The sequence below is a fragment of the Chiloscyllium plagiosum genome, unplaced genomic scaffold, assembly GCF_037043375.1.
Source record: "Chiloscyllium plagiosum isolate Xiang-an unplaced genomic scaffold, Cpla_swu_hap1 HiC_scaffold_17, whole genome shotgun sequence".
NCBI classification, from domain to species: domain Eukaryota; kingdom Metazoa; phylum Chordata; class Chondrichthyes; order Orectolobiformes; family Hemiscylliidae; genus Chiloscyllium; species Chiloscyllium plagiosum.
The window spans coordinates 17,109,066-17,170,013 of record NW_028270155.1 but is presented as its reverse complement, the minus strand read 5'-3'; the positions used below and the strand labels follow the sequence as shown (position 1 = coordinate 17,170,013).

Here is a 60,948-nt window from a genome sequence, read left to right as displayed (position 1 = left end):
GTAAAGCGATTGGTGAACTAGGGGTGTGGTTTCTAAAGCTCAAACTTTTAAAACGTGTATTGGCTGTAACGCGATTACATCGCCAACACTTCAAGTGCTGGTTTTAAAGTGAGTTTGTACAAGAACACAACCATCGCTTTATAGAAGAACTGACTGTATACTTTAGAAGTACTAGTTGATCTGTAAAGCTGACTGGAACGTGCTGATGCTGCGAAAGGTGCTGCATGAGTGCAACTTGTCATCTTCCTTGCCAGTAGGTATCTTTCTGTTTCTCTGCAATTTTTTAAACTGGATTTTAGAACTGCTGGTTTGACGCACTCAGGTGGAGGCATGCTGTGCTGATGTTCTCTCTGATTTAATAGAATAAAGCCTTATCATGATTTGAGAGAGTAAACTGAGTTATTTATGAAGTTATTTATGAATGAGAGTAGGGACCTTTTCCTTTCAAAGTGAATGCCTCTAACTTAGCATACAAAATTCAGAAACAAAGTATGGTTGAAAAAAATCAATAAATTAATAAAATATCCTTTATGGCACTTTTGGATCAAGAAACAATGCTGTGAGACAAAATCTCTCTCTATTAATATCAAACAATACAGATATTTTGTACAGAAAGAGGCCATTTAGGTAACATGCCAGCCCTAACTTCCCTAGTGGAACCACTTTTGCTCCATGCTCTTCAATGTATTTCCTCTTCAAATGAGTATTCCTTAGAAATCATAGTTGTTAATCAGCATGTGTTGTATGAAGAAAGAAAGAAGTTAAAATGCTGGGAATTTCCTTGAAAAAGGTCCCATTTCAGCTGTCACAACATGTCTAAGCTCTCTGACCAAATTTGACGGGTAGCAGCTAGACTTGACTGACCAGACCTCTGACCACTGTCTTTGCAGCTCTCTGAATGATGATATGCAATTCCCCTGAATGCTGCTGCTGGCCTTAAATGATGGACAGTGAACACTCCCTGGACTGGGACTAGCCTGCACTCACTTTTTGACAGGGCCATTTGGTTGAATAAATGTGCAGTTTGTTTGCCGTGCAGGCAGCTGGCACATACGGTAGGTACTGGGGTCTCAGTGTGTGCTGCACATAAGATGTGTCCATGACCCCCTGGACCCAGTCCCTACTGACAATAGTGACAAGCAATCAGTCTGTGTGCCCATGTGAAAGACCACATCAGTACTGATAACCTTTGGCTCTGGCTGAAGTAAGGTACTGATGGTGCAATTGTGCAGGTAGGCGCTGAGTAAGTGAGCACTAAAAGAGCGAGCGAGTGGTTTTGAGATATAGTCTGGTCCAGTCCGTTAACTGGGTACATGTGTCTGGTGCACATAGTGTCTCTGCTGCAGTAGCAGGTAGCTGCCAGTGTGTCCTGCAATGTGGATATTTTGTGAATGACCTGCCAGTGGATTGGAAAGTTGCCTTGAGGATCATGATGAGTTGGCAAAATGTAAGATGCCCATGTCTATTATCAAGGGGTGCATACGTCTAGCGCCCATGGATCATGCCTGAGATCCTGTTTTGTGCCAAACAACAAGGGGGCACTTTGCAACAGCAGTGAGCTGAAGCTGCTTGTTGAAATTCCTTGACATCCAGTTTGTTTGGCGAGTATGGTAAGATACAAAGCTGAATACTGAGACATTTAAAAAGCAATAATCCCCTTTAATTCGCAAAGTGCTTCTGCCTAGCAAGACAGTCACCTCACCATTCGGTAACAGCGTTAAAAGAGAGTGAGAAGTTACCAATTTCTTGTCCAATCACGCAGACTTGTGTAATACTCCAATCCAAACAGGCAGCAGTTAATGCTCAGAGACCTGGTGCAGATGTGATGGACTGAATGGTTTTCTTATGCACCATAACAATTCTGTAATTCTAACTGGAGATCTGCATAAACTCCCCCTCCCAGACAGACACATGCTTGGGGGTTTCCATTGATCATCTGTTGACAGTACAGTGGTTGTTTTTGAGAATCACCAAGGAAATTTCAAGCTTAAGATTTTGAAGGAGCTAAAGTAGGCCAGTTCGCTGCAGGGGATTCCCAATTTATGAACATCTGACTTATGAAAGCTTGTAGATACAAATGCGGTCCCATGCATGCTTTTAAAATTTAAAGACCTGATTTACGAACATGTCCTGAGCATTGTGCTCAGACCTGTGTAGAAATCAACTTGTGAACAGACTCCAAAACAGAACCTATTCTCAAACTGTGGACAGCCTGTAGTTTACGGAATGACCAAGACATGTTTATATATGGTATAATTTGATAAAAACAGAAACAAATACAATTTACTTAAAGATAAAGGTCAGAGATTCACACTAAGACAAAGTATTATAATCAAAGGCTTTACATTTGCATGGCAAATGTCAAAGTAATATTGGAAGAATTCCTTCACTCAAGGTGTTGAAATAGTGGAGTCGAAAACATTTGGGAGTTTCAAATTGCAGTTGAACGCTATAATGGGAAATTTAACATTTTAAAATGATAGGCTTCAATGGACCACATGGCCTTTACTCACCCTTGCCTTTACTAATACTATTATGACTTCATTTTAAACAAGTTAATGACTGTTTAAAATTCTATATAATGGAATTTTACCTGAATGCATTAACCACTGTGTCATCAAAGACAATTATGCCCTTGGAAATAATTATTTTTTATATCCATAAATTCCCTTTAAGATTACAGATTAAATCTCTTTCTCACGGCTTTCCTAATGCAGACTTCTTACATCAACATTCTGATTTGATATGAATTTCAAACAATATTTCATTGTGTTTGTTCAATATTGGTAGGTATTTAACAAAAACAAACCTGTCTCCTGAAAGCAATAAACAGCCTGATGTTTTAAAAAAATTGTACTTCAATCTGTTGTGATTTGGCAAATTGAGTCCTAGAATTTGTACACAGTTCTTGGTTGAAAACAGTTATGCGAGTAAGTTGTTAATACTCCCACATCACATTCTTGTTCAATCTTAAATCAATAAGGTTAATACCCAGGACTGACTTATAAAATGTCATTGACAAAACAAGGGGGCCTCACCAAAAATGGGAGAGAGACTTATACCAAAACTAACATTGTTCTTCACAAAAAAAAAACAAGAGATAGATTATCTGCAGGGATTTATTGAAGATAAGGAGATTAACCCAAGCAAAAAAGGGTTTCTATATTCACATAAGAAAATATGTTGTTAGACTTGAATAGGTTCAGAAAAGATTTACAAGGATGTTGCTGGACTGGGAGGGTTTGAGCTGCAGATATTGACCAAATAGGCTGGGGCTGTTTTCCCGGGATCATTGGAGGCTGAGGGGGTGACTTTATAGAAGTTTACAAAATCATGAGGAGCCTGGATAGGATGAATAGCCAAATTAGGGGAGTCTAAAATTAAAGGGTATGGGTTTAATGTGAAAGAGGACCTGAGGGGGATCTTTTTCACGGAGAGGGTGGTGCATGTATGGAATGAGCTGCCAGAGGAAGTGGTGGAGGCTGGTACAATTACAACATTTAAAAGACATCTGGATGGATATATGAATAGAAAGGGTTGAGAGGGATATGGACCAAATGCTCGCAAATAGGACGAGGTCAGTTTAGGATATCTGGTCGGTATGGATGAGTTTGACTGAAGGGCCTGTGCTGTATAACTATAAAAACCGAAAGAACTGTGCATGGTGTAAATCAAAAACAAAAACAGAAGTTTCTGGAAAAGCTCAGGTCTGGAGCATCTGTGAAGAGAAACCAGAGTTAGTGCTTCAGGTCTGGTGACCCTTCCACTGGACTGTGTTCCAAGTTCTGAGGAACGGTCACCGGCCCCGAAACATTAACTCTGATTTCTTTTCACAGATGCTGCCCCACCTGTTAACTTTTCCAGCAACTTTTGTTTTTTGTTTCTGTATAATTCTGTGACTCTTTGACTCAATAAGTAGGATAACTACTGAGATTTAAGGGTGGCACAGTGGTTAGCACTGCTTGCCTCACAGCGCCAGGGACCTGGGTTCAATTCCCACGTCAGGCAACTGTCTGTTTGGAGCTGGTACATTCTCCCTGTGTCTGCATGGTTTTCCTCCGGGTGCTCTGGTTTCTTCCCACAGTCCAAAGATGTGCAGGTTAGATGAATTGGCCATGCTAAATTGCCTGTAGTGTTAGGTGGATTAGTTACTGGAATGGGTCTGGGTGGGTTGCTCCTCAGAGGGTCGGTATGGACTTGTGGGGCCGAAGAACCTGTTTCCCCACTGTAGGGAATCTAATCAAAATCTACTACATTCCTGAGTAGTTCATTACATTTTGCATGACTTTTGTCTACATTTCTTGCTTTTATTAGAACACATCCACTTTATTCAAAGGTTTTGTATAGCACCAGCCGTCACGTATATTCTTCTTTCACTAGTATGGTACATCACATTGTGGAACTCAAAGCTGCTAACGGATGTGATACTCTCCAGTTCTTCCAAGACTTTGCTATGACATTTTTTTTGTGATTTTTGAGAAGATTTGTAGCTCAGGTTGAGGTTCAGGTTGTAAGTTTGCTCACTGAGCTGGAAGGTTTGTTTTCAGATGTTTTGTACCATACTGCGTAACATCATCATTGAGCCTCCGGTGAAGCGCTAGTGTTATGTCCTGCTTCCTATTTATGTGCCTTGGGTTTTTTTTAAGGTGGGTGATATCATTTCTGGTTAGCAAGTTTTGAGAAGATTTGTGGCTCAGGTTGAGGTTCTGAATGTAAGTTTGCTCACTGAGCTGGAAGGTTCATTTTCAGACATTTCATCACCCTACTCGATAACATCTTGAGTGAGCCTCCGGATGAAGCACTGGTGGCATGGCCCCCTTTGTGTGTTTAGGTTTTCTTGGGTTGGTGTTGTCATTTCATGTGGTGACATCATTTCCTATGGTGATGTCATGTCCTGCTATTTTTCTCAGGGGGTGGTAAATGGGATCCAAATCAATGTGTTTGTTGATAGAGTTCTGGTTGGAATGTCATGCTTCTAGGAATTCTCGTGTGTGTCTCTTTTTGGCTTGTCCTAGGATGGATGTGTTGCCCCAGTCATCTGTATGTTAAGGCTACTAGTGAGACTGGGTCATGTCTTTTTGTGGCTAGTTGATATTTCTGTATCCTGGTGGCTAGTTTTCTGCCTGTTTGTGCAATGTAGTGTTTGTTACAGTTCTTGCAAGGTATTTTGTAAATGGCCTCCTCTATATTGGGGAGACAGGCCGCCTACTTGCGGAGCGATTCAGAGAGCACCTCTGGGCCACCGGACGAACCAACCCAACCACCCTATAGCACAGCATTTCAACTCCCCCTCCCACTCCACCGAGGATATGCAGGTCATTGGACTCATCCACCGCCAAACCACAACAACGCGACGGTCGGAGGAGGAGCGTCTTATCTTCCGACTGGGAACCCTCCAACCACAGGGGATGAACTTGGACTTCACCAGTTTCTTCATCCCCCCTCCCCCCACCTTGTCTCAGCCGAATCCCTCCAGCCCGGCACCGCCTTCCTGACCTGCAGTCTTCTTCTTGACCTCTCCGCCTCCATCCTACTCCGACCTATCACCCTCACCTTGACCTCTTTCCACCTATCACATTTCCAACGCCCCTCCTCCAAGTCCCTCCTCCCTACCTTTTATCTTCTCCTGCTGAACACTCTCTGCTCATTCCTGAAGAAGGGCCTGTGCCCGAAACGTCGAATCTCCTGTTCCCTGGATGCTGCCTGACCTGCTGTGCTGTTCCAGCAATAAAGTTTCAATTTTGTAAATGACAACAAACTGATATCCGAGATGTCGCAGTAGAGCGAACAGCCAATGGGAAACTTCAAACCAGCGTCTACAGGAAAACATCACATCCTGACCAAATACTGAGCTACAGAAGCAATCATCCCAATACCCACAAATGAAGCTGCATTTGTGGGCGGCACGGTGGCACAGTGGTTAGCACTGCTGCCTCACAGCGCCAGAGACCCGGGTTCAATTCCCGACTCAGGCGACTGACTGTGTGGAGTTTGCACGTTCTCCCCGTGTCTGCGTTGGTTTCCTCTGGGTGCTCCAGTTTCCTCCCACAGTCCAAAAATGTGCAGGTCAGGTGAATTGGCCATGCTAAATTGCCCGTAGTGTTAGGTAAAGGGGTAAATGTAGGGGAATGGGTGGGTTGCTCCTCGGCGGGTCGGTGTGGACTTGTTGGGCCGAAGGGCCTGTTTCCACACTGCAAGTAATCTAATCTAGAACATTGTTTCAATGGCCACCACACACTGCAGCACAGAGGAACTGCGCTGGGTAGAGGAAAATCACCTATACAGAGTGTTCAAAAAGAACAGGTTCACAATGAACGCAGTCCACTGATTTCTTAGCAACAAACCCCAACAAGCAGACAAAACATGTCCAGAAACCCTAGCCACTCTCCCCTACATCAAAGACATCTCGGAAATGACTGCCAGACTACGCAGACCTCGTGGTATCATGGCAGCCCACAAACCCACTAAAACAGCAGCTAATGAACTTACAGATAACAAGCAAAACTAATGTCATTTACAAAATACCATGCAAGAACTATAACAAACACTACATTGCACAAACAGGCAGAAAACTAGCCACCAGGATTCATGCACATCAATTAGCCACAAAAGGACATGACGGAAGTGGGTAGTGCAGATGCTGGACATTAGAGTCAAGATTAGAGTGGTGCTCAAAAAGCACAGCAGGTCAGTTAGCATCCGAGGAGCAGGAAAATCGACATTTCAGGCAAAAGCCCTTCATCAGGAATGAGGGCTTTTTCCTGAAATGTTGGCTTTCCTGCTCCTCGGATGCTGCCTGAACTGCTGTGCTTTTCCAGCATCACTCTAATCTTGACAAAAAGACATGACCCACTCTCACTAGTATACCTACATATAGATGAGGAAGTACACCATTTCAACTCGGAAAACACATCCATCCTTGGACAAGCCAAACAGAGACACGCACAAGAATTCCTAGAAGCATGGCATTCCAACCGGAACTCTATCAACAAACACATTAACTTGGATGCCATTTACCACCCCCAGAGAAAATTAAGAGGAAATGACATCACCACAGGAAATGACGTAACCACAGGAAATAATGTCACCACATGAAATGACATCACCAACCCAAGGAAACCTAAACGCATAAATAGAAAGTGGGCCATGCCACCAGTGCATCATTCAGAGGTGCACTGATGATGTTACCTAGTATGGTGATGAAATGTCTGAAAATGAACCTTCCAGCTCATCGAGGACACCTACATCCAGAATCATTAATGGTTCTTTTTTTCAGAGATTGGAAGATGGGTTCCAAATTGTTGTATTGTTGAATGACTTCCGGTTAGAATGCCAGGCCTCTAGGAATCCTCGTGCTTCTCTGTTTAACTTGTCCTGGATGGATATGTTGTTTCTGTCACAGTGGTGTCCTTCTTCATCTGTATTTAAGAATACTAGTGATAGTAGGTCATGTCTTTTGGTGGTAAGTTGGTTTTCATGTTTCCTGGTGGCAAGTTTTCACAAAACGGAACAAATTAAAGAAAACCTACAAAATCATTAACAGTATCCTTACTGGCATAAAATTCACAAAAGAGGAGGAGAGTGACAACAGACTCCCATTCCTAGATGTCACAGTAGAACGAACAGTTAATGGAGAACTTCAAACCAGCGTCTACAGGAAAACAACACACAGACTAAATGCTTAGCTACAGAAGCAATCATCCAACACCCACAAACGAAGCTGCATCAGGATATTATTTCAATGAGCCACAACACACTGCAGCATTCAGGAGCTATGAACAGCAGAAAGAAAATACCTATACAGCATATTCAAGGAGAACAGGTACCCAATAAACACAGTCTGACGATTTCTCAACAACAAGCCCAAACAAGCAGACACCAAGGTCCCAGAAACTCTCGCCACATTACCTTATATCAAAGACATCTCTGAAATGAGTTCCAGTCTATTCAGACTCCTGGACATCATGGTAGCCATAAACCTATCAACACATTTAAACAGCAACTAATGAACCTAAAGGATCCAATACAAACAACCAGTAAAACAAATATCATTTACAAAATACCTTGCAAGGACTGTAACAAACACTACATTGGACAAACAGGCAGAAAACTAGCCACAAGGATACATGAACATCAACTAGCCACAAAAGGACGTGACCATCTCTCACTAGTATCCGTACATACAGACAAAGAAGGACACCACTTTGGCTGGGACAACACATCCATCCTAGATTGGGCAAAACAAAGATACGCACGAGATTTCCTAGAGGCCTGGCATTCTAGCTGGAACTCCAGCAATAAACACATCAATTTGGACCCCATCTACCATCCTCTGAGAAAAAGAAGCAGACTTGATATTACTCACCTTAAGAAACCTAAGACACATAAATAGAAAGTGGGACAGAACCAGCACTTCACCGGAGGCTCACTGATGACGTTCCTAGTATGGTGACGAAACATCTGAAAACAATCCTTCCAGCTCAGCGAGCAAACTTACAAGCATGACATATTTGTTTTAACTCTGCGACTGCTGAATTATTCTAATACTAGTTACAACTTCTAACCATTTTGCAAGCTTTACAATTATTCACACATGCCAACTGTCCCATGATGTTCTTTCCCTACGTCAAATTGCTGGTTTATTATACTTAACATTCCCTTATAATGAACATGGATCAATTCCACATTTTGAAGCATTGTTGGATCTATTTTAGCGTACAGGTCAATGAGAGTTTCAGTAGTGATCTTTCTGAGCTGTCCTACTCCCTTTAGCTAAGTCCAAATAGGTAAGGGTTTTGCTCCTGTGTTTGAGGCTGTTGGATTGCATCAGTACAGCAAGTACAGGTAAATCAAGTAGAAGGAGCAGCAATGCTGACAAAATCCTCTTGACTGTATTTATTTCCCATGCTCCATTCCCTGAAAATGTCAATGATGGCCTTCATCTCAGACGGCTGATATCAAGTGATGATGGTACTCCACCAATGACATTGTGCAGGCGAAAGACAGCTGTAATGAAGGATTAACAATTAGTGAACAGGCTAGGATAGTGCATGACTTAAAAGAAAACTTGTAGGTGATCTCACGAGCAGGGGGATTGAGTTTAAGAACTGTGAGGTTATGCAGTAGCTCTATAGAGCCCTGGTTAGACCACACTTGGAATATTGTGTTCAGTTCTGGTCACCCTATTATAGGAAGGAAGCTTTAGAAGGGTGCAGAGGAGATTTACCAGGGTGCTGCCTGGATTGGAGGGTATGTCTCATGAAGTAAAGTTGAGGGAGCTGGGCTTCTCTCATTGGAGCGAAAAAAGATGAAAGGTGACTTGATAGAGGTGTAGAAGATGATGAGAGGCAATAGATAGAGTGGATAGCCAAAGACTTTTTCCCATGGTGGAATTGTCTATCATGAGGGGGCATAATTTTAAGGTGATTGGAGGAAGGTTTAGGGGAGATGTCAGAGGTAGGTTCTTTACTCAGAAAGTGGTGGGTGCGTGAAATACACCGCCCATGGTGGTAGTAGAGTCTGATACTTTAGAGACATTTAAGCGACTCTTGGAGAGGCACGTGGAAGATAGTACAATGAAGGATAAGTTGGTTAGTTTGACCTTAGAGTAGGATAAAAGGTTGGCATAACATTGAGGACCAAAGGGCCTGTACTGTGCTGTACTGTTCTATGTTCTATGTTCTAATGTTGCACAACACTATGACTTACTGGGAGAGGTCATAGGGAAGGGTTGTTGATGTAGAAATAATAATGGGTGGCAGGTTGCTCCTTTGTTTTGTTTCCATTATCAGCTATAAAAGAAGATCTTCAGTACTTGGCTGAATTGGTCAGTGATGACAGTACTTTAGTCATGGACACTGAAGACTCTCCCCTTCTTAATACTTGCTTCCCAATGGGCTTCCTCCATGTCATATTCAACCTGGAGAGTATGTGAAGATTCATCAGTGAAAAATAGTGTTGAGCTGAAACTCTCTTACCCTTTTATTAAACCTGAAGCCAGAAGATTTTATGGAGTTGTTGTTATCATAGAAAAAAAATGAATTTAATTATTGGAGATTTTCATGGACTAAACATCTTTTAAAAAAGGACACTACTGACTTAAGCTGGCTGTGGTGATTACCTGACTAGCTCAGGCAATCTACATTAAACGTACAAACTTGATCAGTAATTACTTACAATTACTATTTTAATCAACAGGCACCAAAACTCAGTGGGCTGTCAAGAAATTTGCATCAAGTGTTTTGCTTACAATTGCATGATAACTACACATAATAAAGACAAAGAGTTGCCTATAAATATCCAGAAAAAGTGACATGGAGGGCAGAATTCTATATGAACAGCAACCGTTGGACAACAAAGGAGATTGGAAGAAACATGGACTAATGACTGCAAGGATACTGAAAAATGTACTCTCTCTCTGAATATCAAAAACTAAGGATAGTGAAAAAAAACAATTTGGAAATAGCATTGTTTATTGAAATATCAAGATTATCTGCAAAATTCATCACTCCTGTAGAAACAGGGCATCAACTCGACAGATGGCTCCAATATTCTACTTTCACAACTTAAGAACTCCAAATTCTTTGAACTGCAATGGTTTTTATCTTCAAGACTGTATGAATGGCCTCTCTTTGGGAAATGCATGTACAGATGAACCTCGATTATCCGAATGACACAGGTGGGGACTAGTTTGTTTAGATAATCAAATGTCTGAGTAATTGAATGTTCGGATAACACAGTTTACCCATGCATCGGGACCCTGAGATCTTGTTTGGATAATCCGAAATTTGGATAATCAATGTTCGGATAACTGAGGTTGTTCTGCATTTGTTGTCATTACATTACATTACATTACAGTGTGGAAACAGGCCCTTCGGCCCAACAAGTCCACACCGACCCGCCGAAGCGCAACCCACCCATACCCCTACATTTACCCCTTACCTAACACTACGGGCAATTTAGCATGGCCAATTCACCTAACCTGCACATCTTTGGACTGTGGGAGGAAAAATAAGAAAACCCGGAGTTTTCTTATTTTTCTTGGTTGTAATAGGCAATGAAACTCTTGAATGAAAAATTTCATTCAAAAAAACTTTGGAATTGACTCACCTTCACCTTTTGACCTGGTAAATTCAGTTTAATTGAAGTTGTTGTGATTATGATGAGGTGAACAGCCAGATGGACTTCATAGAAATGAGTTCCCTAATTGGGGCTATTTATCTGGTCTAATCAGTGATTCCTGGCTGACAGATATAAACAGGACATAGGGCCGACTGCCTGCCCCTCTTCCGCGGTTACGTTAGAGCCCGGGTGTCCTTGGAGAAGGAGCATACGGTGTCCACCAACACCCTGGAGTTGTTCAGGGAGAGGTGGGCGCCGCAGGGAGTGGAGTGCATCATTTCTCCCTCCAACTCTATTTTGATTTAGTCCCTGCCCTCCCCTTCACTGGTTTGATCACACAGCACTGCCCTTTGATGTGAAGGGCAGCATTTGTCACTGGCCACCCGGGTATTTTCCTATCTTCCTGGTGGTGGAAACTGAATAAAAAATTCGTGCACTTTGTGTCTTTCACTGTGTCTCACACCTGCACACACACACCATGGGTGCTGGGGAAAAAAAATAAGCACTACCGCACTTAGGTGGTAGTGTGGGGGTTAAATAAAAAAAAATAAACAAGCTTATCCAACTGTCTAAAAAAAAACAAAAAAAAACAGGACATCCCCTCTTCCGCGGTTATGTTAGGGCCCGGGTATCCTTGGAGAAAGAGCATGCGGTGTTCACCAACACCCTGGAGTTGTTCAGGGAGAGGTGGGCGCCGCAGGGAGTGGAGTGCATCATTTCTCCCTCCAACTCCATTTTGATTTAGTCCCTACCCTCCCTTTCACTGTTTTGATCACACAGCACTGCCCTTTGATGTGAAGGGCAGTGTTTGTCACTGGCCACCCGGGTGTTTTCCTATCTTCCTGGTGATGGAAATTGAATAAAGATTCGTGCACTTTGTGTCTTTCACTGTTTCATCACTCCTGCACACACACACCATGGGTGCTGGGGAAAAAATAAGCACTACTGCACTTAGGTGGTAGTATGGGGGTTAATAAAATGAAAAAAAAAATAGGAGATTCTCTTTCACTGTGTTTCACACCTGCACACACCATGGGTGCTGGGGAAAAAATAAGCACTACCGCAGTTAGGCAGTAGTGTCAGGGGAGAAAAGAAAAAGAAAAAAAATAAAAAATAAAAAAAAATAAACAGGACATCCCCTCTTCCGCGGTTACGTTAGGGCCCAGGAGTCCTTGGAGAAGGAGCATGCGGTGTCCACCAACACCCTGGAGTTGTTCAGGGAGAGGTGGGCGCCGCAGGGAGTGGAGTGCATCATTTCTCCCTCCAACTCTATTTTGATTTAGTCCCTACCCTCCCCTTCACTGTTTTGATCACATAGCATCGCCCTTTGATGTGAAGGGCACTGGCCACTCGGGTGTTTTCCTATCTTCCTGGTGGTGGAAATTGAATAAAGATTTGTGCACCTTGTGTCTTTCACTGTGTCTTACACCTGCACACACACACACCATGGGTGCTGGGGAAAAAATAAGCACTTCCGCAGTTAGGTGGTAGTGTGGGGATTTAAGAAAAAAAAAATAAACAGGACATCACCTGCACACACACACACACACACCATGGGTGCTGGGGAAAAAATAAGCACTATTGCAGTTAGGCGGGAGTGTGGGGAAAAAAAATATTAAGAAAAGTAAAATAAAATAAAATAAACAGGAGTGTCAGAAAAAAAAAAGAACAGGAGTGTCGTGTCTCACACCTGCACACACACAACATGGGTAAAAAAAAAACAGAAAAAATAAACAGGACATCCTGCTCACACTAGGAGCTGGCTCTGAGATATCCGGGTCAGTGTCTTGTACAGTGCACGTGTAAATAAAGGGTGATTTAGTGATGGGATACCAACCTTCATGGAGTTATTTCAGAAATGTGATAGCGACCTGCTGAAATTCAAACTAAAAATATTTGTTGTGACTGACCAACATGGGTGTTGAAAAGAGAGAGGAGCAATGACCCCTTGTCACTTGGTCACGACTGAATCCAAATTTAATGCTGAGGTCTCCCAGGGCAACTTTCACACAACTGTACATCTTTGGTAGCAGTAAACTAAAATTAAGCTTCCTCCATATCATGTTCAATCTGGAGAGTATGTGAAGATTTGTCAGTGAAGAATAGTAATGAGTTGAAGCTCCCTTAACCTTTTATTAAATCTGAAGCTATAAAGTTTTATGAAGTTACTGTGATCTTGGAAAAAAATTGACTTTAAATTTTAGAGATTTACAAAGGATTAAACATCTTTTAACTACTGACTTAAGCTGGCTGTGGTGATCAACTGAAAAATTCAGGCAATCTACTTGAAATAGTCAAAATTGGTTAGTAACTAAGGTATCTTTACTTCTGGTGAGATGTTCTGGCAGGGTAGATTTGACTAGGATGGTATTTGATTAGTATATTAGTTGGACAAATCTTGATATGAGTCATAGAAACACAGAAAATAGGAGCAGGAGTTAGGCCATTCGGCTCTTTGAGCTTGATGTGCCATTGAATGTGATCGTGCCTGAGTCTCTGGATGGTGGTTCAGAGAACTGCATTGATACTACACTAAGTCAGATTTTCTTTCATACATATTAGGAGAAAGTGAGGACTGCAGATGCTGGAGAGTCAGAATCGAAAAGCGTGGCACTGGAAAAAGCACAGCAGGTCAGGCAGCATCTGAGGAGCAGGAGAATCAATATTTCTGGCATTAGCCCTTCGTCATGAATGTGGAGGTGCAAATGGGTTGAGAGGGGCGCAGGTGGGGCTGGGGGAACTAGGCTATCTCAGAGGTAAGAGTTAATAACATACTGTAGGACTAGAGCGTTATGGGTATTTGGGCCACATTCCCTTTTTATAAAGATAAAGTTGTTACTGTCCCTGAAGCCACTCTGTCATTAGAGAGAGATGACTGATGATGAGTTAATCCTGAGGGTCACCATGCCTCAGGCAAGCGGAGACGTTGAGAAGGAGAATCCTTCATGGTAACCTCAGCCAGTGTGGGAATTGAACCCACACTGTTGGCATCACTCTGCACTGTATACCAGCAATCCAGCCAACTGAGCATCCCTATTTATAAGGTAATGGTGAATTAGTCATATATTTGTGGCAATCTGGCCAATGTATTGGTCATATATTTGTCATAGTGTCAGATTCAATGGATTCAAGTGGTCAAGGATGGGATTATTGTCGTTACTGGTTTGGAATCATTATGGAGAAAGTGAGGACTGCAGGTGCTGGAGATCAGAATTGAGAGTGTGGTGCTGGAGAAGCACTGCAGGCCAGCCAGCATCAGAGGAGCAGGAAAATCGATGTTTCGGGCCTAAACCCTTCATCAGGAATGAGGCTTGTGGGCCAAAGGGGCTGAGAGATAAATGGGAGGGGATGGGTTTGGGGGGAAGGCAGCTGGGAATGCGATAGGTAGATGAAGATGGGGGAGAAGGTGACAGGTCAGAGAGGAGTGTGGAGCAAGGGAGCACAAGGTAATGCCTTTACATCATCGATGTAGAGGAGGGAAAGTTCCTGCCACCACAGGAAGTGTGCCTACACCTTCCCCCTCACCTCCATCCAAGGCCCCAATGGATCCTTCCACATCCAACATAAACTTACCTGTACTTCCACCAATGTCATTTACTGTGTCCATTGCACCCAATGTGGTCTCCTCTACATTGGGGAGACAGGACATCACCTTGTGGATTGTTTCAGAGAACATCTCTGGGACACCCACACCAATCAACCCCATTGCCCCGTGGCTGAACACTTCAACTCCCCCTTCCCACTCTGCCAAGGGAATGCAGATCCTGGGCCTCCTCCATTGCCAAATCCTAACCACCTGACATCTGGAGGAAGGATGCCTCATCTTCCACCTTGGGACCCTCCAACCACATGGGATCAATGTGGATTTCACCAGTTTCCTCATTTCCCCACCGTCCACCTTATCCCATCCATCCGCTCTACCCTCCTCTCCGACCTATCAGCTTCTTCCCCATCTTCATCTACTATTGCAATCTCAGCTACCTTCCCCCCAACCCCATCCCTCTCCCATTTATCTCTCAGCGCCCCCCTGTATGTTGCTGTAGATGGAGTCACAGGTCGGCCAGAGCTGGTAAGGATGGCAGGTTCCTTCCTTAAAGGACATCAGTGAACCAGATGGGCTTTTTCCCCCGACAGTGGATTCTTAATTTCAGATTTTTATTGAATTAAAATTCCACCATCTACCATGGGTCTCCAGATTAATGGTCAAGCGACAATACCACTATGACACCACTTCCCCTTACATGGGACAGCCTCTTGAGAATATGTTCAGTGACTGACCACTACAGTAAACAAAGTATAAAAATAGAACGTATGGTCCATTAAGCCAGGATTTGCTCTGAGATCTGATTTTTCAGACTGTCATCAGCTGTACCATAGCAATACTTCCAACAATGAAAAAGGGCATAACCTTCGATTCAATATAAAGGACATCCTGAATTGAGAAGATGCAGCAAATTGCTACAGCATACAATGCAATCAGCCTTATCTCACCTTGACTGGATAGTCACAATAGTAACAAATCAATATATTTTGTCTTGATTTGCCTAAGTCTTATGACTACAGATAATTTGATTCATATTTGACTAAAGATCTGATCGTGAATTCTGACTGTTTGCCTTTTCTTCCAATTTTTTTACACACGTGTAATACAAAGCCAATTTTATTTTAACCTTAGAAAGGTGACCCTTGTGTCTGATCCCATATCTGACAGTTAAAGATAGATAGCTCTGATCAGCATATATTTCAATAAACATTATGTGTACAAATCCCTTATGGGGATTATTGTGACCCCGGTAAGCTCTCAGATCTATAGTAGCAGTTGGTGTAAACTATTAGTTTTGATCTAAATTACATAGGGAAGAAGGCCCTTTTGGACAATAGCAAAGATTAAATAGCATCAAGTCTTCTGGCCCATGTACAATTTAGTTCTAATGGGTGGGATCTGAATATCAGGTCTATGCTATTCAACTGAATCTGCAAAGGACCAAGTGGAAGAGGTCCATAGTCATAGAATTCCTACAATGTGGAAACAGGTCATTTGGCCCAACGAGTCCACACTGAGCATCCGAAGAATACCCCACCCACACCCATTCCCTACCCTATTACTCTACATTTACCCTGACTAATGCACCTAAGCTACACATCCCTAAACACTATGGGTAATTAAGCATGGCCAATTCACCTGACCTACACATCTTTGGACAGTGGGAGGAAATTGGACCACCCAGAGGAAACCCACACAGACATGGGAGAATGTGCAAACTCCACACAGAGTCACCCGAGGCTGGAATCGAACACGGGTCCCTGGCGCTGTGAGGCAGCAGTGTTAACCACTGAGCCACCATGGCACCCAAAGTCTGAACGGACTTTTTTTCATCTTGGAAATGCCCTTTTGCCTTGCATTCTTTGTCCAGTCACCAGTCATGAGCAGGGCAGATGCCAGTGTTCCTCCAGGTGTACAGCAGGCTCTTCAAGATAACGTGACCACAAGGCATGCTGTTCATACAATGGAAGCCTGGTGATGGAACATTCTGCTGGCATGTGGTAAGATATGCCATAGATACGACATGAGACTCACCATTGGGACAGCAACGGCAATTACAGTGGTCGGTTTGGCAAGATTCAGCAAGATAAACTTCCTTGTCCTCATGTTTCACTCCAACAAACTCAATCCGACTGACATTTAGCCAAAAAAATGTAAGATTGAATCAATTTGACCATGAGAAAGGTAATTATTTCCACAAGTAACACAGACAATATCTTCAGCTAAAAGAATCTCTACAGAAAATTAGCTCTGCCTTCTTTGATCGTGTTTGCCTTTGAGGTTTGATATAGTTCTGTTTCTGTAATTATATCTGTCAGATTGTTCATATCATCAGCCTATGGTTGTTTACCCATGGAACATGATAGCCAGCTACCCTCATTAGCATGTGCAATTATCAAATCATAAATATATTCCATTGATGTTTTATGCAAACATTGGAAGCTTAAGAGCAAAGGTTTAGATTAGTACTCAAACATTTGAAGCTCTAACACTATCATATCCCAACACATGGGCTTAAGGTAGCATGTTAACACTAACATTATCAGTACTGCGCAAAGGCTACTTGACTTTGTCAAAACTTCTGCATTCACATAAAACAAAGTTAGAGTGAAAAAGCAAATGCTGGAAATCCGAAATAAAAACAGAAAATATGGAAAATGTACAACAGCTTCAACAGTGCCCATTTATAAGATTCAAAAGATATGTAAATATTTCAGCTCTGATCTGGAGAAGAGCTTTGCTGTTAACTCCAACATTTTGAGATTTGACCTAGAAACCAGTGGTAGGCCTCAAGCTGTTTGCAAGTGTCTAATGTGCATGAGAAAGCCACAAACGTCCTTATCAGATGGTGCATATCAAAAGCAAAGATACAGAGGGCTTATCTGATTGAAATTTGATTCGCTTTGGGATGCCACTGGTTTATTGTTTAACATTTGGAATACCCTGAAGAATACTGTAAACTTTTTGTGTCAAGTACTTCATTTTCCAGGATATTAGATCATATTTCTCGCAAGGTCATAATTTATTATTCACCCTGACTGCTCTTTATCTGTTTGGGCGCTGTGATGTCTCAAGATTAGAGTGGTGCTGGAAAAGCACAGTAGGTCAGGCAGCATCCAAGGGGCAGGAAAATCGACATTTCGGGCAAAAGCCCTTCATCAGGAATGAGGTAGGGAGCCTCCAGGGTAGAGAGATAAATGGGAGGGGGGGGGGGGGGGGGCTGGGGAGCAGGGAGCTGTGCCGAGGTTTAATCCTAATGTAAAATATAATAACTTAACCTACACACCCCTCAACTCACTGCTGTCCATGTGCCTGTCCAGCAGTCGCTCAAATGTCCCTAATGACTCTACTTCCACCACCACCGCTGGCAACCCATTCCATGCATTCACAACTCTCTGCGTAAAGAACCTACCTCTGACGTCTCCTGTATACCTTTCCCCTAATATCTTAAAACTATGACCCCTCATACCCATCAATCCTGCCTTGGGGAAAAGTCTCTGGCCATTGACTCTATCTATTCCTCTCATTATCTTGTATACCTCAATCAGGCCTCTTGTCTTCCTCCTTCTCTCCAGAGAGAAAAGTCCAAGCTTTTTCAACCTTTCTCCATAAGGCAAACCCTCCAGTCCAGGCAGCATCCTGGTAAACCTTCTTTGCACCCTCTCCAAAGCCTCTGTATCTTTCCTATACTAGGGCGACCAGAACTGGACGCAATATTCCAAGTGTGGTCTCACCTGGGACTTGTAGAGCTGGAGCAAAACCTCGCGGATCTTAAACTCGATCCCACTGTTAATGAAAGCCAAAACACCATATGCTTTTTTAACAAGCCTATCCACTTGGGTGGCAACTTTGAGGGGTCTATGTACTTGCACACCCAGATCCCTCTGATCCTCCACACTGCCAAGAATCCTGTCTTTAATCCTATATTCAGCATTCGAGTTCGACCTTCCAAAATGCATCACTTCACATTTATCCAGGTTGAACTCCATCTGCCATTTCTCAGCCCAGCTCTGCATCCTGTCTATGTCGCGCTGCAGCCTGCAGTAGCCCACAATACTATCGATGTCACCTCCAACCTTTGTGTCATCTGCAAATTTACTAACCCACCCCTCAACCTCCTCATCCAAGTCATTTATAAAAACTACAAAGAGCAGAGGCCCCTGAACAGAGCCCTGTGGGACCCCACTCAACACTGACCTCCAGGCAGAATACTTTCCATCTACAACCACTCTCTGCCTTCTGTCAGCCAGCCAATTCTGAATCCAGATAGCCAAATTCCCCCGTATCCCATACTTCCTGACTTTATGAATGAGCCTACCATGGGGAACCTTATCAAATGCCTTGCTGAAGTCCATATACACCACATCCACTGCTTGACCTTCGTCGACCAATCTTGTCACCTCCTTGACGAGCTCAATAAGATTTGTGAGGCATGACCTGCTCCTCACAAAGCCATGCTGACTGCCTTTAATCATGCTATGCTTTACCAAATAGTTACAGATCCTATCCCTCAGAATTCTTTCCAAAACCTTAATGACCATAGACGTAAGACTGACTGATCTGTATTACCCTTCTTGAAAAGAGGAACAGCATTCGCCTCTTTCCAATCCTCAGTACGACTCCCGTGGAGAGTGAGGGGGCAAAGATCTTCGCACACTAAAGCAAGATATTCATTTAGGGCTTCCCCTATCTGCTCAGATTTAACGTGCAAGTTCTCTACGCTATCCCTGATCGGCCCTACTTTCTCCCTGATCATTCTCTTATTCATCACGTATGAGTAAAATGCTTTTGGGTTCTCCCTAATCCTATTTGCCAAACCTTTTTCGTGCCCTCTCCTGGCTCTCCTCAGTCCAATTCTGAGCTCCTTTCTAGCAAGCCTGTAATCCTCTAAAGCTGTACTAGATCCTTGCTTCTTCCACCTTATGTAAGCTGCCCTCTTCGTTTTGACGAGAAGCTCCTCTGTTCTCGTCATCCAAGGTTCCTTAATCTTACCCCTTCTTACCTGTCTCAGAAGAATAATTGCGTGCATCACTCGCAACAACTGCTCCTTAAACAGTCTCCACATATCTGCTGTGCCCTTTCTGTGGAACAATTGCTCCCAATCTGTACTTCCCAACTCCTGTCTGATAGCATCATAATTTCCTTTTCCCCAATTAAATACTTTCCCTCAGTAACTGCTCCTTTCCCTCTCTAAGGCTATGCTAAATGTGAGGCAGTTGTGATCACTGTCACCATCATGTTCTCCCACCGCGAGATCTGACACCTGACCTGGCTCATTGCCGAGCACCAAATCCAAAATGGCCTCTCCCCTCATCGGTCTGTTTACATACTGAGTAAGGAAACCCTCCTGAACACACCTGACAAAAACAGTTGCATTCAAACCATCTGCACTTAGGAGGTCCCAGTCAATATTGGGAAAGTTGAAATCACCCATAACTATAACCCTGCTACCTCTGCATTTTCCAGAATCTGCCCGCCTATGCGTTCTTCAATCTCCCTACTGCTATTAGGTGGTCTGTAGAAAACCCCAATGAAAAGGCTGCTCCCTTGCTGTTCCTGACTTCCACCCATACTGACTCAGCAGACAGACCTTCCTCAAAAACCTTCATTTCTGTAGCTGTGATGCACTGTCTGATTAGCAATGCTACACCCCCTCCTTGTTTTCCACCCTCCCTGTTCTTTTTAAACATTCTAAACCCTGAAACATTAAGCAACCATTCCTGCACCTGTGAAACCCCCGTCCCCGTTATGGCCACAACATCGTATCCCCAAGTACTGATCCATACTCTAAGTTCGTCACTCTTATTTCTGACACTTCTTGCATTGAAATAGACATACTTTAACCAATCCCTGTGTTTCATCACATGAGAAACCTTCCCGATAGATTCACTCCATCCTGTCACTACCCCATCTGCAAGTGTCCCCCTCTCAGATATGTGGGTCTGATTCCCACCCCCCCTGCCAATCTAGTTTAAACCCTCCCAAATCACATGAGCAAATCTCCCACCCAGGACATTTGTGCCCCTCCAGTTCGGGTGCAACCCGTCCTTCGTGTACAGGTCCCACCTTCCCCAGAAGGTATCCCAATGGTTTAGGTATCTAAAGCACTCCCTCTGCACCAGCCTCGCAGCCATGTGTTAAGCTGCATTTGCTGACTGTTCCTCATCTCACTATCTCGTGGCACCGGTAGCAAACCTGAGATCACTACTCTACTCGTCCTGCTCTTCAGCTTCCAACCTAACTCTCTGTAGTCACTTTTCAGATCCTCAATCCCTTTCCTGGCTATATCATTAGTGTCTATATGTACCACAATTTCTGGCTGTTCACCCTCTCCCTTCAGAATCCTGTAAACCCGATCGGCAACAAACCAGACCCTGGCACCAGGGAGGCAACATACCTTCCAGGAGACCCATTCCTGACCACAAAATCTCTTGTCAATCCATCTAACTATTGAGTCCCCTAACACTCGTGATTTTCTATTCTTCCCCCCCTTCCCTTCTGAGCCACAGTGCCAGGCTCAGTGCCAGAGTTCTGACAACTATGGCTTTCCCCTGGGAGGCCACCCCCACCAGCAGTATCCAAAACGGTATACTGAGGGGAACGGCCACAGGGGATCCCTGCTCTGACCGTCGGTTCCCTTTCCTCCGCCTGACAGTAACCCAGCTGTCCTTATCCTGTGTCTGGGGAGTGACCACCATCCTGTACATCCTCTCAATTTCTCCCTCAGCCTCACGGATGATCTGAAGTTCATCCAGCTCCAGATCCAGTTCCCTAACTCGGTTTTTGAGGAACTGGAGTTTGGGTGCACTTTCCGTAGATGTAGTCGGCAGAGACATGTGAAGTGTCTCGCCACATTCTGCAGTAGGAACATGGAACTGCCCTAACATCCATACCCTGCTACTCTGAAAGCCCACACAGGACTAAACAAAGGAAGGGAAGAAAGAATGTGAGAAACCTGAAAACTTACCGAATTTACAGACTCTTAGTAAGGTTAGAGGAGGTGGGAGGGAGGGAGGCCCTACGGTGAAGGGTCTTGGGTTTAGATCTCACCCACTTAAAAACTTCCCAGAAGTCCTTCACTCCTCCCTCGCACCTCTCGGCAAATGGAGGCCCCTGAGGTAAGTGTTCTAAACCTTCCCAGAAGAGTGCAATAGGTGGATGGAAGTGGAGGTGAAGGTGATAGGTCAGAGAGGCTCCCTGCTTCATTCCTGATGAAGGGCTTTTGCCCGAAATGTTGATTTTCCCACTCCTCAGATGCTGCCTGACCTGCTGTGCTTTTCCAGCACCACTCTAATCTTGACTTTGATCTCCAGCATCTGCAGTCCTCACTTTCGCTCGCTGTGATGTTTCTGCTCAGTGATAAGCCCCACTCCTAACTCTCTATTCCCACCTGCACCTACCTCTCTGGGATGCTGATGAGGGATTTGATATTGATAAATATCATTGAATGTCCAGGAGAGTCATTAAACTCTCTCTAGTTGGAAATGGTACTTATGGGACATCAGTGTGACTGGTCAGTTATCAGTCCAAGACTGGAATTTGCTGGGGTCTTGATTCATGTAAGCACAGATGTTTTCATTATCTCAGGAGTTGTGAATATGCAATCTTTAGTATCAACATTGTGATGGAAAAATGCCATTAATTGAGCAACTAAAGTTAGGCCCAAGAAACTTGACCTAAAGAGCTCCTTCAGTGTATCCAGCAGCTGAAATGATATTCTTCTAACAACCATAACCTTATTCATTTGTGTTAAATATGACACCAACCTGTAAAGAGTTTTCAATTTACATCAGTTTTATTCTGACTCTGTGGTGCCACATTTTGTCAAATGCTGCCATGGTGTCAAGGGCAGTCAATTGCAGCTCGCCTCTGGAATTCAACTCTTCTGTTCTTGCTTGGAATAATGAGATCAGGAGCTAATTACGTGGCAGAAACCAAAAACAGCATCAGACAGGAAGTTATTGTTGAATAAATGCCTCTTGATTGCATTGACAATGACAGCTACCATTAACTTGTTAATAAACAAGTTGCTGGAGATCTGAAACAAAGACAGAAATTTCTCCAGAGAACCTACATTCTGTCTGTGAAAATGAGCCCAAGCTTCCAGTTGTCTGCCATTTCAACACACCACTGTGTTCCCACCCCAACATCTCTGTCACAGGCCCACTGCAGTGTCCCAATGAGCCTCAGCTCAAGTTCAAAGAACAGCATCTCATTTTCCACTTGAACAACACTGTGGCCTCTAGGACTCAACATCGAGTTCAATAACTTTAGAGTTTGATTCCTTGCTTCCACGGTTTACCAATTCCCACACCCAGTCCTGTTATAACATTGATTGTTTTCGGCACAGCCTATGCATTCGCTCCTACTCTCATTATCAATTAGTCAGCTTCTCTTCTGTCCTGGCCTCTCAAACCTATTGTTTGAGAGTAGATTAATGGTGTTGTTATTAACCTAATTGTATTAGCCCTTTTTTGTGGATAGAATATTCCTGGGCTGTTTTCCACTTTGTTAGGTTAATGCCATGTTGGGTAGTTGTCAGTATTGGGTAGCTGCCAATCTTATAGCTATTGGAAGCAGATTGGCTGAGGTACAACTCATTCTGGAACAGTATCCTTCAGCACAGTAGCTGGGATGCTATTGGGAAAGGCAGCCTCTACTGCATCACACTAATTCTCGATATGATATGGATTGCACCAAATTGACAGAAGACTTGTATCTGTGATGGTAAGGGCCCCAGTAGAAGGCCAAGCTAAATCATTCACTTGACAAATCTGACAGAAGATGGCTGCATCTGCTTTGACAGTGCCTTTACACTTATGTTGGCTTCTGCCACTGTTGAGAATGGGGATTTCATTAAGCCACTGTTTAATTGTCCATTGGTCTGGTCCATTGGCTGTTGGAATCACCTGGTCACTTCTGTAGTATATTGCTTCAGCTGTTCGTTGTGTACATAGTCCTGCATGTGTTAATGGTTCAGCTTTTCTGAGTTGACAGATGCTCAAGGAATGCCCTCCTAAGAGTCTTGAATGAACCAGGGTTATTTTCTTTGCTTTTTGATAATGGTATCATGAGGAGCATGCCAGGCCATGAAAACCATAGGCAATGGTGGAGTAGAATTCTCCTCTCAGCACCTCCTAGATGCCCAGTTTTGACCTGCAAGATCTGTAGTGAATCAGTCATCCAATTAGCAGTTTGGCAGTCCCATACAACACAAGGGAGGAGACCATTTAAGACTGAGACGAGGAAAAGATTTCTTCACTCAAAGGCTAGTGAACCCTTGAAATTCTCTTCCATAGAAGGCTATGAAGATCAAGTGTTTGAATATAAACATAGAACATAGAACGTTACAGCGCAGTATAGGCCCTTCAGCTCTTGAAGTTGTGCCAACCTCGAAATTAATATGATGCCCATCTAACCTACACCATTCCATTATTGTCCATATGTATGTCCAATGCCTATTTAAATGCCCTTAACATTGGTGAGTCTACTACTGTTGCAGGCAGGCCATTCCACACCCCTAGTACTCTCTGAGTAAAGAAACTACCCCTAATATCTGTCCTAAAACTATCACCCGTCAATCTAAAGCTGTGTCCCCTCATGTTAGCCTTCAGCATCTGAGGGAAAAGGTTCTCACTGTCCACTCTATCTAACCTCTGGTTATCTTATATGTCTCGATTAAGTCACCTCTCAACCTCCTTTTTTCCAACGAAAACAGCCGCACTTCCCTCAGCCTTTCCTCATAAGACCTTCCTTACATACCAGGCAACATCCTAGTAAATATCCTCTGAACCCTCTCCAAAGCTTCCATATCCTTCCTATAATGCAGTGACCAGAACTGCATGCAATACTCTAAGTGCGGCCTCACCAGTGTCTTGTATAGCTGAAGCGTGACCTCCTGGCTCCAAAACTCAATCCCCCTATCAATAAACGCGAACACACCATATGCCTTCTTAACAATCCTATCAACCTGGTGGCAACTTTCAGGGATTTATGCACCTGGACATCAAGATCTCTCTGTTCATCTATACTGCCAAGAATTTTGCCATTAGCCCAGTACTCTGCATTCCTGTTACTTCTTCCGAAGTGAACTACCTCACACTTTTCTGCACTAAACTCCATTTGCCACTTCTCAGCCCAGCTCTGCATCTTATTTATGTCCCTCTGTAACCCGCAACATCCTTCGGCACTATCAACAACTCTGCCTGCCTTCGTGTCACATATATTCAAGCAAGAGATTTTTTTAGATGTTGAAGCATCAAAGAATATGGGGCAGGAGATAGAGAAACAGCCATAATCGTATTGACTGGCAGAGTAGGCTTGGAGACCAAACAGCTTACTCCTGCTCTTAGTTTCTATACCTTTAGTGTAAACGTGGGATTTTAGCTTCACAAACACTGTACAGTGGTCTTTCTTATCAATACTGACTCAACAGCTAGATTGATGAGGATGAATATAAATAGGTTTTTACTTTACCGTGTTGCTCTCACCACTTGCTGCAAGCCAGCCCAACAGAGGCTCTTCAGGTCTAGATAGTAATCAGTGGGTGCTATCAAACCCCTCTTAGTGATGGTCACTAGAATTTCCCAACAAGTGTACATTCTGTGACATGCATAATTTTACCTTTTTTTCTAACCAACCTGTTCAAAGATGCTATCACATGCCAATGGTGTAGGTGGGATTTGAACCTGGTCCTCCCAGTCCAAGGGTAGGAACACTACAACCACACCACAGGAAAGCAGACAATTTTATTAAGTATTGATTATTGCTCTGAACAGCAACTCCTGAACCTACATAGGTGCTGATTAATATAAATGCAAATTCCGTCAGTGTCTTAATTGTGTAACTTTTCGAGCAATTAAAGTATTCAAAGCCAATCCAAACAAAAGAACACTAACATTTTGAATGAAGTGAAGCTGTAGCCAAAGGGAATTCTTTGTAAAGTAGCTCGATACATGAACTTAATTGTTTTATTCATGAATCAATATGTGAGTAAAACACAGAGGGACATAAGGAGTACTTAGCAATCTCAAAATGACAGTGAGATGGAGAGGAAGCTATGAGATGATTTCCAATCATAGGTGCTTATGTAATTATAATAACCAGGTTAGCATGACATGTTCTTCCACTGAGAAGAAAAGGTAAATGATACCGTTCTCACCTTACAGGGCCTGTGGAAAGTAGACAACAGCCTAAGACGTTAAAGGAATAAACTGAATCTGGATGGTGAGGGATAGACTTACATATGAACTAATTATAACCTGTATCCATGGTGTTTACTGTACACCAGAAGCTCAACCCACTACAGCAACTAAAGTAGGGCAAAGACTCAGTTACTGCTGAATCCTCAAAACTTCTTCAACACCTACAAGCTCAACATAGGAATGTGATGGGACATTCAATACTCATTCAACGCACTCAGTACTCAATGGCGTCCAGTGTGGAGCTGTTCAAATACAGTCAAGGGGTTATTGAGCTGTACAGCATGGAAACAGAGCCTTTAGTCCAACTCATCCATGCCAAGCAGATATCCCAAATTAAACTAGTCTACTTGCCACCATTTGGCCTGTATCCCTCCAAACCCTTCCTATTCATATGTCCAGATTAGAGTGGTGCTGGAAAAGCACAGCAGGTCAGGCAGCATCCGAGGAGAAGGAAAATCGACGGTTCAGGAAAAAGTCCTTCATCAGGAATAGAGGCAGGGTGCCTGCAAAGTGGATAGATAAATGAGAGGGGGGTGAGGGTGGGAAGAAAGTAGCATAGAGTACAATAGGTGAATGGGGGTGGGGATGGAGGTGATAGGTCAGAGAAAAGGGTGGGGGAAGGTAGCAAAGAGTACAATGGGTGAATGGGGGTGGGGATGGAGGTGATAGGTCAGAGAGGAGGGTGGGGTGAATAGGTGGAAAGGAAGTTAGGTAGGTAGGACAGGTCATGTGGGCGGTGCTGAGCTAGAAGGCTGGAGCTGGGGTGAGGTGGGGGAAAGGGAAATGAGGAAACTGGTAAAATCCACTTTGATGCCATGGGGTTGAAGTGTTCCGAGGCAGAAGATGAGGCGTTCTTCCTCCAGGCGTCGGGTGGTGAGGGAGTGGTGGTGAAGGAGGCCCAGGACCTGCATGTCCTTGGCAGAATGGGAGGGGGAGTTGAAATATTGGGCCACAGGGTGGTGGGGTTTATTGGTGCGGGTGTCCCGGGATGTTCCCTAAAGCGCTCTGCTAGGAGGCGTCCAGTCTCCCCAATGTAGAGGATACTGCATCTGGAGCAACGGATACAATAAATGATATTGGTGGATGTGCAGGTAAAACTTTGATGGATGTGGAAGGCTCCTTTGAGGCCTTGGATGAAGGTGAGGGAGGAGGTGTGGGCACAGGTTTTGCAATCTTGGTTTTGTACTCTTTGCTACTTTCCCCCACTCTCCTCTCTGACCTATCACCTCCATCCCCACCCCCATTCACCTATTGTACTCTATGCTACTTTCTCCCCACCCCCACCCCCTCTCATTTATCTCTCCACTCTGTAAGCACCCTGCCTCTATTCCTGATGAAGGGCTTTTGCCTGAAATGTCGATTTTCCTGCTCCTTTGATGCTGCCTGACTTGCTGTGCTTTTCCAGCAACACATTTTTCAGCTCTGATCTCCAGCCTCTGCAGTCCTCACTTTCTCCTAGTTGATTTTAACCTACTGTGTATTCTCTTGCAAGGATGCCTTCCTTGAAGAAGGTCTCCTCCTCCACCCTCCTCATTCCTGAAGAAGGGCTTTTGCCTGAAACGTCGATTCTCCTGCTCCTTTGATGCTGCCTGACCTGATGAAGGAGTGGTGCTCTGAAAGCTAGTGCTTCCAAATAAACCTGTTGGATTATAACCTGCTGTTGTGTGATTTTTAACTTTGTACACCCCAGTCCAACACCGGCACCTCCACATCATACCTTTTTAATGCTGTATTTGTACCAGCCTCCGCCACTTCCTCTGGCAGCTCATTCCATACACCCACCACTCTGCGTGAAAAAGTTGCACCTTAGGTCCCTTTTAAATTTTTCCCCTCTCACCTTAAACCTATGCCTCCTAGTTCTGGACTCCTCTACCCTGGGAAAAAGACTTTAGCAATTCATCCTTCCCCAGCCCCTCATAATTTTATAAATGTTTATAAAATCACCCCTCAGCTTCCAATACTCAAGGGAAAATAGCCCCAGACTATTCAGTCTTTCCCTATAGTTCAAACCTTCTAGCCGTGGCAACATCCTTGTAAATCTTTTCTGCACCTTTTACAAGTTTCACAGCAACTTTCCTTTCGCAGGGAGACCTGAATTGAGCGCAGAATTCCAAAACTGGCTTAACTGACTGATTGACATAAAAACCAACTTTTTCCTAGCAACTTCTTTCTTACAACCAACAAACCTAAAAACATTTTCCTAGCTACCATCTGTTCTGAAGAAGGGTTACTGGACCCAAAACATTAACTCTGACTTCTCTCCACAGATGCTGCCAGACTTGCTGAGTTTTTCCAGCAATTTCTATTTTTGTTTACAATTGATTGACACCTCTGTCACTGGACACAACATACATTCTCTCCATCACCCGCACGCTGAGGCTGCAATATACATGATCCACCAGAAACACCAATGGTAACTCACCTTAGAAGTCACTTCTGTCTGATTTCAGCCAATCAGCAATAAAAAGGAACAGCATTCTTGCAGGGATAGTCATCACTTCCTGGTTCCTCTTCCTACCACACACCATCATGACTTGGACGTGTATCTCTGTTCCTTTTGCCATTAGTGGGCCAATCTGCAGGAATTCTTGACTTTATGGGAACATTAGCACCACATGAATTACACTGTTTTAAGAAAAAAACATTCACCACCCCCTTTCCCAAGGCATAAGCAATTGTCAATAAACGTGACCTTGACAATATTGCAGTCAGCCTGAGAACATGAAAGTTATCTTGTAAATTTTTATATGTCAGCTTTTGACTGAAGGTTCAGCTGAAAACGACGATTAAATTTACAAGAGAAAATACGTGTCCAGCAATGTTGGCAATATGAAATAACAGATGGACTAACAACTGAAATCTAACGGTTTGGCTCAGAAAAGAAACAGATCATTTCCCCTTCATAATGACATCATAATAATAAATTAATCTTAACATTTTCCATGATTTGAAATTTATAAATAAAATTGTTTCAATTTTAAAATCTAGCACAGCAGTGACAATCTTTCTTCATCATTAGCATGTTTTTTCCAAATGGAGTAGCTCCTTTCACTTGGTTGAAACAAATCAGACACCATCCTCCATATTTGGCTGACACAAACAGTAATTAATAATGGAGTATCAGACATTCAACCATGCTCAGCAGATCATAAAAGATTGGTACACAGAAGTAGAAAATTTATCTAGCTTGGATGGAGAAGCATTCGCGGTTGCTTGAGGAGAATAAGGATTGAAGGATACAAGTATTCTGGTTGTGTTTTTCCAATCTGCCTTAGATATGGAGTTGTGACAGAAGATTGGATGTTTACAAATATTACCCTGCACTCTAACAAGGGAGGCAACGGCCATTGTGGTATTATTGCTGGACTGCTAATCCAGAGACCCAGGTAATTGTGAATCTTGGCAGGGTTCAAAAAAGATTTACAAGGATGATGCCAGGGTTGGAGAGTTTGAGCTGCAAGGAGTGGCTGAATAGGCTGGGATTGAGTGGGTGACCTTATAGAGGTTTATAAAATCATGAGGCGCATGGATAGGGTAAATAGACAAGGTCTTTTCTCTGTGGTGGGGGAGTCCAGAAATAGAGGGCATAGGTTGAAGGTGAGAGGGAAATGATTTGAAAGGCATGTAAGGGCAACTTTTTCATGCAGAAGGTGGTGAGTGTATGGAAAGAGCTGCCAGAAGAAGTGGTGGAGGCTGGTACAATTCCAACATTTAAATGGCATCTGAATGGGTATATGAATGGGAAGAGTTTAGTGGAATATGGGTCAAGTGCTGACAAAAATAAAAGAATGACTAGGGTAGGAATAGGTCCAAGTGAGGTCTGCAGATGCTGGAGATCAGAGCTGAAAATGTGTTGCTGGAAAAGCGCAGCAGGTCAGGCAGCATCCAGGGAACAGGAGAATCGACGTTTCGGGCATATTCCTGAAGAAGGGCTTATGCCCGAAATGTCGATTCTCCTGTTCCCTGGATGCTGCCTGACCTGCTGCGCTTTTCCAGCAACACATTTTCAGCTAGGAATAGGTCCAGTCAAGGGTAGTAGTGGGAAGTTGCGTGTGGAGGCTGAAGAGATTGGGGAGACACTGAATGAATACTTTTCGTCAGTATTCACTCAGGAACAGGACATTGTTGTAAAAACAATGACTGCAGATGCTGGAAACCAGATTCTGGATTAGTGGTGCTGGAAGAGCACAGCAATTCAGGCAGCATCCGAGGACAGGCAAAATCGACGTTTCGGGCAAAAGCCCTTCATCAGGAAAAAAATTTTTATTCCTGATGAAGGGCTTTTGCCCGAAACCTCGATTTTGCCTGTCCTCGGATGCTGCCTGAATTGCTGTGCTCTTCCAGCACCACTAATCCAGAAACAGGACATTGTTGTTGATGTGAATACGGAGTCACAATTAAGTAGAATGGATAGCTTTGAGGTATGTAGAGAAGAGGTGTTGGAAATCCTGGAAAGGGTGAAAATAGATAAGTTCCCTGGGCCTGATGGCATTTATCCTAGGATTCTCTGGGAAGCAAGGGAGGAGATTGCAGAGCCATTGGCCTTGATGTTTATGTCCTCGTTGTCTACAGGAGTAGTGCCAGAAGGCTAGCAAATGTGGTTCCCTTGTTCAAGAAGGGGAGTAGGGATAACCCTAGTAACTATAGGCCGGTGAGTCTCACTTCTGTTGTGGGCAAAGTCTTTGAGAGAATTGTAAGGGATAGGATTTATAAACATCTGGATAGGAATAATGTGATCAAGGATAGTCAGCATGGTTTTGTGAAGGGCAGGTCGTGCCTCACAAACCTTATTGAATTCTTTGAGAAGGTGACTAAGGAGGTGGACGAGGGGAAAGCGTTAGATGTGGTGTATATGGATTTTAGTAAGGTGTTTGATAAGGTTCCCCATGGTAGGCTACTGCAAAAAATACAGAGGTATGGCATTGAGGGTGAGTTGGAGGGTTGGATTAGGAGTTGGCTGGCTGGAAGAAGACAGAGGGTAGTAGTTGATGGCAAAGGTTCATCTTGGAGTGCCGTCACTAGCGGTGTTCCGCAAGGATCTGTTTTGGGACCATTGCTGTTTGTCATATTTTAAATGACCTGGAGGAGGGGTTAGAAGGTTGGGTGAGCAAGTTTTCGGATGATACGAAAGTCGGAGGAGTTGTAGACAGTGAGGAAGGATGTGGCAGGTCACAGCGGGATATAGATAAGCTACAGAACTGGGCAGAAAGGTGGCAAATGGAGTTCAATGTAGCTAAGTGTGAGGTGATTCACTTTGGCAAGAGTAACAAAAAGTTGGGGTACTGGGCTAATGGTTGGATACTTGGTAGTGTGGATGAGCAGAGCGATCTTGGTGTCCATGTACACAGATCTTTGAAAGTTGCCACTCAGGTAAATAGTGCGGTGAAGAAGGCATATGGCATACTGGCTTTTATTGGTAGAGGAATTGAGTTCCGGAGTCCTGAGGTCATGTTGCAGTTGTATAAGACTCTGGTGCGGCCGCATCTGGAGTATTGTGTGCAGTTTTGGTCGCCATACTATAGGAAGGATGTGGAGGCACTGGAACGGGTGCAGAGGAGGTTTACCAGGATGTTGCCTGGTATGGTAGGAAGATCGTATGAGGAAAGGCTGAGGCACTTGGGGTTGTTTTCATTGGAGAAAAGAAGGTTTAGGGGTGACTTGATAGAGGTGTACAAGATGATTAGGGGTTTAGATAGGGTCGACAGTGAGAATCTTTTTCCACGTATGGAGTCGGTTATTACAAGGGGGCATAGCTTTAAATTAAGGGGGAGTAGGTATAGGACAGATGTTAGGGGTAGGTTCTTTACTCAGCGAGTCGTGAGTTCATGGAATGCCCTGCCAGTAGCAGTGGTGGACTCTCCCTCATTATGGGCATTTAAGTGGGCATTGGATAGGCATATGGAGGATAGTGGGCTAGTGTAGGTTAGGTGGGCTTGGATCAGCGCAACATCGAGGGCCGAAGGGCCTGTACTGTGCTGTATTGTTCTATGTTCTATGTTCTATGTTCTAAAACGGACTAGATTAATTTAGGATATCTGCTAGGCATGGGCAAATTGGACCAAAGTGTCTGTTTCTGTGCTGTGCATCTCTATGACTCCAATATTCTGGGAGCTGGGTTCAAATCCCACCATGGCAGATGGGGGAAAGTTGAAATCAATAAAAAAATGAGTCTAATGATAATGCTGAATCCACTGTTGATTGTCAGAAAAAAACACATCTGGTTCACTAATGTCATTCCTGAAAGGAAACTGCCATTTTTACATGGTCTGGCCTATATGTGACTCTAGACCCACAGCAATGTGGTTGATGCTGAACTGCCCTCTGGGTAATTAGGGATGGGCAATAAATGCTGGCCTAGCCAGTGACACCCTCATCCCATGAATGAATGAAAGGGTACATACAATCAGTTTAACATCAGTTGTGGAGAAACATTCAGAGAATAATTGTCAATTACTGTGGCTTACCTTCTCTCTTGGATTGTCCTGAAATTACAAACCACCTGGGAGAAAAAAAATAATTGCAGAACATTAATAACAATTGTGAGCATCTGTGTTTTTCTTACAACCTTTTCATTTATTTATTGGAGGCATGAGAAATGACTGACTTCAGTTGTGGAAAATCACCCTATCAGTTATCAGATAATGAAGTATTGAATTCCGAGGATGGTCATGGAGGGTGACCAATGCTGGGAGTGTGGTGACAGGTTGATTGAAGGTGGCAAGCATCTAATTAAACCTGCAGGAATGCATCAAACTAGAGGTGGCACGCCTGGGAATTTTGTGTGGAGTGATCAGGGAAAAAAAAACATTTAATTTCAATGTTCAAATATTATCAGGAATAAGAGGAAACTAAGAAGAGCGGGGCGATCTATTTTGGGGTGTTGTGAATCATGTATCCCCATGAAATGTTGGGGATTATTTTTATTTCTTGGGCTTCACTGGCAAGGCCAGTGTTTGTTGCTTGTCCCCAATTACTTTACTGAGTCATTTCAGCATCAATATTATTACTATGAATTTGGAGTCACATGGAGAACAAATCAGGTAGATGCAGCAGATTTCCTGCCTTAAACTAAGTATTGGTGACCAGGTGGGTTTTTAGAATTACTGCTGTTCACTATTAAGAGGTGAGCTTTAAATTTCAGATCTTGTTAATTGAATTTAAATTCTACAAGCTACCACAATAGGTGTTGAACCACATTCCCTGAGCATCAGTCTGGGCTTCTAGATTAGTCCCAGAGGAACAAAGGGACACTCGCTCATTGGTGAGGGATGACTCGTGGTGAGGATATCCTGGAGGTCACCTATATCTCAGGTGAGAGATGAGGTTAAGAAAGTGAGACATTCATGATAACCTCAGCTGGTTCTTTACTTTGTTAACCCAGTGACACCACCACCCTCCAAATGTGAAGTTGGGATGGTCAGCAGAATCCTCTCAGAGTCAGAATTCAGGGTACAATACACAGTAGAATATTGTCACTGTGTGGTGGGTGAATATACACCTTAAAACCCACAGCCCCCAACAATGAGAGTTCAACAATGCCATGGGCTCAATTTAGCAGTGCAGTTATGTTTTTGATAAAGGCTAATTTTTTTTTAAACTGTGGAAATAAATGTGAATGAAAGAGAACAATAAGAATCTATTCACAGTTATGTCAGGTGCAGATACCCCAGTCTGTAGTAGCTGTGACTTTGTTAGCCCTCCCATAAATGACTGCATTATGTTCACCAACGCACAGTTAATTAAACAGCAAACCAATAGACCTCCAGGGAGTCTGGAAGAGTGGTACAACTTATTAACTGAAAAAAAGTCAAATTTTTAGAAAAGTTATTGGAAATAATAATTTGTCAAAATGGTTAATAGAAATAAAATGCTTATCCTGTCTAATTATTTATTAACTCCTCCTCCCCTAAAATGGATGTTTCAAATGTTGTCCACCATACTTTTGCAACCCTCAGATGGCAAGCTCAATGAAAGAAAGATTATTGCTCATGAATTGAATGAAACTATCTATTAGTTGGACTTATTGAAAGAATTGGTGGTACAGTGGTTAGCAACACTGCCTCACAACACCAGGGACCCAGATTCAATTCCAGCCTCAGTGACTGTCTGTGTGGAGTTTGCACATTCACTCTATAACTAGTGGGTCTAGTTTCCTCCCACAGTCCAAAGGTGTGCAGGTTAGGTGGATTGGCCATGATAAATTGCCCAAAGTGTCCAGGGATGTGCAGGCTACGTGGAATGGTAAATGAGGGGGTCATGTGGAAAGGGTGGAGTGTGGGCCTGGATAGCATGGTCTCCAGAGGGTCAGTGCAGACTGCATGGGCTGAATAGCCTCTATCTGCACTATAGTGATTCTAATTTACAAATTCTGGACACAGTGATAGCCCAACATAACATGCTAAATTTTACTCAAAGTGTGTTTAGCTAACAGACACAGAGGAGATTAAAATGACAAATGCAAATACTGCATAACCGAAATATCAACAAAAGCAGTGCAAAGAGATTAGTTTCTGAAAGAGAAAGATGGGTTAATAATCTGGGTGTGACCCTTCATTCAACCTCAACTGAAAGGAAAACAGAAAGTTCACTGTCTGCCAGTCAACATGATAAGTTACACCCAAAGTAAATAGCATTAGCCTCAGTAAACCAGGAGGGGCTGCAGGGATGGGGGCTGAATAGGGCAATTCATCAACTATTGTTCATGTTTCCAATTTTGTTCCCCTCCACCCCTGTACCATCCCCATACTAATATCCTGTGATCCTCATCTGTGATTATCAGCCTGTCGCCTTTAATTCTGAATTATGAATGGGCATCACGTGATGTACAAGGGAGTTGCTGGGATTTTGAAATGGTACTGCAGTCAGAATTGGTCTTTAAGCATTGGAGGGGTTGTGGGGGAAGGATTAGGAGGTAAAGAGGCAAGTTGCTTTCTTGGTTATATTTCCATTATTAATAATGTATGAATTATCGGTGCAAATGTTTTCTTCACTTCTGATGTTTACTGCAAGAGAAATAGCATATTATTTGACTTTATTTCTGGAATTGTATCCTTATTTTTCAGAAAGGCATTCAAGTTTTGCATGAGTTCAATCCGTTCTACTGTTTTGGCTCTTTTATTCCTTTTTGTATAATCCTTCAATATTTTTATTATTTTTTATAATTTAGAAGGACAGGCATCCTGTCTTTCATCCTACCTCTTACCTTGTTCCACTGGGTTACAAATATTACTCCGTTAGAAAATGAAATTCCAGTGAGGTGACTGAGAACCATAGGCACAATTAAATCAAAAAGCCTGACAACGTAAAGGCTGCGCAATGTCATGCGGCGATTGTAGAACATTCAACACAAAATATTAAGTATAATTGAAGCATACAGTTATACTTAAACTAAACAGTTTCTATTTTCAAGAAGATCCCAAATCAAAGGAATTAGCAAAGATAAAGATGTCACCATAGTCCAACTGAACCATAAAGCTACTCTCTCATTAGAGAGAGATTGATGACAGTGTAACCTGAGGGTCACCATGCCTCAGATGAGGGGAGAGTTTGAGAAGGGAAGTCCTTCATGGTAACCTCAGCTGGTGCAGCAATTGAACCTATAATGTACAACAAACCAGCCATCTGACCCAGCTGACCTACGTCCTCCCCACTCCTCCACCCAACAGGGACATTACTAAGTTATAGAATAGAATAATGTAGAATTATTGGTGCAGAGTCAGGCAGCTTGATCTATGCCAGAGTATGTGCTCTGCATGATTCTACTCCCACTCTATTTAATTCCTTTCATGCTGTCAGTTTGTCCTTCTGTTCCTTTCTCCCTCATGTACATAATCAGATTCACCTGGAGTACATCCTTGCTATCTGCTTCAGTCTTTCCATGTAGCAGTGGGTTCCATTTTCAGGCCCTCTCTGAGTGAAGAAGCAGGGGAGGGAGGGTGCATCAGCTCCTTCATTTCAATTTCCCCACTGAGCCACAACAAATATTCTTTTTAACACAAAGCTATATCTCTTTCAAATTAAAATATAGTAAACTGATTTCTACTGTAGCAGTAAGGAGTCAATCTCAAGATTTTGCACACACAAGGTGTTAATTTAGGACTATGGTTGCTTGCTTCATATCTCAGACTTTCAGCTGTAGCAAGTATTGCAGCTATCCTTTGTCTTCTTTGGGGTTTTGATGTTTTAATCTGTACCATCATTGGGTGTTTTTCCTTTTTGAGAGACAGAGAGAGAGAAGGCAAGTTCCTAATTTGCGTTCAGTGTTGAATCTTCTGCTTCTGCCAATAACAAGCTTCTTGAAACAGAAGGTTTTGATGTATTTCTCTGTCAGATTTCATTGTTAAAAAGCACACCACACCCAGGCTATAGCCCAACAGGTTTATTTGGAAGCACTAGCTTTCAGGGCGTTGTCTCTTCATCAGGTGGTGGACATTCAAAAGCTAGTGCTTCTAGATAAACCTGTTGGACTATAACCTGGTGTTGTGTGATTCTTAACTTCATCCACACCAGTCGAACACCAGCACCTCAACATCAAGATTTCATTGTCTCCAGATTGATAATTACAGATGATGTTTTCATTTTCAACATTATCTTTAAAGTGTAAATAAAAATAGGAGATAAGTATCTTTTCACACTTCCCTGCCAAGAAATAACTGGATTCCTTACTTTTGCAGAAAGTAATAATCCCAGTTCGGACTGTCTTTTGCTTATTTGACACTGGTTTTCATGAAACTTGACCAAACTGTGTAATCAAGTGACGAGAGCAACTATTTTGAGGCAGTGTTTTGATCTCTTTTTAAAACTGTTTCCATCTAAGACTGCCTCAGGAATTAAATTGAATGATAACATTAGGAAATCAGTAGTTGCTATTTTGAGCATGATCATGAGAGTATGGGAAGTCAAGAGGAATTAAAATAAATCAGGAGAGATGTAAACCGAAAGAAGGAAACTGCACCTGCAAAAATACTTTCAGATATATGAAGAGAACAGAAAAGGAATGAGACGGCTCAGGTTTTTGAAGAGTTTAGAATGGTGGACAGAAAAAATGTCAAAGCACACACAGCAGTGAGAATGAGTTCAAGGAAGAATGTTGCATGTTTAAGGACAATTTTGATACTGGAATGTTTAAATGAATGAGATAAAATGGCATACTAAAAGGAATATATTATCATAATGCAATTGGCTTTTGTATTTGAATAGATGCTGTCAAATTGTTAACAAAAATAAAGTTTATTGATGCAAAGTATGCACAAATAGAAGAGGACTTTGGAGTCTGGAGTTGGGAGGTCATGTTGCGGCTGTACAGGATATTGGTTAGGCCACTTTTAGAGTACGGTGTGCAATTCTGGTCTCCCTGCGGAACCTGGAAGGGTTCAGAAAAGATTTACAAGGACGTTGCTAGGGTCGGAGGGTTTGAGCTCCAGGGAGAGGCTGATTAGACTGGGGCCATTTTCCGGAGAGCATTAGAGGCTGAGGGGCGACTTTACAGAGGTTTATAAAATCATGAGGGCCTGGACAGGGTAAATATACAAGGTATTTTCCCTGGGGTGGGGGAGCCCAGAACTATAGGGCATAGGTTTTGGATGAGAGGGGAAAAATTTAAAAGGGATCGAAGGGGCAACATTTTCATGCAGAGGGTGGTGCATGTATGGAATGAGCTGCCAAGAAAGTGGTGGAGGATGGTACAATTCCAACATTTAAAAAGCATATGGATGGGTATATGAATAGGAAGGGATATGGACCAAGTGCTGGTAAATGGGACTAGATTAATTTAGGATATCTGATCGGCATGGACGAGTTAGACCGAAGGGTCTGTTTCCATGCTGTACGTCTCTATGACTTAAGCTGAGTAAACTAGAGATTATATTAGCTGTTAAGATAATGGAGGAAGAATAAGAGATATTGAAGTTCAAGTTTGGTGCCACATAGAAACAGTCAGCCAAAGCGAAAAAGATCCTGCATCTGGGATTGTGGTTTCACGGACAGATAATCAGATTATTCTAATATAAAGTCAAAAAATAGAATTTAAGCAAAGCTAAAACCATATATGGCACCCGAACTATGAGAAATACAGAAGCAGCACATGGTAATAAAAGAAGATAAGGAGTGCCAATGAGAATATGAACAAAAAAACTCATAGCTAACATCAGGGAAAAAAACCAAAATCTTTTTAAAAAAACTATGCCGCGAGTCTATGTCAGATAAGGAAATGATTTTTGCTTAATGAATACTTGCTTGTTATTTACACAGAATGTGAAGGAAATCTTTAAAGGCGTGCAAATGCAAAAGTAGAAGAGTAAAAATAGATGTGTGTTAAATTCGGAAATGGCTGTGAAGGGGCTCAGGATGCAAAAAATAGATGTGCCCGATAAATGCTATATTGCCTGGAATACACAAAGCTATTCAGTCTGAAGGAAATAAAAACTATGACCGTAAGCTTTGAAAGTTTATTAAAGATTAGAAATGTATAAAATGACTGGAGGACAAAGAATGTTACAACACTGCTGAAACAAAAAGAAAGACAACTCATAAGGAAAATTATTAAAGAATTGAATTAAACAGTGACCATGGAAGGGCCTAGATAGATCAGAAAGTCAAAATTATTTTGTGAAGAGGAACTTATTAGATTAGATTAGATTAGATTACAGTGTGGAAACAGGCCCTTCGGCCCAACAAGTCCACGCCGACCCGCCGAAGCGAACCCACCCATACCCCCACCCCTACATTTACCCCTTACCTAACACTACGGGCAATTTCGCATGGCCAATTCACCTGGCCCTGCACATCTTTGGACTGTGGGAGGAAACCGGAGCACTCGGAGGAAACCCACGCAGACACGGGGAGAACGTGCAAACTCCACACAGTCAGTCGCCTGAGGCGGGAATTGAACCCGGGTCTCCGGCGCTGCGAGGCAACAGTGCTAACCACTGTGCCACCGTGCCGCCCATATGTTTTATTAACTCTCTAGATATGATTAACTTTGGAATATTTAGAAATGGCATAGTTGTAGGTCATGGCTGATCTGAATTTTTAATTCATTGGCCTGCATTTGATCCCTTGATACCATTCCAGAACAAGCAAATATTCTTCTCAGCTTGGAAAGCTCCAACTCTCCCAAAGACTTCAGCAGAGAATTTCAGATTTCTATGCTATTGTTTATGGGAAAACAAAACACACACATCCCAATTTCCCTTCTCAATGGCCTAGCTCGAATCTAGAAGTTAGTTCCTGATTTACCCAACAGAGGAAATCGTTTCTCTATACGAAGCTGATAAATCCTTGGAAAATTTCTACCATCTTGATCACATCTCTCCTCAATCTTTCCTACTCAAGGAATGAAAGATAAACTGATACATAATTCTCATAATTTTACCCTTTCAAAACCCCAATAACATGCTAATGAGTATGTGCTGTAGCCACACAAATGCCAATAGATCCGTGAGGTGTAGCACACCTCCTGACCAAGGCTGTCAATAATTGAAGCATTATTTCTTCTCTTTACATGTTGCCCACTTGAGGTAAAGGATAACCTTTCATCACAGTTTTTGATTTTTGTACCTACCAACCAGATTTTAATAATTTAAATACCTAGACTCACTATTCTCCACTGCTACATCTACTTTCTCACAAATTAGAAATACTCTCGAATTAGACTTAGCTCTTTTTGTCAGCTCAAATCAGGTGGCCTCACATGTGCTTGGCTTGGCTTTTTCCACTCTCTTAAACTGTTTGTGTCCTGTTACAACTTCCTGCTTCCTCCAGATAAGAAGTGTTGTAAATTGGAGTAAATATTCTCCGGAATTCAGACAAATCCCATTGGAACATGCCAGATATGGATAGGGCTTGGCAAATTAGATACTGAGAAGTCGTTCGCTCTGGGTAGGGTACCTGGAACATGGGCACAGGTTCAGTAACATCTCCCTGTCTGTTCTTCCTCTTAGCCTAACTGGCCTTAATTTCTGACTCCGCCTTGATCTTCTTACTTGCTCCCCTGCATCACTAGGGTTAAACCCTTGCAAGTGGCACTAGCAAACTACTGTCAGGATATTGGTCGTCTTCCAGTTTAGATGCAACTCGTCCACCTTGTGCGTGTCTCACCTGCCGTAGTTGGCATCCCAATAATCCAAATAACTGAAACCCTCCCTCCTGCGCCAACATTTTGGCTATGTATTTAACTATACTATCTTCCTATTCCTATGATGCTGGTGTTGGACTGGGGTGGACAAAGTTGAAAATCACACAACACTGGGAAGTAATCCTGAGATTGCAACCACAGCGATCCTGCTTTTATACTTCTCACCTGACTCCCTGAACTCCCTTTTCAGGACCTTATCTCTCTTTCTGCCTATGTCATTGGTACCAATATGGACCACAACCTCTGGCTGCTCAACCTCCCCTTCCAGAATATCCTGTGCCTACTCAGAGACATCTTTGATCCTGGCACCTTTCATTTGTCATTTCATATTCTAAACACTCTCTGGGAGAAGGAATTTCTCCTGCATTCCACTCAGGTTTTACATTGGAAATCCTATGTCCCTGGTTTTGACCTCACTGACAAATGGAAACAACATATCTACATCTTCCTCATCAAACAATATAAATGTTTAAATCCTGCTGACTGGTTGCTACCAGCATCACACTCAAGTCCCCCAAACAAAAAGCCTTGCCCTTTATCTCTCCTGATAGACATAACCGCTTAGATCAGAAAACGTTTATTTGGAATAGAGAAGTAAAAGATGGGCAGAAAGGATGCAGAGTTGCTATTGAGGTAGTGCAAAAGCTGGATCATTCAGACCAGAGTTAATGAATAACAGGAACTGTTACTCCACGAATAACATACACACTAGACAACAGGAAGGAGGTACAGGAAGAAATGAAACCCGATATCATCAAAATTCAAATTGTGTGGTCAAATAAAACACTGCGTCATCTGTAAATTTGCAAATGTAAACAAACAAAACACAGCAAATGAGAAGTACCACAGAAGCAAACACTGGCCTGGACTGAGTTTACTGACCACAGCCATGTCTATCGGTTCGGTGTCCCAGATTTCAAAGAGGAAAGCCAGCCAGGATTCTTCCAGTTCCTGTTGGGAGGTGTTCATGTCTGGACATCATGCGACACCCTCCAGGATGTAATAGCATGTCATTACCCAACTTTTGATATACTCATCGGGTAAGTAGCTTTGGTACTTGAGCATTGCCTTCAGGAAGTGAGATCTCAACTTAAAACTAAAACCACTAAAGTAGGAGGGCTGTCACAATTCAGACAAGAATCTGCTGTCTGGCGCTACCTACCCAATTAAAAAGGCAATGTGACAAGCTTCACAATATTCTGTCTGCATACATAATAAATACAAGCAGTAGCCTAAAGGGAGAATGAAGGGAATAAGCCTTGATTTTAGATCCTCTTGGGCAATTGTCATATTGTTAACAACTGCTTCCCTTGATGGGTGCAGCATTTTCCAAAAATGAAAACAATGGTACAGGTACAAACTGTTGATGATTTCTAACATTGGAAAATAAATGGCAATTTTTGGATGAAGTTGGTGAAACTTATAAAGCAGCCTAATTTCCGAAGAATATTTGAACGTGGTTCACACTTTGAAGTATAGGGGTGTCATGATTTGGAGGTGCCGGTGTTGGACTGGAGTGTGCAAAATTAAAAATCACACAACACCAGGTTATAGTCCAACATGTTTATTTGGAAGCACGAGCTTTTGGAGCACAGCTCCTTCATCAGGTGGTTGTGGAGTATAAGATTGTACAACACAGAATTTATAGCGAACATTTACAGTGTGATGTAACTGAAATTATATATTGAAAATGTCCTGGATTGTTTGTTACATCTCTCATCTTTTGGAATGACCATGTTGGTTTCAATTCTTTTATATGTACATCGCAAAAGTTTTTAAAGTTACATTCTCAAGTGAACTTTAGCAATTGGTGTCATGTCGGCCCAGATAATGCATTGAAGGTGTGAGCTGCTCTGTGTGAGACTATCCGTTGGGACTCAAGTGATATTTCAAGTGTTGGCTCAAGATTTTATTTGAAATGACAAATTAACTGGTCATTTGTTTACTTACATAATATTGGTAGGATTGTAATTGGCTGCCTTATTAGCTGGCACTAGTGACTGCACTTCAAAGGAGTGTCCACAGATTGTATAATTCTACAGCCAGTGCCTGTACATTCTGGGAAATAGGATTAAGATATTGCTGTAACCAAGGCAATAATGAGCGACAGGAGGTGATGGGCAGTTCTTACATGATCCAGAAATCAACAATCATAAAAGTCCAACATGCTGGGAATACAAGAAAAACAAGCTGAAGGAGCATGTGTAATTCTGCCTTCAAGCACCCCGTCTGGTGATTTTTATTAATAATTGCATTTTGTACTGCTCAGAGTATCTGGGATCCTATGAGATTTCTTTGAGACTCCATCTCTGAAATGCCACATTTGATAGAAGATTTTATGTGGAAGCCTCTGCTGTCTTGGAACTCAATGAAGTCCTTTGTTTTGGATTAAAGTTTACCACTAAAAAGCAGGCCATTCAGCCCATTAGATCCATGCTGGACTCTCTATTCCACATGAAACAACTTCCATCCCTCTTCAACTAAACCAGTCAATTAATCCTTCTTATTTTTATTGAAAAGAAAATTTTTTAGGTTTTTTACAAAATTACAAAACTAATACAATATAGTGTAATCTCTTTACAGTATAATGACAATATCAGTATATAAAAAGCTAATTACTAATCTACTCTACAGACTACCAAAGCCACAAAATAAGATATAAAAAGACAAACTCTATATATTAGCAAAAAAACAAAACTACAGTATAGAACATAACTAACAATGAAAAAAGGAATAAGTAAACTAATAAAAACATAAGCATTCAAAGTAAAATTATGTCAAGTAATAATCAAACCTGTATTTATACGGGATTCTTCCTCCCAGGGGCCCCCGAACTGACAGACATAGTCCTCATGGTTAAACAAAGGCCCTAGACAGTATGGCCAATACATCTGCATCGGTGTAGCTCAGGAAGCGCTGCCACGTTCTATAAAATAATTCCGTTGTTTGGTGCACCATATTAGTAAGGAGGTCTAGAAGGATATATTCCATAATTATCCAATGCCTGTTCGAAAGTCCTGGAGGACTTTCAGATATCCAACTTGCTCGTATGTTTTTCCTTGCTCAGAAGGCGAGGATAGAAGATAATTTCTTCCCATATCCATCTAGAGAGAGAAGATTTACAAAGATTCTGGATGCAGGTTTTTTCACTGAGCTGGAAGGTTCATTTCCAGACATTTTGTCACCCTACTAGATAACATCTTCAGTGGGTCTCCAGGCGAAGCATTGTTCTTGCTTTCTATTTTTATGTTTGGGTTTCTTCGGGTTAGTGATGTCATTTCCTGCGGTGATGTCGTTTCCTATTCTTTTTTCTGAGGGGGTGGTCGATGGGGTCTAACTCGATGTGTTTGTTGATAGAGTTAGACCCCATCGACCACCCCCTCAGAAAAAAAACAGGAAATGACATCACCTCAGGAAATGACATCATCAACCCAAACAAACCCTAACATATAAATAGATAACAGGAAGATGTTACCTAGTAGGGTGATGCAACATGTGGAAATGAACCTTGCAGCTCAGTGAGCAAACCGACATCCAGAACCACAACCCGAGCTACAAATCTTCTCAAAACTCGCTAATTTACAAAGATGTTGCCACGGTTGGAGGATTTGAGCTTTTGGGAGAGTCTGAATAAGCGGGGGCTGTTTACCCTGGTGTGTTGGAGGCTGAGGGTGATCTTAAAGAGGTTTATAAGATCATGAGGGAAATGGATAGGGTAAATAGACAAGGTCTTTTCCCTGGGGTGGGGAGTCCAGAACTAGAGGACAAAGGTTTAGGGTGAGAGAGGAAAGATATAAAAGGGCCTTAAAGGAAGATTATTTTCACACAAAGGGTGGAGCATATATAGAACGAGCTGCCAGAGGAAGTGGTGGAGGCTGGTACAGTTCCAACATTTAAAAGGCATCTGGATGGGGATATGAATAGGAAGGGTTTAGAGGGATATGGGCCAAGTGCTAGCAAATGGGACTAGATTAGGTTAGGATATCACATCTGCATGGGTGAGTTAGCCCAAATTGTCTATTTCCATGCTGAACATCTCTATGACTCTATAATTCCTGTTTTATAACCTGTTGCATCATTTTGGAACTTTGGAAAAAGAAGATCAAAGCAACAGGTACTTAAAAAAAAAGAGGAGAGTAGGTACCACATGGGAAGTGAAAAAGAAAGCAGTGAACCTACACAGCTATCTGCCAGGCAGTGCACTGACTCTGCTGTTTCATTTCAAGCAATTTAATTCCGATTCCTGCTTTGCAACCCCCACCCCCCCCCCCCCCACCAACCCTTTATCCTGAACAACTATATCTAATTCCTTCTTGAAAATACTCAGTGTTTTGACTCAATCACCTTCTGAGACTGAGAATTCCACAGGTTCACTATTCTCTGAGTCATGAAATTTCTCCTCATCTCAGTCTTAAATGGCCTACTCCTTTACTTTAGATTATGACGCCCCGTGGGGATGGTGAGGCTTGATTTCCAGCAATGCCACCCCAGTGAGGTGTAACACAAGAAAGGAAAAGAAATTGTCAACATAAAATCCCTTCAAGTGGTAGAATGGTTGGTCCTGAAAATCATTTGGATGAGCAGGTGCAGTAAGATGGTGCAAACTACTGCGTTGTCTCAGAAGTCTATTCTAAAACCTTATGGTTTTGTTTTAATCCATTCAGAGGACATAACCAGGATTTATCGTCCACCTCTAATTGCCCTTGAGAAAACGATGATGAGCTGCTCACTGATTTTTTTTGCAGTCCATGTGGTGTAGGAATTCCCACTGTTCTGTTTTGCAGGGAGTTTCATCATTTCAACCCATCAATCATGAAGGAAAATTATCAATCTGTATTAAAAGAAGCCAGGGAATAGAGTAAATTGGAAAACTATTGAACATAGTACTTAGTCACAGCTTGTGACTGACATGTAACTTTGGATATGTGGTATTTACCAGGATGTTTCACATGATGTGGCCAAGCTTGTGTTATCTTCAATTACCTAAGAGGCTAGGTATGGATATCATGATATTAAAAATTCCATCAGACATTTATTACTGTTAACTATTATGCACAAATATTACATTTCCTCCAACATCTGGGCTGACAATAAACTATTACATTCGAGCAGAGTCTGAGGTCAGATTGAATTTGAAATCTTTGCTCCTCAGGTCACATGATCTAAAACAATGATGATATTGTGAACATGTCTTTTAAAGGCATACTGATGTGAGATGTAGCACAACAAAATAGAAACAGTAAATACTAAAAATAATCAGCTGAAGCTTGATTTGATGAGAGTATTTTGTCAAAAGAATAATTTTTGTAATATACTAACAGAAAGAACGTTAATGCATTGACATAAACTTCAAATGATATTGATCTAGATTTTGCTGTGAAAAATAACAGAATGGTTCTCACAATTACTTAAGAGTAAACTGCACAAAAGTTTTAGGCAGGAGAAATTATCTGCATAAATGCCGATAACCAAAATGCTGCTTTCCTAATTGTGGCACTTTGCAAAAGAAAATTACATTTTGTAGTTGGATCACTAGTATAATACACTGAATGGCATGAAGTTGATGTATTTGTGCATTATTTAAACCAGACCTGCCAGAGAAAGTTAAGTCTTGTCATTACAAACACAAGAGTCCTTTTAACAACCTGATAACTAATGACTGCCAACAGCCAACCTCAATGAAAAGCTAACTGGAAGTGCAACATCTCATTTCAAGTTTTAATTGAAATGTCAGAAAGGCCTGTTTTCTAAGCTGTGTCATCCATTCTTTCTTCCCCTCTCTTTATCTTGTTTTTTGGAATTGTTCCTCATTATTTATTTCTCATTCCCTCAATCTGATTAGCTAAAAGATTGAGGAGAAATTGAGGTCTGCAGATGCTGGAGATCAGAGCTGAAAATATGTTGCTGGAACAGTGCAGCAGGTCAGGCAGCATCCAGGGAACAGGAGAATCGACGTTTCGGTCATAAGCCCTTCTGGGCTTATGCCCGAAACGTCGATTCTCCTGTTCCCTGGATGCTGCCTGACCTGCTGCGCTGTTCCAGCAACACATTTTTAGCTAAAAGATTGTCAATCTTCATTCTATTTCATCCATTCAGTTCACAATTTAAATAACTTGCGAACATTTCAACCCCAAAAACTTAAATTTGCAATCGCAATTCAAACGAAATGCAGATGCTGTTAGATGCTCTGATACAATGCAATCTAAACTATAACATAATACATTACCAAGCTAATTGCAGTGAGGAAAATGTCATACTACTATTGCTTAGAAAAGTTCCTGGTAAGTATCGTCAGGTTAGATAACTAGTCTAGAATAATGTCACATGGCTATATGTTGTTACAAAATAAGAACACTACAATATGATTTGACAGAAAAGACACATTGCTTTATCTCTCTGCAGTAAGTTAGCAGTAGTTTTCAATAGAAACATAGACCAGGTACTGAATGAATTGCCTTACTGGAAAAGTGATGCTTTAAAATCTTCTTCTGAATGATTGTGGGAAGCTGGGATTGAGTTTGATGATGTATGTGCTGGCTGGATTGCTGAGCCAACTTATAAGATTCGTCTTATAGAGTCATAAGGTATGGAGATAAACACTTTGGTTCAACTTGTTCATGTCAACAAAGCTTTCCGAACTAAATTAGTCCCACCTGCCTACACTTGGCCTATATTCCTATAAATCTTTCCTACTCCTATACCTGACCGAATGTCTTTTAAATGGTGTAACTGTACCTGCATCTACCACTTCCTCTGGCATTGCATTCCACATATGAGCCACTCTCTGAGTGAAAAAGTTACCCTTCGGGTTCCTTTGAATCTTTCTCCTCTCACCTTAAAATTATGCCCTATAATTTTGAACTCCCCTACCCTGGGAAAAGACCTTTGCTATTCACCTTATCTATGCCCCTTATGATTTTATAAATCTCTATAAGGTCAGCCCTTAACCTCCTATGCTTCAATGAAAAAAGTCACAGCTTATCCAGCCTCTCCTTGTAACTCAAATCCTCCACACCTAGCAACGTGCTGGTAAATCTTTTCTGAACATTCTCCAATTTAATAATATCCCTCCTATAGCAGGGCGACCAGATCTGTACACTGTCCTCCAACGTCCTGTATAACCTCAACCTGACGTCCCAACTCCTATACTCAGTGATCTGAGCAATGAAAGCAAGCATGCTAAATGCCTTCTTAACCATCCTGTCAACCTATGACACAACTTTCAAAGACCTGAATCTCTAGGTCTGTCTGTTTGACAACACACCCCAAGACCCTACTATTAATGAATCAAAACCTGTAACATTCCAGAGTTCCATGCCTGTGGCTTATATTTTATAGTTTTGGTAAAGTAAGTAAAGAGAAGCTGTTTACAGCAGTAGGAAGATTAATGACAAGAGAACGTTGATTTTTAGTGATTGATAAAAGAGACACAGGTGACATGAGGAAGTTTTTTTTAACACATGGCACAGTGGCTCAGTGATTAGCACTGCTGCCGCACAGTGCAGGGACCCAGTTTCGATTCCACCCTCAGGCAACTGTCTGTGTGGCGTTTGCACATTCTCCCTGTGTCTGCGTAGGTTTCCTCCGGGTGCTCTGGTTTCCTCCCACAGTCTAAAGATGACTTGGAGGTGCCATTGTTGGACTGGGGTGAACAAAGTTAAAAGTCACTTGACACCAGGTGCTAAATTGCCCACGGTGTCCAGGGATGTGCAGGTTAGGTGAGATAGCCATGGGAAATGTGGGGTTATGTGGGTAGGGTAAGGAGGTGGATCTTGGTGCAATGCTCTTCAGGCAGTCAGTATAGATTCGATGGGCTGAATGGCTTGCTTCCACAATGTTGGGATCCAATGATTCTATGAATGTTCTAAAATGCACCATCTGAAAGGCTGGTGACAGCAGATTCAAAAGACAACCGAATAAACAGCAAAGAGGTGGTGGTTTAGTGGCAATGTCACCAAGCTCACAATTGAGAGATCCAAACTAATATAATGGAGGTGTGGCTTCAGAAGCCACTCTGACAAATGCAATCTTAAATTCAATAAATAATGGTAAGTTGTGTGTGGAGTCAGAGGAGATAGGGGAAGCACTAAATAAATATTTTTTCAACAGTGTTCACTATAGAAAATGAAAATGTTGGCGAGGAAGATACGGAGATACTTGCACCTAGACTAGAAGAGATTGAGGTTCACAAGGAAGAGGTATTAGAAATACTGCAGAGTGTGAAAATAGACAATCCCCTGGGCCTGATTGGATCTATCCTAGGATCCTCTGGGAAACAAGGGAAGAGATTGCCTAGCCTTTGGCATTAATATTCAAATCATCATTGTCTACAGGAATAGTGCCTGAGGACTGGAGGATAGCAAATGTGGTTCCCTTGTTCAAAAAGGGTAGTAGAGACAACCCTGGTGATTACAGACCAGTGAGTCTCACTTCAGTTGTTGGTAAAGTGTTGGAAAAGGTTATAAGAGATAGGATTTATAACCATCTAGAAAAGAATAATCTGATCAGGGACAGTCAGCACGGTTTTGTGAAGGGTAGGTCGTGCCTAACGAATCTTATTGAGTTTTTTGACAAAGTGACCAAACAGGTAGATGAGAGCAAACTGGTTGATGTGGTGTATATGGATTTCAGCAAGGTGTTCGATAAGGTTCCCCACAGTAGGCTATTATACAAAATGCGGAGGAATGGGATTGTGGGAGACATAGCAGTTTGGATCAGTAATTGGCTTGCTGAAAGAAAACAGAGGGTTGTAGTTGATGGAACATGTTCATCTTGGTGTCCAGTTACGAGCGGCGTACCGCAGGGTCGGTGTTGGGTCCACTGCTGTTCATCATTTTTATAAATGACCTGGATGAGGGCTTAGAAGGGTGGGTTAGAAAATTTGCGGATGACACTAAGGTCGGTGGAGTTGTGGATAGTGACGAAGGATGTAGTAGGTTGCAGAGAGACATAGATAGGCTGCAGAGCTGGGCTGAGAGGTGGCAAATGGAGTTTAATGTGGACAAGTGTGAGGTGATACACTTTGGCCGGAGTAATGGGAATGCAAAGTACTGGGCTAATGGTAGGATTCTTGGGAGTGCAGATGAGCACAGAGATCTCGGTGTCTATGTACACAGATCCCTGAAAGTTGCCACCCAGATTGACAGGGTTGTTAAGAAGGCATACAGTGTTTTGGCCTTTATTAATAGAGGGATTGAGTTCTGGAACCAGGAGGTTATGCTGCAGCTGTACAAAGCTCTGGTACAGCCACACTTGGAGTATTGTGTACAGTTCTGGTCACCGCATTATAAGAAGGATGTGGAAGCTTTGGAAAGGATGCAGAGGAGATTTACTAGGATGTTGCCTGCTATAGAAGGACTGTCTTACGAGGAATGGTTGAGGGCCTTGAGGCTGTTCTTGTTAGAGAGAAGAAGGTTGAGAGGTGACTTAATAGAGACATACAAGATAATCAGAGGGTAAGAAAGGGTGGACAGGGAGAGCCTTTTTCCAAGTATGGGACGGCAAACACGAGGGGACACAACTTTAAAGTGAGGGGAGATAGGTATAAGACAAATGTCAGAGGTAGTTTCTTTACTCAGAGTAGTAAGGGTATGGAATGCTTTGCCTGCATCGGTAGTAGGTTCGAGGAGAAAGTGAGGTCTGCAGATGCTGGAGATCAAAGTTGAAACTTTATTGCTGGAACAGCACAGCAGGTCAGGCAGCATCCAGGGAACAGGAGATTCGACGTTTCGGGCACAGGCCCTTCTTCAGGATTCCTGAAGAAGGGCCTGTGCCCGAAACGTCGAATCTCCTGTTCCCTGGATGCTGCCTGACCTGCTGTGCTGTTCCAGCAATAAAGTTTCAACTCGGTAGTAGATTCGCCAAGTTTAAGCGCATTTAAGTTGTCATTGGACAGGCATATGGACGTACATGGAATAGTGTAGGTGGGATGGGCCTCAGATTAGTATGACAGGGTGGCACAACATCGAGGGCCAAAGGGCCTATACTGCGCTGTAATGTTCTATGTTCTATGTAAAATTCAGACTTAAAAGGTAGCGCTGTCGGCATCCATGGTTAAATGTTGCAAAAACTCCATCTGGTTCACTAATGCTCTTTAGGGAAAGAAAATCTACCACTTTTACCTGGTCTAGCCTACAAGTGACTCCAGAGCTGCAGAAATGTGGTCGATCCTTAACTCTTGAGTAATTATGGATGTGTGCTTATGATTGTAGCCAGCAACACATATATCCCATGAACAAATAATTGAAGGGAAAGAGCAGGAGAATGGGTTTAATTGGAAAGTGCTAGCACAGGAACAATGTATAACTCGAAGCTCCCAAAATCACTTTGTGGATAACATCCAGAAACCAATCATCCTCAGCAACGATCCAGACATAATGGCTTTATGAATATCTTTGCTGGTTTTGACACTGGCTCTGCAGAGTCAAACACACCCATCAATAGTACGTACTGTAGGATTGAGCAAAAATCCCCATCATCTAAATACTGGATAAGACCAAGGACTTTCCCAAAATCTAAAACTCTGGGCAAAACCTCTGGACAAAAGCTGCAGCAAATACACAACAGAGCTGGCAGAGTGGGGCTTTATGTCTCTGATGATTGTTCAGCCTGGAATTCCAGTTTACATCTCCTCTCTAAAAGAACGACCAACCAAATCTAACAGTCTCTAGCCCGCGACAGCTTTTACACCTCGGGCTACCCAGTACAGACAATACAGGGGCGACAGAGATTTCAGACAGACATAAGTGGGTACTGCAGATGCTGGAGATTACAGTCAAGATTAGAGTGGTATTGGAAAAGCACAGCAGGTCAGGCAGCATCTGAGAAGCAGGAGAATCAACATTTCTGGCAAAAGCCCTTCATCAGGAATCTTTTTGCCGGAAACATCGATTTCATTGCTCCCCGGATGCTGCCTGACCTGCTGTGCTTTTCCAGCACCACTCTAATCTTGAGAGACATCAGACATTCAACTTCAATCGAAATCCATTCACACATTTTCTTAACAATTGGGAAACTAATTGACTTCGGAAGGCATACGAGAAACACAATGGGAAGTACAGGTTTGGCACAAAGATAACGGGTACACAATCATTATAATTGCAGGCTGCAATCTCACCTGAAGTATTGCAATTCCGAGAACAATCCGAGGGCTTCTGAGCAAGGCCTGTTCCGAACCAGGGTGATCCAGCGGCAACCAGCCTCTACCAGCAGATCAGAGAATCAACAAACTCCAAAAACCAACTGATCCAACTGAACACTTAAGATCTCAGAAACATCCTGAGGTGAAACATTGGCCTGCAAAACCAGCAGAAAATAATAATGTGGAGGTGCTGGTGTTGAACTGGGGTGGACAAAGTTAAAAATCCCACAACACCAGGTTGTACTCCAACAGGTTTATTTGGAAGTACTAGCTTTCGGAGCATTGCTCTTCTGTCAGGTAGCTCATGCAGCAGGATCATAAGACACAACATTTATAGCAAAAGATCATAGTGTCATACAACTGATGCAATAAAGAGAACAACTTCGATGAGTCAAACATCGATTATCTGAATTTCGGATTATCCAACCAAGATCTCAAAGTCCCATAAAAACGTTATCCGTTATCCAAACAATCAGTTATCTGAACAAAATACTCCCCGCTTATCTCGTTTGGAGAATTGAGGTTGTTCTATATATTGAACAAACCTAGATTGCTATTGTCTTTCATCTTTTAGAATGGGTCACAGTTATCGATTCATTAATATCTAACTTGGGATTCCAGCAGCCACTGATACACTGTGTTCTCATGCAGACTAAGACACAGATAATACCAAAGACAAAAGCAGAAAATGCTGCAGAAATTCAGAAGAAGAAATTAATGGAGGTTCCAACCATTTCAAAGCAACCAGAAGCTTCCTGGTAACAATAGACAGCCCACATAATTGAGGTCTCCACTGATCACTGAGATCAGTGCCGCTGATTGCTGAGATGCCGCCATTTAATGGCACAGTGGCTCAGTGGTTAGCACTGCTGCCTCACAGAGCCAGGGTCCCAGGTTTGATTCCAGCCTCGGGGGACTGTCTGTGAGGAGTTCGTACATTCTCACCATGTCTGCATGGGTTTCCTTCAGGTGCTTTGGTTTCCTCCCACAGTGTTGGTGAATTGGCTGTGCTAAATTGCCCATAGTGTTCAGGGATGTGTGGGCTAGGTGCATTAGTCAGAGGAAATATAGAATAATAGGGCAGGGGAATGGGTCTGGGTGGGATACTCTTCAGAGGGTCTTTGTGGACTTGTTGGGCCAAATAGCTTGATTCACACTGTTGGGATTCTATGAGGATTAATGCAGATGACTGGTACAAATCTTTACAAGAATGACTCAATGAAAACTGGGGAGATTCATCTTCTGAATTTTAGAACATTGGCATCATTGAAACCTGTCTTCCTCATGACCTCAGGAACATCTTCACTCTCCTTAACATCTAGGTCACTCTTGGCTTGTCCAGGATATTGAGTGCTAAATGTTTCTGTAATTTTTTTTGTTGATAGGTCTGTCTTGTACCTTCATCTTTTAGATTCAATTGTAAAGCAACAAAGCATCACAACAGCAGGTCTTATTTTATACTGTCAATCTTGTTGAATAACAGATGATGGAGAGAATTGTAATACATAGCTATTCTTAATAGATATTATAAACTATTCCTTGAAAGGACAGTAATAAATGTTTGCAGTCTTCATTCTCAGCTTTTTTTTAACGGTTAATCTAATGTATCATTGAATCCATTGTCTTTCTGTTGCCTCAATGAGTGGACAGGAGTATACTGTAGAAACTTCCAAACTGACTCAATGCCTGAACAGTCCCTGCTCAATAAATACTGCACCAGTCATTCGTGCCTTTATTTGCATAGGGCCTGAGCTCTGAAATTCCCAACCCATCTACACCTCTCTCTTTCTCTCTCTCTCTTTCTACCTTGCTTTTCTCTTTCAAAGCAGCCCTTAAAACCTACATTTTAACCAAGGTTTTTGTCATCTATGTTAATATCTTTATGTGGTTTGCCATAATATGATTTTATAATACCCCTGCGAAGTGCTTTCAGACATTTTGCTATGTTAAAGATGCTGTATAAATATATTGCGTTGTTACTGTGGTTGTATTCTATGCCTCTATGAAAACAAAGATCCGATATGATTTTTTTTAACAGCCTTGTTAACCTATTTAGTCCCCAAAAAAACTCTCTCTCCCATCCCTCCAATTTCTATTTCTGTATCCATTCTATATTGTACTATTTAGTTATTATTGGCCCAGATATGGTGTAGGAATAGCAATGGAGCTACCACTGCCCTCTACTATTGAGGAATAATTTAAACAGAAATTTCTGATGTCCCCATCTGAGAGGTTAAACATGAAAGCTCAGTAGTTGTTGCCTGATTACGTCTCCAAACGATTTGCTGGAACCTGGATATTAAAATATGCTGAGGCTGCACTTCGGCTCAATTGGCTGGGTGACTGGTTTGTGATGAGAAAGTGAGGACTGCAGATGCTGGAGATCAGAGCTGAAAATGTGTTGCTGGAAAAGCGCAGCAGGTCAGGCAGCATCCAGGGAACAGGAGAATCGGCGTTTCGGGCACAAGCCCTTCTTCAGGAATGACTGGTTTGTGATACAGAGTGATGCCAATGGTGTGGATTCAACTCACGTACTGACTGAGGTTACCATGAAGGCTCAATCTTACCTGAGGTATGGTCACCCTCATGTGAAACCACCACCACGTGTCTCTCTGATGAGAGGAGAAAGTGAGGTCTGCAGATGCTGGAGATCAGAGATGGAAATGTGTTGCTGGAAAAGCGCAGCAGGTCAGGCAGCATCTAGGGAACAGGAGAATCGACGTTTCGGGCATTAGCCCTTCTTCAGGAATGAGGAAAGTTGGTCCAGCAGGCTAAGATAAAAGATAGGGAGGAGGGACTTGGGGGAGGGGTGTCGGAAATGTGATAGGTGGAAAGAGGTCAAGGTGAGGGTGATAGGTCAGACTGGGGTGGGGGCGGAGAGGTCGGGAAGAAGATTGCAGGTTAGGAAGGCGGTGCTGAATTTGATGGATTTGACTGAGACAGGCTGGGGGGAGGGGAAATGAGGAAACTGGTGAAATCCGAGTTCATCCCTTGTGGTTGGAGGGTTCCTAGCCGGAAGATGAGGCGTTCTTCCTCCAATCGTCGTTTCGCTGTGGTCTGACGATGGAGGAGTCCAAAGACCTGCATATCCTTGGTGGAGTGGGAGGGGGAATTGAAATGTTGAGCTACAGGGTGGTTGGGTTGGTTGGTCCGGGTGTCCCAGAGGTGTTCTCTGAAACGCTCCGCAAGTAGGCGGCCTGTCTCCCCAATATAGAGGAGGCCACATCGGGTGCAAAGGATGCAATAGATGATATGTGTGAAGGTACAGGTGAATCTGTGGCGGATATGGAAGTTTCCTTTGGGGCCTTGGAGGGAGGTGAGGGGAGAGGTGTGGGCGCAAGTCCTGCACCTCCTGCGGTTGCAGGGGAAGGTGCCGGGAGTGGAGGTTGGGTTGGTGGGGGGTGTGGATCTGACGAGGGAGTCACGGAGGGAGTGGTCTTTACGGAATTCTGATAGGGGAGGGGAGGGAAATATATCCTTGGTGGTGGGGTCCGTTTGGAGGTGGCGGAAATGGCGGCAGATGATGCGCTGTACATGGAGGTTAGTGGGGTGGTAGGTGAGGACCAGTGGGGTTCTGTCATGGTGGCGGTTGGAGGGGCGGGGTTCAAGGGCGGAGGATCGGGAAGTGGAAGAGATGCGGTGGAGGGCATCGTCGACCACGTCGGGGGGGAAATTGCGGTCCTTGAAGAAGGAGGCCATCTGGGATGTGCGTTTTTGGAACTGGTCCTCCTGGGAGCAAACCAACCGACTCCCACAGCTACCTGGACTACACCTCCTCCCATCCTGCCCCCTGTATCTACTACAAACCAACCGACTCCCACAGCTACCTGGACTACACCTCCTCCCATCCTGCCCCCTGTAAAAACGCCATCCCATTCTCCCAATTCCTTCGACTCCGCCGCATCTGCTCCCAGGAGGACCAGTTCCAAAAACGCACATCCCAGATGGCCTCCTTCTTCAAGGACCACAATTTCCCCCCCGACGTGGTCGACGATGCCCTCCACCGCATCTCTTCCACTTCCCGATCCTCCGCCCTTGAACCCCGCCCCTCCAACCGCCACCAGGACAGAACCCCACTGGTCCTCACCTACCACCCCACTAACCTCCATGTACAGCGCATCATCCACCGCCATTTCCGCCACCTCCAAACGGACCCCACCACCAAGGATATATTTCCCTCCCCTCCCCTATCAGCATTCCGTAAAGACCACTCCCTCCGTGACTCCCTCGTCAGATCCACACCCCCCACCAACCCAACCTCCACTCCCGCACCTTCCCCTGCAACCGCAGGAGGTGCAAGACTTGCGCCCACACCTCCTCCCTCACCTCCCTCCAAGGCCCCAAAGGAAACTTCCATATCCGCCACAGATTCACCTGTACCTCCACACATATCATCTATTGCATCCTTTGCACCCGATGTGGCCTCCTCTATATTGGGGAGACAGGCCGCCTACTTGCGGAGCGTTTCAGAGAACACCTCTGGGACACCCGGACCAACCAACCCAACCACCCTGTAGCTCAACATTTCAATTCCCCCTCCCACTCCACCAAGGATATGCAGGTCTTTGGACTCCTCCATCGTCAGACCACAGCGAAACGACGATTGGAGGAAGAACGCCTCATCTTCCGGCTAGGAACCCTCCAACCACAAGGGATGAACTCGGATTTCACCAGTTTCCTCATTTCCCCTCCCCCCAGCCTGTCTCAGTCAAATCCATCAAATTCAGCACCGCCTTCCTAACCTGCAATCTTCTTCCCGACCTCTCCGCCCCCACCCCAGTCTGACCTATCACCCTCACCTTGACCTCTTTCCACCTATCACATTTCCGACGCCCCTCCCCCAAGTCCCTCCTCCCTATCTTTTATCTTAGCCTGCTGGACCAACTTTCCTCATTCCTGAAGAAGGGCTAATGCCCGAAACGTCGATTCTCCTGTTCCCTAGATGCTGCCTGACCTGCTGCGCTTTTCCAGCAACACATTTCCATCTCTGATGAGAGGACAACCCTATGCTCCTCTGGCACTATGTCTATTTCTACTTCACGTGAATGATCTGAGCTTGCTTCACTCGCCAAGCAGATAACCCACTTGATTTCAGTCCAGAGAAGCTCGATCTGATATCATTGTGATGCATCTGCAAAGCTTTATGGATAACAGATTTCTAGATGGTCACCTCGCTGTTTGGAAGTGTGCAGGCAGACAAAGTGGGCCAGGCAGAGTTTGAAGTAACCTCGAATGCATTTGGTTCTTCAATAATTTGTTTTCTCTGAATATTGGTGAGGCTGATTGGTAGGCTGGGACAGTACTGCCAAAGCTGAGGCCATACCACCCTTACTAGCTCAAATAAGCCACTTCTGCAGCCATGGAGGATGGGCACTGAATTGAGTGGGGGAAGGGTGAACTGGCAGAGGCCTACATTTCTACTCCAATAACCCAGGTAGAATGAGGAAAGAAGCAAATTTGAGGGAACTGGGAAAAAGTTCAATAAGTATGAAGACAGCTATTTGTGGATTATTTCCTGTGGCACATGCCTGTGAGAACCGGAATAACAGGTTCGAGCAGATAATTATATTGTTGGAACGCTGATTCACGAGAAAGGGTATTAACATTTGCACAATCAGCATGAGAGTAAAGAATTGTAGAACATTAGGAGGGTTCAGACGAAGAGGATAAAAGAAAGTTTAAGAAGGATTTTCAGTGTGTGTAGACCAACACATGAAGCATGGGAAGTAAGTTGGTGAGCCACAGGTTCAGGTACTTACATGGGTATATGATGTCATTGTGATGACATGGTTGTGGCCCTTGAAGGGGCAGGACTGGGGACAAAAGCATAGCTGGATGCCTGGTATTTGGGAAAGATAAAAACTGATTTTAAGCACTCGACAAAGAGGCCAATGAATGGACAGAGAGGGCATGGCTAAGAAACTAAATGAATGGAGTAGAGTAGTTTTTTATTTTTCATTTTTACCATATACAACTGATACAGTAAAAATGAGACAGTGTTACTCCAGGACTGAGGTGCTACATGGACAGCAAAACTACACGATTGTACACAGCATAAAGTGCATAAGAATTGCAAAACACACAATTTACAGTGAAAAAGAAGAATGATGAATAATAGACATTTTTCTAGCAGCAATTCGAAGTCAGGCAAATAATTTCAGATGGGAAAGCATTCGAACATATTGTGTTAAGTAGCCTGATGGCTTAGGGGAAGGAACAATTGCACAGTCTGGCTATGAGAGACCAAATGCTTCAGTATCTTCTGCCACATGGCAGGACAGAGAAGAGTTTGAGTGAGGGGTGTGTGGGGTCTTCCACAATGCTCTTAGCCTTTCAGTTTCAGCATGTGGAGTAAATGTCTGTAATGGAGAGAAGAGAGACCCCGATGATCCTCTCAGCTGTCCTTGCTATCCGTTGTAGGGTCCCACGATCTGAGATGGTGCAATTCCCAAACAAGGCAGTGATGCAGCAGCTCAGGGTACACTCAATGAATCCCCTATACAATGTGGTGAGGATGGGGATTGGGAGGTGAGCTTTCCTCAGCCTGTGCAGAAACTAGAGACACTGCTGAGCTTTCGTGGCTATGGATCTAGTGTTGAGGGTCCAGGTAAGATTCTCCAGCAGGTGAGATTCTCCACCAGGTGTACGCCCAGAAATTTGGTGCTCTTCACGATCTCCACAGGGCAGCCTTTGATGTCCAGCAGAGATTATTTGCAGGTAAGAAGATAGTTCAAAGACAGGGTTGGACATACTTTGATTTAGAGCAGGTACAGACTTGGTTGCAGAGGGAGCTAAGCAAATAAATATTGAAATTGTGAAAGTACTGTAATTAATCTTTCAATCCTCCTTAGAAACAGGGATAGTGCTAAAGGATTAAAAAATTACAAACATTGCACCCTTATTCAAAAAGGGTATACAGACAATACCAGCAACAATAGTTCAGCCAATCTAACCTTGGTGTTGAGGAAGATTTTAGGAATAATAAGCAAGGACAAAATTAACCATCAATTAGACAAGTGTGGATTAATTAAGAAAAGTTGGCATAGATTTGATAAAGGCAAATTGTGTTCGATGTGGCTAATGCAATTAATATGGCGTACATGGACTTTCAAATTGCACTTGATAAAGAGTCAGACATCAGGCTTGTCAGCAAAGATGAAGCTCATGGGATAGAAATGGCAATAGCAGTCGGGAAGCAAAGCTGGCCAAACAACAGTAAAGAGAGAGTAGTGATAAATCATTACTTTTCACACTGGAAGAAGTTGCAGTGAGAAGCTCAGGGTTTCTGCAGGCCTACTGCTTTTCATATTAATGATGTAGCTTGGTGTGCAGGACACAATTTCAACATTTCCAGATGGCAAAAAGTTTGATGCAGTGAACAGTAAGAAGGATGGTAATCGACCAAGAGGATATAGACAGGCTGCTGAAATGGAATGATAGAAGGCGATTTAAACTTAACACAGAGAGGGGCGGAGTGATACATTTTGATAGGAAGCACAGATGGTGCCAACACAAATTAAAGACAGAGTCCTTACTGAGAACAAGTATCAGAAGATTTATTTGCAGAACAACTAAATTCATTAAAACTCCATCACAGAAATTGGTATAGTCTGGGATCCATTGCTTAATGGGCGGCACGGTGGCACAGTGGTTAGCACTGCTGTCTCACAGCGCCTGAGACCCGGGTTCAATTCCCACCTCAGGCGACTAACTGTGTGGAGTTTGCACGTTCTCCCCGTGTCTGCGTGGGTTTCCTCCGGGTGCTCCGGTTTCCTCCCACAGTCCAAAGATGTGCAGGTCAGGTGAATTGGCCATTGCTAAATTGCCCGTAGTGTTAGGTAAGGGGTAAATGTAGGGGTATGGGTGGGTTGCGCTTCGGTGGGTCGGTGTGGACTTGTTGGGCCGAAGGGCCTGTTTCCACACTGTAATGTAATCTAATCTAATCTAAAAAAAAATTCGGTTGACGAATTGACTTTCCTGATGGATATCGAAATTTAACGGTAACAATTCAAGATGGAGTTGTACATTTCCAGTTATTTAAATCAGTTTGTTCAAACAAATCATGACACACCACTGGTAGGATTCTGATCCTGAGGTAGGGACACTACCACCGCACCTCAAGAGCCCGTTATGCATTTATGATAGAACAACACAAGTGTATTACTGTTACATTTTCTTGAAGGTACATGCTTGCCTGTTCATAGTTGCACGAACATAATCATAACAGTAAGAAATTCTTTATTAGAGCAGTGAATGGTTATAAGGATGATAGAGATAGGTCAATTATGGTTTTCAAAATAAATAATTTTAAGAAAAAGACTTGCAGGGCTGCAGGGAAAGGGGACAAGCTGGATTGTACTTGCAAAGAGTTGGTTCAGAACAAATGAACTGAATTGTCTTCTACTATGTCTTAATTACTACATTTCTCCAACTCAATGTTTCACCAAAATTTCATGTTATCCAACCCTCAGCCCTAATGTTCAGATACGTAACCCCATCCTGACAAGGAGAATGTGAGGAGTGCATATTCTGGCGATCAGAATCAAAAAGTACAACAGTGGAAAAACACAGCAGGTCAGGCAGCATCAGAGGAGCAGGAGAATCGACGTTTCAGAGATAAGAGCTTCATCAGTAATGTGCGGTTTGCCCAAGGGGGTTGAGAGATAAATGGGATGGGGCTGGGGGAAGGTAGCTAGGAAGGTGATAGGTAGTTAAAAGTGGATGATGATGATAGTAGGTCGGAGCGGAGGGTGGAGCAGATAGGTGGGAAAGAAAATTGATGGGTAGGACAGTTCAAGAGGGTGGTGCTGAGTTGAAGGCTTGGATCTGGGATAAGTTTGGGGGAGGGGAGCTGAGGAAACTGGTGATATCGACATTGATTCCATGTGGTTGGAAAGCCCCAAGACGGAAGATGAGGTGTTCTTCCTCCAGGCATCAGATGGCTAGCATTTGGCAGTGGAGGAGGCCCAGACTTGAATGTCCTTGGCGGAGTGGGAGGGAGATATGAAGTGGTTGGACACAGGGCAGTGGGGTTACTTAGTTCCTGAAATGTTCCGCGAGTTGGCATCTTGTCTCCCTAATGTAGAGGAGACCACATCGAGAGCAACGGACACAGTAGATAAAGTGTTTGGATGTGCAGGAAAATCTTTGTTGGATACGGAAGGATTCTTTGGGGCCTTGGATGGAGGTAAGGAGATAGGTGTGGGTGCACGTTTTACCCCCCTTGTGGTGGCAAGGGAAGGTGCTGGCAATGGAGGGTGGGTTTGTGGAGGGCGTGGACCTAACGAGAGAGTTGCAGAGGAAATGGTCTCTGCAGAATGCTGATAGGGGTGGGGAGGGAAATATATCTCTGGTGGTGGGGTCTGACTGTAGGTGGTGGAAATGGCAGGGGGTGATCCATTGTATCTGGAGATTTGTGGGATGGAAGGTGAGGACTGGGGTGGGGGTTCTATCCTTTTTGCGATTGGAGGGATGGGGTTCAAAGACAGAGCTGCGGGAAGTGGAGGAGTTGAGCTGGAGGGCTTTGTTGCCCACGTGAGAGGGGAAATTGTGGTCCTTGAAGTAGGAGGCCATCTGGGATGCCTCTTAATTCTTCTATCTATCTACAGCTGGTCAGCTATAGTTCATCAACCAAACATAATGCAATATATTTGCTGTCATACCTCCCACTCAATTGCAGGAGAAGCTCAACCATAACCTAAGCAACTACATAAGGGAACAGGCATGTGTACCTGTCCTGAGAGGTGAGGTTCTGTATCCTCATTCTGTCTGCAATCAAATGCATTGCACTCAGCTTTATGGAGAG

The 60,948-nt window shown here is 43.1% G+C and overlaps 1 long non-coding RNA gene across 1 annotated transcript; it reads right to left on the bottom strand.

Annotated features, from left to right (window-relative positions):
- Positions 1 to 22,441: 22,441 nt before the first annotated feature.
- On the bottom strand, positions 22,442 to 41,057 carry LOC122558665 (uncharacterized). Its single transcript, XR_006314215.2, has 4 exons — positions 40,886 to 41,057; positions 32,334 to 32,368; positions 28,292 to 28,461; positions 22,442 to 22,581 (listed from the first exon to the last, which is right to left on the bottom strand). It is a non-coding gene; the product is annotated as an uncharacterized LOC122558665 (long non-coding RNA).
- Positions 41,058 to 60,948: the final 19,891 nt, after the last annotated feature.